This window comes from Eufriesea mexicana, unplaced genomic scaffold (genome assembly GCF_001483705.2).
Source record: "Eufriesea mexicana isolate 0111107269 unplaced genomic scaffold, ASM148370v2 scaffold1121, whole genome shotgun sequence".
Lineage (NCBI taxonomy): Eukaryota > Metazoa > Arthropoda > Insecta > Hymenoptera > Apidae > Eufriesea > Eufriesea mexicana.
The window spans coordinates 85,015-154,039 of record NW_016909245.1 but is presented as its reverse complement, the minus strand read 5'-3'; the positions used below and the strand labels follow the sequence as shown (position 1 = coordinate 154,039).

Genomic DNA, 69,025 nt, shown 5'->3' with positions numbered 1-69,025 from the left:
TCTTTCCCTGTTCCCCATTATCTCCGCAGGAAATCGGTTCCCAGGAAACTCAGGGTCGCGATGGAAACTGCAGAAACGCAATATCCGGCGGCTCGACTATTTTGGCGTAGCCGGTACCAAAACGAACACGCCACGATAATGGCCGCTGATGACGATCGTTTACATGCGCTCGTAATCGTCCTCGAGCACAGTCAGAATTTAAATATGCTCTTCAGGTTTCCAACGAAGCGCCGCAAGAAGAAGGAGCAACGCGGATCGCAATTCAGCGCCGGGAGGTCGTTGCACGCCAGGCCTGGCCGTTATTAAAATAAATTCATTAAGCCGAAACGCGGGGATCGCGCGAGTTCCCGCACGGGCGCGTCGTAAGAAATTCACCGTGTTGGTAGCGTGCAATTATATTGTCATTAGTGACGTCACGCGCGTAATACAACGCGGCTTCCTCCTTTTTTCCCCCCTTTCCCCCGCACTCTTCATCTTTTCCCTTTTCTCTCCTCTTCCCTTCACCTGTGGCCGTTCGCACGGGGTACCATCGCGGAGGATCCATCTGGTCGGAGATAATCCAACCACCACCTCGTGGCCCTTGATCATCGAACGCGTGTAACGTACGAGATATCGCGTGGTCGCTGCTGTTGCTTCGGAACTCGTTAACTCGTAATTTCCTGCGGGACGCCATTTCGCGCTCTTACGAACGCCGATGAAGTAAACCGAATGCAGGGGGTTGGATACGCGCTGCTTCGTGCAGGGGTTATAGGATTTACGTCCCGGGACGCGAAGCTTTCTCTCTTTTTCCAGGTAATTTCGAATTTTCTACTCCTCCACTCCGGATTTTCGAATTATCGTGTATTTAAAACACTGTTTCGGATTTAATTACGATATTTAAGCCTGTCACTGGTCAATGGTAGTTTTTAAATCCATCGATTTCGCGATTCTTCTAATATAAGCTAGGTCGTTAATTTTTCGGTATTTTCTTTCACTTCCTTCTTTTTTTCGAGTCATTTTCCTGCCATATTTTCCCCTACCGGTTACTCGACTGGTCGTGAGAGGTTCAGGGGTAATAAAGTTTTACGAAACGATACGGCGAGATTTATCGTAAGATGGATGAAAAAGTATGATTTGCATATAGCGCTATATCGCTTCAACGAAGATGTAACGAAGATGACGATAGATCGGTATTATCGCACAGCGGTAAATTACGCGAAACAACGCTTGAAATGATTACGATCTTTCCTCGAGACCCTCGATCTCGATCCTTCCGCGTACCACAGCTCTCAGTCTCGTATACAGCTCGATCCGAAATTATTCATCGCGTTAATTAAGCCGATTATGCGAGTCCATGACATTGTCTTTCCCCGTACGCGTGGTATAGGGACAAAGTGCGCAATAGCGAAAAACGGGCATGTATAAACGATTAACAAGATTCCGCGATTAAAACGGTCACTGGTCAAAAGCCACGCATGCAGCGCGAGAAACAAAAGACGAAAGACTCCGTGTCGCCGATTCCATCACGGCCGATCGATCGATCGTTCGATCGGGATTGATTCGCTGCCCTGAAGCTCGTTAGCGAAAAAAATTCAATGAAAGGTGTTTAATATCGTAAATCGAGGTTGCCGCCGGCGGCGTCGTAAACAAAGAATTTGAAATTCAAATCGGACACGCATTAAGAGGGCAGCACGAGAGCCGGTACACACGGTCGCGAGCGGAATTCACTTTTCGCGCGTAAAAACGGGCCTAAAGGGTCGCTAAGTGCGTCTAATTCGACTCGTTTTCGGTCGGAACGATCGGCTTTACGATCGTCCCGTGATACCCTCGGCCATCGTTCCACCCCGTTCTGCTCGTCTCGCGATGGTCTCTGTCCGTCTGCGGGCTCTTATCCTCGTTGCTCCGGGATTCGAAGGAACGTCCCGATAATACCGCGCGCGACACCGAGGCCGAAGCGCGAGCGCAAGAAAAGCGAGCGTGCAAAGCCATGAAATTATGCAAATGCGCGCCGCTGCAAGGTGTTTGGATAATTGCGCGCACTGTCGGCTCCGCGCAGCCCTTACTTAAAATCACATCAGCGCGGTGCTCCCGGCCGACGACTCCTGCGCCCGCGACCAGCCTCCTCTCATCAGTGTCACCGCCCCATAACGCACACATCCTTCGCTCCGTTTATTACTCTTCTTGTCCCGTACCCTCTTAATCTCCTCCTCTCTTTTCCTCTATCTTCTCTATCCTTTTCCCTACTCTTCTATTTTTCTATTTCTTTTCTTCTACCTATCCGTCAGACAATTGCGTACGAGCGAGCGTTTCCGAGGGAGATAAAGAAAGAGGGTTGTTTGATCGAAGGTACGTATCACGGTTTATGGTAACGTTGTTTTCGAGTTAAGCCGTAATCGTCGGTAATTATTTGCACTGGCTTCGCATTATGCCAAGTTTATGGCGCGTGGATAATCGATACGAGTATTTAAATGGAAGATCGATAGGGCGCCGGTTAATTCCAGGGCATCGGACTCTGTGGGAATATCGTGCAACGTGGAGACATCGTCGAGTTGGGAAATCGAATAAAATCGAATAAATCTGTTACTGTAAAAATCCGAAAATTGTACTCGGCGTTGCAAATTTGTAAGAACTCGTAGAAAGCACGCGGACAGTTCAATTACGCACCTTCATCCAATCGTATAGGCAAATACTAAGATTTACCAACGTCATTTGGTGAAAGCTTGAAATAGAATCGTTTAGAAATTATCTCCATACTTTTACCAGCTCGATATCCGGATTTTTACAGTATCCTATCCTACTGCGATTCTATGAATATCGCGAAATTGCGCGGTTTGAAAAATATCGAGAAATGTATCAGGGTGAAAATATATTACGACAAGTAACGACGTCGGAGTGGATTTCCGTGGATACTCGATTCCGATCGAAAACAAGAAGGCTTCCGTTCATCGCCGTGCGGAGAAGCAGCAATCAATTATGGCTGCAAGGATTTCTTCGTGGAGATTTAGTAGCTTAAAGGCGTGCGCGAACTTTATGCCGCGTAATTTATAAATAACGTTGCGTCGAGATTATACGAATTAGTATAATCAATAGAAGCGTTAAGCGTCGCGACTGTAGTCGTTTTAACGTGTTTCAGCGGTCATTCGGCAGGCCGGAAGTAGGCAACGATAGGGATCGATAGGGATAGAGATTTTTCGAGTTATTTTCTGTTCTTTCCTGCGGTTACTTAAAATCGCGAAGTTAGTCGTTAATGTACTCACTTTCGTTTTGCTTCCTCCGATGCTTCCTGGTTGAATGCTCCCCGTTTCGTAGAATCTCGTGAGGATCTTCGAGACGCATCCATGGGAGACCAGAAGTTGTCGCGATATATCGCAGGGTCTGACGCCGACCAAGGCGAGTTGCACGATCCTCTGACGAACGCAATCGGGCAATGGCCTCCCGTTAACAAACACACCACCCAATTGATTGACTCCTGCTTGACCTGCAACACCAAATAGTTCAACGTTCTCATTTAGACCCTGCTGAAGTTTCCTTAATGTTGTTTTGTACAATAAATGGTCTACAGTTCTTTTCGATGCAATTTGGGGATTTATATGTGATAATTCTTCCTGGGGTAAGAGAAGAGTGAAATTAGGCTAACATTTAGGTCAGGTTATTTTCTTCGTACGATTATTATTTTTTCGCGACTTCTTGGTCAAGCATGAGGCTTGAGATATATAGATAATTCTTTTTCTAACATGGAGAGTGCAAGTCCTTTGCGTCATAGATTTAGTTGAAACTTTGCTATCCAGTTCAAGAAAATATATCGTTATAAGGGCAGCTGTTGATACCGACCAAAAGCAGAGAGCCTTGTTATAGCACACCATAGACGATCCTATTACCAAAACTATAAAGTCCATTAACGTAAAGCGTCTTCGCCTAATTCGCTTCCTCCAATTTTACCATTTCCTAAGTTTCAATCAATTTCAATTTTTGCACAGCTTCAGACCCACGATAAAACCTGTAGCAACGCGATAATAATCGACTCGTTAATTGGAACCTAACCCGTCACTACGCATTCCGCGACACAACCAACGAAACCTTGGAAACGTCACCACGAGTTCTTGCGGTGTAAGAAGAAGCGTCATCATCCAGGCGACAATCGCGAGAAGAAGCATCGGTCGCAGACAAGAAATGATCTAAGCTCGACGAAATTGAATCGTTAAGGAAACGGGAGACCCCAGGTACGGCGAAGGCGACGCGACGCAGGTGCGTTTCTTCGACTTCCTTCTGTCTACCAGCAGCGATAATCCGCTAATGCTGCGAACGCGGTTTTTGGGTGGAGCGAGCCGGGCAGATGCGTTTCTTCGTGGCCTGTAATAATATTGGCGAGTCGGGTCGGAATGTGGAAAAGTAGGAAGGAGGATCGTTGCTGAAAGTTTCGACGCGTTCGCGTGCAGTCGCCATAGGAAAAGAGGACGTGTAATTATCCGCTGTTCCGTCGGCGGATGTCGGGCGTGGGCAAGAAGCAGAAAAAGGTACGGCGATGCTCGTCGAAATTGTTTTCCGCTAATTTTCAAACATCGCCGGCTGATCCACGCGCGTATTACCGTTTTTACCAATTTTTCACGCACCGTACGCAAAATAAAATTACCGGGGATTCGCCGCGCCTATCTCCGCCTCGCTAACTCGCCGCGCCGTTGCTTTGTAAACGGACACCGCTCATTTCGCACTGTTTTCCCGCGTACTAACTGCCCGATCTTCGCGCAGATAACGCGGTCTGCATCTCTCGATACCACTGATACCGCGACCAAGCTGCGGTAATTCTTACCCACCGTTGGTAGTTGTGTCTCTTTTAATTACTACAAAGTGAGCTTTTGTCCTGACCGAGGGATGTAACGTACCATTTAATGGTAGATCGTACTTGCAACAGCGATTCAACGACCAGGGGGACACAAACGAATGTCGAGTTTTGGTCAAAATGAAGACAGAAAAATGCAAATCGATCGCTGATAGAGGAGACAAAACGAATGTCGTTTCAGTCGTGTTGGCACGAGGAAATTATCTGGTTCACTGGTGCACCAGACACGAAAGAAATTGTATCCTGGAAAGTTGTAAGTGTCGTTTATGCGAAATTACAGCAAGATGCGTAAATAGCGTTATTATACATCGTGGTTAAGTGTTTATGTATGATAATTGATAGTAATTAGCAGCTACAACACGCTAAATCGACGAACGAAGATACCAATTATCAGCCTGTAAATAAAGATCGCTGCGTAAAAAGATTTACAGTATACAGGGTGTCGCAAGGAAAAATTTCGGAGGTAGTTGGTTTAAAGAAAACAATTTGCAAAGTACATAAATACCGAATGCTAAAAAAATAAACTAAAATTAAAATAATATGATAGATGCTCAGATTATTTTTCTAAATTACATTTTCAACCTAAACGAGACACCCTGTATTACAAAATTTTATACAAACTGTAACAGACAACGATGATTAATTTTTACAATTTTGCTAATCGATGATCAAGTCTCATCTCTCGATCGTAAAGGCTCAACGTCGTTAAATTTCCCAATACTCTGCTCTGAATCCTTTCTTTTCTGCAATTCATGTTAAACTTCAACGAAATTCGGAGAACGTGTGAAATAATACAGATAATAAATAAATACGCGCAACTCCTGTCGACTTTGCTTGAAATCATTTGCAGACAAGCCGATCGACGATCAAGAGCTAATCTATTCCATTGAAATAAACGCTGCAACTTCCTGTACGCGTGTCCAAGACGAATTAACCCATAACCGTTCGATTAATATCCAGAAGCCATCTGCCGTGGAAAATATCGCGAAATAAGACGTTTCGCCGCGACTGTGTGATTTAGAACAGGAAGTCGTGTTACCGATAATCGTCGGCAACAAACGCACAGGCCTTGATGAGTTTTAATATCGGCGGAGATAGGCGGGTCGACGAATTCTTTCGATCCTCGATTTCCTCCTTTCGCGTTTCCTTTATTTTATGAGCCACCGAGCTGCTCCAGTTGCTCTGTCCACTGCTTGGACAGAGGTGAAAGACGAGGCGGATCGATGATCGATGAAATCGTCGCCCGCGTTCGAAGATCAAAAGAGGCAGGTCCGTAACCGGAATGAAATTATCATAATTCGTTCCGGACGATGGGTCGTCCTCTTCGAGATTCCACGGTTACGCAGCTACTAAATTGATGATATTCGCCGAAGAAAGACAACTTCGTCGTCCACCCAGCCACCGTTTCGCATAATACTTCATGAATCCTAAGTTTATCTAAGCTTCCGTCAGTTTTGGGGCACAGATAGCTTTCACGGTACCATTCCGACGATTCCTACGTATTTTTGGATATAGTGCACGAAATTGGCATAGGGATACTAGCTACTTTTAACGAAAAAGGTGGACTACTTCGTTAATAAATTTAAAAATAAATGGACGGTGCGAGGAAATAGTTAAAGAATAAGAGAGTAGCTTATTTTTGGGTAAATAAAATATAATGATTATAAATGGAAATGAGTAATTATATTAATATTTGATACTTCCACCATCAGCTCTACTATTAACCTATTTTACCATAATAAATGGTCCATTTAGCTCCGTTCCCTTCTAATTCTTTAGTCTCCTTCATAGCTCGTAGAAGAGTTCCTGTTCTATTATGAATGTGACCAAATCCTTTTTGATAGCTACTATATCTTCATAAGGATTTAAATTCAAAATTCCCTTTAAACGCGACACTTCATCTTTTAAAAATTCTCCCACATAACAATGGTCACACAGAAGCCTCTGTAACTTTCGTAATTCTTCAAATACTGAAATTTCCTTTTAACTATATATTCCCCGGACATCGAAGAATTAACGAGTATAAAAAGAAAATCTAAAATTTTATGTAATTTAAAAATATGTTCGCGTCTTTTGCTTTACATTCACAGTCGAGGCGCTAAACGACCCACCGTTTGAGAACCAATTTTTCCAGAACTAATATTTGGATGAAATAGAAAATTATACTACTTTTTATGCATTGAAAACACATATAACGAAGTGGTAAAATCAAAAGATTATTTGGCTCACTGTGTTAAAAAATATAATTTATAAAATGACGCCTAGACGAGAACATCGCTTATGCGAATTTCGTTCACTGTATTAAAGTATTCGTGAAAATTCTTGCATCGCAAATTACTTTACGTTGTAGGATCTTCGCGGCGAACGTCGAAACGAGATAAAATATTGCATTAAAGTGTAAATATATGACGAGATTGCCGAGTGAGCTTAGCGTTCGATAAATTCAATGATAGCTCGATATTAGACTGAATATGTGTATATGTCTTTATATAAACTTTATACATCGTAACGTCATACAAGCGTTATCCATCTTTATGGGTATAAGCCGAGATTAAACTACTATCGAATTTATTCGGTCGGTAAACGTGCTTGTGTTCACATATTGCATTATTTCATTATTTTCGTACGAAATTATAGTGAAACCAATTTTTTATTGATTTTTTATTATATTTTTCTTTTAAATTTCAAATTATTTAAATTTAATATCTATTTTTATTATCGCTATCTTTCGAACACGTTGATAAAATTTGCACGATTGCGCTCTGATGATCGTCCTACTGTAAATATTCTTTCTAAACCAAGATAATTAGCATTTTCATATTTTCGTTATATCTTTCTCAGTGAAATTTTAAAAAATTTTGTCCAGAATATCGTCACGATATTTGCATGGATATACTCTGCGATTCGTCTCACAGTAAAACTTCTCGCAATTAGCAAATCCAAGATCATTACCATTTCGCATAACTTCGCTGTATTTTCTCACGAAGCTTTTAAAATCTTTGATTTATACAAAAATTTCGTATTTATTTTTACTACCTTTATCTCCAGAGCACGATAATAAAATTTGCATGGGCATACTGCGATATCCATCTTACTGCGAAGTTTCTTAGTAAAGCCAAAATTATTACCATTTCCATATATTCATTATACCTTCCCGCTCAAGCTTGTAAAAATTTTGATTTACAACCATTTTTTATTTCTTTTTATTAGGAACAAAATTTGCATGGCTATATTCTGGCATCCATGTCGCTGCAAAATTTCTCACAATTAGAGAAACCAAGATCATTACCATTTTCCCACTTTCTTACTCCTCTATCCGTCTAAAAACCAAGATTATTGCCAAAATCATTTCTCAATTTTTATTCTACCATCTCACTGAGAGTTTTAAAAAATTTCAATTTATTTTTATCATCTCCAACCTGGGAACACGTGAGAAGAAATTATTGGTGGCCCACCCTGATCTCCGTCTCCGTTCTAAAAATTTCTCAATCTCCTTCGGCACTCCCATATGCTCTCATGTATATTTCTGAAATTTCTAACTCTAATAGACTCCGTCACGGTACCTTTCTCGTAGCTTTGCAACGAAACCGTGGAAACGAGGTAGGCGAGGTCGCGACGAGCGAAATTGCCAGCTTTCGAGGAATCGTAAAATCGTAATGCTCGGAGTAAAAACGTCGATCGATCAGCAATTTTATATCCACGCGTTGAAAATCGCACGACCACGTATCGGACATGGCGGACGCGCATTGAAGCACACGCGGAGTAAAATTTGAGTTACGCCGGCTTCAATGGCCTCCGCCTCTCTCACGGAGAAACGCTGGAACCATGGAAAGGGCCCGGACCCCGTCGGGACATTAAGTCCGCCGTAAATCAACGGTGGCTTACCGTTCGCGAGAGCTCCCTAATTCCCCGATCATTTTCGGTAGCCAATGATTACTTAACGGCATAATTATTGCCGGAATCGAATTTCTGCCATCTACCCTCGATTTCCGACGAGATGGTCTTGCATATGGAGCGCGAAATGCACGAGGATGGATGGATTCTTGCGAAATGGGTATTCGAGTGAAATGCACGGTGAGCGAAAATGGTAATGGCACGCTATGCCACGAGAAAAGACGCCTAATCAGAACATTCTAATTTCCATGTAATTTTCTTGACGAAATTATGAATTAAATTTTTTAATAGGACTTGGATTGTATTTTTGCAACGGAATTTTTTAATGAAAGTTTGTGCACATTTACTGAGGATAATGAGTTTTGCACGGAGTAATCTTTTTACAGCTTTTTGAGAAGATTATATAGTTTCTATGAGCAGAGAACCGAATGGAATATCAATGTTTCGGTATTCTTTCGCGCTCCGAATAAAATTTTTCTTTGGGATTTTCTTTGCAACAGAGTGATAAAGAACTAAGAATTAATTAATATTGTAAATTAACTACAGCCATGCAGCGATGGCGACAGACTTGCTAAAGGTTGCAGGCCAATACCGACTTTTGGACTTCAAGGACCTTCGATACTGTGCAGACATCAAGGGATCGGTTTTTGGGTTTAAAAGGGCCTGCTGTCCCTTGCAGCAATAGGTCTCAAATCCGAAAAATCAGTGTAGAATTCTGTAAGAAGTATTATAGAAGTATTGTAACTCATAAGGACGTGTTTAAACCTCTTGTTTCTTATATTCTCATAAGTATATATATTTCACCTACATTAAACTTTATATATCTATTGCTATACAACTGAATACGGTTATTTCCCTTTGATTTCATCCTAGAAAGTGCAACAATTAATTATAAGAAAATTATACTTAAAGAAGAAAAAAGAGAATACAGGTAAACCTAATCAGAATACCAGAAGATAAATGAACGAAAAGTAAACCTCCAACTCTCAAATGTCAAATGTTATTTTTCCCAAAAACTTCGCCATTAAAATTCATTTCTACCATAATCTGAATATATCACGACACACTCGCGATATTAACCGAAATACTACGACGAAAATGAATAAATAAAGGTAATTTGCAAAAAATAATTTTCTTAAAATTAACTATACTTTTAATTTCCAGCGTTAATAACGATATACGTATTCCACGAACCGCGGTTATACCTATTCGATCCGCATCCGTTTCCAAAAACTGGTTATCTCTCGGATAAAATAAAGCCTGCCGGCTGCGTTCACACCGATCAGCCGGAAATAGCGACTACGTTAAGCCGCGTGCGTAAATACACGAATTTTTGCGAAATTCTCGAATTAACCGACTCGTCTCACGGATGGACTTTTAAAACGTCGAAAAGTCTCGCATCCGAGATCTCGTTCTTTACAGTTACGTAAATTACACGTTGAGCGAGTTCCTCGTCGAATGATCCAGATCGGCAATTACGAGGAAAGAAAAGCGAAGAAAGGAAAGCGGGGAACGTCCGAAAAAGAGCCCGATAGTAATAAAAGAAACACGCGGGACATAGGCAGTCGACGTCGGATGATTTAAGGCGGTCCCCATAACAGCGGCGACAAACTTTTCGGCACGTTATTACGAAGAAATTACATTAAAAAAAGGGGGAGAAATTCTCGCGTGTCGATCCCTCGTTATTCATCGACGATATCCGACACCGGTGCAACGATTTATTCGGCTTTATCGGCAATTATTATTTCACCTCCTTAAAAATCCTGTCGCACGTACCCCCTTCTCCCTTTCTTCTCTTTCACCCGTGCGATCCGTCTCTCTTTCTCTCTCTCACTTGTTCCCCGCACGCTTTCCTGCTTTCCTTCCTTCTCCCTTTTCCTTCTATCCCCGGTCGCCTTAATTTTGGCGCAACACGGTAAAAAGAGTGTCGCTTCCTGTTCCAGCCTCGAGGATCGGCCGAAATTACACGCGGCCGTAGCAGCGACAGACCGACACGACCGCGGGCCAAATTATTATTACGGCAAAAACCGAGCAGGAAGTTGTCCTTATCTTTATAAAAATCTCGGGGCGAAACGCGAAATTGCGCGAATAAATGTCGGATTCCCGCGGCACTCGTCCTCGCCGTGCAAGACGAAGGTGCGAATTTATCGAGCGTGAAGAACGTCCAACGGAGGATCGTTGGATCCGCGAAAAAATGGCGGAACATTCAATATCGGACCCGTTGTCGCGGTTTTTCCTTTATGGCTTGTTTCTTCCGGCTCGGCGAAGGATAATTCCGGCAGAGTGATTTTTTCGGACGTTCTTGTTAGAGGGTTAGGTGTTTTAGCCTGTTAATTCAATCGCTTCTTAACTGCAGATTTTATTTGGACGAAAAATTAAAAACATTGATGAAAAATGTCGAATAAAGTGGATTTTTGACTATTCTTTTCGACGAATTGAGCAAAAATTAAGATTGAGATAAAGAGAAGAAACTGTCTTATTGAAAATACCGATTAAATCGTATTTCAATCAGAAATTCCGTCAGGTATAGAATCAAAATCCGTGTAAAAGATAATTCCAACGTTTCCTAAATTATTCGAAATCTTTTTCTAAAGAAAAGGAGAAACTATGGGGATGCAAGAGCTTTCAAATTTCTCGAGACCAGGCATTAAATATTAAACATAGCTGATCAAGAGAAAAATCCGCGCTAATAATTAAAACTCGTTTACGTTAGATAACCTATTAGCATAATCTATTTAGTCTTTAACGCGAAAAGACGAGAAAATATGCGAGGCATGGAAAACATAAAAACCCTCGATTTTGACGTCTCTAAATCCACGTGGAAGAATATTCGGACCATAATCGGGACACGAATGCCCGGAGAACAAGGACGACGATTAAAGGTGGATTTTTCGCACAGGGGAACGGAAACGGATCTTTCACGCTGCATGGCGAAATTGGAGAAATAAAAAGAAGACGGTCGAAAACGAGGCGCAATCATCATGAATCAGTATATAACTTTAATTGCTCGTATACCACTCGAAGGGCGAAATCTCGGACGAGGGATCGAACGCTCGGTTGATAAGGCCTGGCCAGAACGAAGCGGGACTAATTGTAAGAGAGAAAAGAGGAAGAAGAAGATGAGAAGGAAAAAAGGAAGGGTATCCGAAATCCTGCCGATGCATACCGACACGTAACGTGTAGGCCATAAACTAGCGGGGGTAAAAAGATATTTATGCGACGGCTGGAGCATACGAGAGAGCGCGAGGGGGTTGTATCTTTGGATACATAATAATGGTTAGCTTAGAATTAGCGAACTAATGCGAGCGAGCGTCGATCGCTATCGAGCTTGCCATTTAGGCCCTAACCAAACTATACACCTGCCTACCTGTAATCACGATCCATCTACGCTAACAGATTTTTTCTCTCTCTCCATCCTTCCTTCTTCCCTCTCTCTCGCGTACGAGAGACACGCGAGACTCTGTCCGAAGCCGATCCTAAATCGCATGTATTCGTAATTGAAATGTACGGGCGATACTTACCCCCTTCGGTATAGCTCTCTTTGGTTCAGCGCCGTGTTAACAGCTAATTGGCTCGTTAATGCTTGCTAACTTTTTGACCTGGTTCACTGGGTAATTTCGACGCTCCTCTGGGGATGCTGGTAGAGCCAGCACAATGATCGATCCTGGGATCGGCTTTGGATTTGCGTAACAAGGAGTTACCGGATGGAGGACGTAATAGGCTACGTTATGCTAATTTTCGGGCCAGTTTTAATGAAAGTCGATTAAAAATGAAAGAGGTTTATGGATGTCGTCGGTTAAACGCTACACTAATACGTATCTTTTAATTGCAATTAAAGCGGCGCAATGAAAATTAAAAGGTATGCGCGATTATGGCTCTGTTGAGTAAGAATCGATATTCGTTTGGTGGGAGAAATTGTAAATGGAATTTCGACCCCTTTTAGCTTATTTATCGTTAGTTTGGAATAATCTGTCTATTCTAGACTCCTCATCGATTCACAATTAACGCTATAGGTATCGATAATGATCTCAAATACGAATACTTATATTAGAAATCATCGCCATTTCGATTTTTTAAGTTTTTCATATTTTCCATCGCACCCCTAACCTAAAAACTTCAAATAGTCTCCTTGCGATCTTGCAACGAACGTTATAAATATCGACAAAAATCTAAAATATAATTACTCGCATTAGAAATCTCTTAAATTGTCGGTGTTTTTAATCGGGCATCTAACCTAAACACTTTAACCAGCTAAAAATTCCCAGGAGCCGCGTGGAAGATCTATGATACTAAAAACGTTCGAGCACGAGGGAAATGAGGTGAGGCTGAGGCAGAGGGGCCCGGGAGGGGCCAGACAGTGCGATGTAATTAAACTCGTTTAATAACAGGTCCATAGATCTCGACTCTCGATTCGCCGTATAAAATTCTTCGTTAATTACTGTCAAACTGGCTTCCAAATCGTAATTTAGCCGATGCCTCGAGCCACCGATCGTCCGCGGAGCGGTTCGCCGTGAGTGCGAGCGAGACGGCGCGATGGCACGGTGCGTCGGCGGGAGAAGGACGGGGATAGAGAGAGAGCGAGCGCGAAAGAAATGGCGCGGGCGCGCGTGCAGATGCGAAGGGAGAGGGAAGGAGCGATTTTAATTTTTACCGGCGATCGCTCGGAACGACTCGTCTTCTGATCTCGCCGACGGTAGCTGACCTCGTGCTAAATGTCCGAGAAACGATAACGAGAGGCTAGCCGTGTCGTTGCATAAATCGGAAAGAGCCGGTATCCGCGATGTTGTATTAGTGCCGCTAATACGTCGGTTGGTTGATATTTTCTGGATCCTCCTTCGAGGCAGCACTGGAAATTTTATGGCTGGCAGAGATTTTCGAGAGGAGATTGAAGAGATTGTAAGATGAGGTGGGTTTTAAATGGGGTTACTGCGCCTGAACTATAGAAGTCTACAAAGGGGTTGAATTTGCCCTTTTGATGGCAACTATACCGTAGTTTTGATTAGGTATTTTGACGAATTTAATGAAAGATTCATTCAACTGTGAAAAGAAGCAGAATGTAGCAGCAAGGGAAGCAATAAAACGAGAGTAGTGCAACAATATCGAGGAACACAAATGGCGACGATAAAAAGAGCAATGCAAGGGCGCAGAAAATCCTTTTTCCGACAATGAAAAAGGAACACCGAGAGAGAAGTACCAACAATCGAATAAAACAGCACAAGGACGACAAAAAGCGACTGTAGCAATGAAAAAAGCAGCGCAAGGGCACCGAAAACACACGCGATAATAAAAAAAAGGAACGGCGATAAATCCGCGCAGAAAACGGTGTGTTAAAAACAACAGCACAAAGGCACACAAAAATCCAATTTCACGAAAAATAAAAAATTTATCGCAAATGTGACAAATCTCTAATAAAAATATCATAAAGCACATTTATATACGTTAAAAAACCACAAAAATATACACAATCGTCGATAAATATCTCCTACAATTGCCCCAAAATTTGATGTATATGCAATTTGAATGCCTTGGGTTAGGTCAGTTCAAGCGTAATGTTATATACATATGTGAATATATTTCACCGTTAGCTGCATGATGCATCAAAAAGGAAAAACAAAGAAACAATATACTTATAAGCAAATATTCGTGACCTTAACCCCTTGACATACAATGACGTCTGGTAGACGTCATTCATTTCATGTGCCATTGTAGACTTTGACGTCTCCGAGACGTCAAGAACTGTCTCTGGTGGACGCCGTGCAGTATATTATTAAATAGTATTTTTCGAACGCATGAAATTTCGTTTCATTTGCATGTTAAGGTGTTAAAAACATCGTTAAAAATAGGCTAAAGAAAAATTTTCTTCGTGTCTGTACGATTTGTGTCATTATAATTGCAGGAAATATTCAGACAGGGCACCCTGTATATGTATATCGTATCCTGAAGGAAATAAAACTAAAAGAGGAAGGAGAGCTAGTCGCTTTTGGACTCACCTGGATGCGGCATATTGATCCAAGGATTTCCGTGATAATCTGCAACAGAAACGAGTGCGGTTCATTAACGAATGTAGATCATTTGCAATCATCGGTCGATTCTTTACAGCACGCAATTATTGCGAGCGCGTTGGTCCGTTTTACAGCATAACGATGCCCATATTTTTACGTGTATACCGGTCGGCATGTGTGCGCGCGCCAGTTTACGGGAACATAGGCCTTTGCTGTTAATGAATTTAAATGTATTCAAAGGGCGCGCTTGACGCTTGACATGGCAACCCTTAAATATGCAACCGTACCACGCGGCAAAATATTATCGCCGTCCGGGACCGTGACTCTCATTCCGTGAAAATAATTCCGTAATCGCAGGTGAAATTGAGCCCACCTCGATATTCGCAATCGGCGCACGTATCGACGATTTTGCCCGACGACAAACGTGTAAAGGCGCGTGTAATTCGATGCATGAGCCCGTCGCAAAATTCGTGTCGAATTAATCTCTCAACGTTTAAGGCGAGGTGAAAATTACGGAATTCTTCATCGGATAAAGTTCTTCGAAATTTAAATATTTATCGATATTATTCGCCCGCCAATCCACGTAAATCGTTTTAAATTGTCGGTTAACGGAGTTAATCAGTCAAACACGGATTTTATTTCGCTGTGCCCTTTTGCATTCCTTGCGGAGGATTCTCACAACGCGTTGGATTCTACATAATTTACGTTGTCAATGAGGAACTTTGGCTTTTTCCAGGCGTATGTGGTAAAAATCAAGCGACTGTCGATCAAAATCATCGAACGGATCGATGCTTTCAGCGTGACGAAATTTTTGCAGTGTCGTCATCGTTCAGTCGCCATTTGGCAAGGATATAAAAATTCGCAATCGATATTAAGCTTAAAATAACGTAACGACACGTGAGATATCACGTGAAATGAACAGTTCTATAGGTTGGTACACGATTTCACTAGATGTTATCCTAAAAATTATCACTGAAATCGTTAGTTCATTTTCCAAAGGTTAAAGTCGAGGAACGTCACGGATGTATTAGATCGGCTAATAATTGTAAGTCAATTACGAGATGTAAACCCAAATAGGAAATATCAAGACGAAATTAAATTAAAAATTAGAAACCTGCAGTGAATTATAAATATTGATCAACCGTGATTATTCTATCGGACCTAAAAAGCATAGCAATCGTAAAGCTTCGTAGTTCTCAGTGAGTCTCTCAATAAGAGCTTTAGTCTAAACAAGAAACGTTCTATGGATTTAACTATTACTAAAAGTTCCTTCCTGGTCACGCAATAGCTTCCTTGCCAGGCTTTTCGAGGCATGCCCTTCATGTGCTTACAAAAGTACTACTTCAATCTCGAAATTACAAGCATCCGTACATAAAAGAAATTTAATTCCCTATTTAATTCTTCGAACACTGTCGGTGCACTGTACAGAACTTCCAAATAATTTTATAACACAGGATCCTCTCAAATTTTTCACAATAAACACACGAAAGTAAACATAAACATAATACACGTACATAAATATGTTTCTACCTCGGTAAAATAAGATTTCATATTTTCCAAAATCTAGCTCCATATTTCTAACTACCATAAGATCATAATGATTATCCTAACGCTAAAATTAACACGTGTGCATAATTACGTTACCACGCAATGTTACGTGTATATAAAATAAAATGTGAGAAAAGGGAAGGTAAAATTTGAAAAAAATCTGGGGACCCAGAAATACGAGTAAAATTGGAAAATTGGGAAACAGTTGTTTCGCGTATCTCGGTGTTAACGGTGTAGAGGTTGGCAGCAAAACGGAAAGCCCCAGCATCGATGATCGAAAGGAGAGCAAACGGGTGGGTGTGTCGGTGGCGACGGCTGGAGAACTGTAAAGAGATCGAGCGGTAGCGGAAAACTACGTGGAATGCGTGCGTAGCGTGGCGGGTGGCGTGTACTTTGTGATGCAAATTAATGCGCGATTACCAAAGCACCCCTACCCCCGCCGGTTCCGTCCTACGCCCCCCTTTTGCTTCCTCGTCGTTACCCTCGCCTGGTTCGTGTCGAGGTCCCCGGGTAGCGGAGCAAATGGCCACGCGGCTGTGTTCGTGAACGGCCAGCCACGGTTTCAGGTGTATTCTCGGCTACGTGCAACGAGCACCGGCTCACCCCGGTCACTCGATGCCTACCCACGCATTAAGCCTGCTTACACGCTCGCTACCGCTCCCCTAATCTGATGTAACTATTACACGTTACGCGGCTGCACGGTCGCGCTATCGACGGAATTATTCTTCCTCCTGTGTTCCTCTTCTTCGTCCTTCTCTTCGTCCTCTTCGTCCTCTTCGCCCTCTTCGCCCTCTTCGTCCTCTTCGTCTTTCCCTTTGTCGTCTTCGACCACCTTTCATTATCTTCGGAGTCTTTGTTGTTTTCTTCATAGTCTTCATTGTCTTCGTCGCCTTTTTCGTTGTCTTCATGTCTTCCTCGCCTTCTTTTTGTCGCCTTCGTCGTACTCGTTGTCTTTGACGTTTTCTGCGGTTTTGTCGTTCTCTTCGTCGTCTGTGCGATGGTTCTCGGTGGAATGACTGGAGAACACGATTGATTCGCGGTGAAACTTGTTAATGGATGTAGGTTTTAGACGTCGAAGAGGTAGATCGAGGGTCGATGTAGGTGTCGAGTGTTTGGATGTTCGCGTGTCAGTTGGATGAGTCGAGGAGGAGGTAATTAATTATCGGTGGTCGTGAACGAAGATAACGAAGTATGTACGATGACGTTGTTCGGTTGTACTTTAGGGTAACACTGATCTTGGTAAAATTAACATCGATTTTTATCGGAAGAAAAATATTTATTTTTATCGTACCATTTTAATTACCATTACATACGTGTACCTTATTTTTGTACATATTCGAGTCAGTGGCTCTAGCGTTAATGCACGTTTTAACTCTTAGCATTCTACTTACAACGAAGTGCCTTTTTCAAGGTACAGTATCGATCTTGCAGCGTAAATAAAAATTGCGAAATTCGTTGTACCATCTGGGATAATCGATATCGAAACGAAAGTAAAAATTGTGAGACACGTAATTTTTTGTTAGCCCTTTTACTTTCTCGCAGCTGTACTATTTCGAATCGAAGATATCGGACAGGTATGAGAAAAATGGACGTGGTTAAAACGAACGTGAGACCGCATCGTGTATCGGCGAAAATTCGAGATTCGCAAGAAATCGAGAATGTCGTATTCGAGCTGGCGTCCCGCGAGAAAACGAGTCGGACATTTTTGTCCTGCATCCGTGCAAAGACCTGGAAAATTGACGGTGCAAAGTTATTACGCCGTCGACGATCGCTATCGAAAAAACTCGACCCTACGTATATGGCGTTTGTAAAGTTCGCGGATACCAAATTCCATCACGAAGCGATTTCAAGGTGTCAAGCGTTACTCGTTAAAAGCAGCGTTTGCAGTTGCACGAAACGCAGTCACCCTTTATTTGTTCGCAGACATGACCGGGAAGAAGAGCGCAACGTGACAAGTATTAATTTAATTGGATCGATCCCCTTGATAAATCCTCGTCGAACGCTCTCGAGTTTTCTACAATTTTTATTTATATTCAGCTTACATCCAATATTAAAACGATATCTTTTTTCGCAATTACAGTAACGATAACATCCGACATATCGATATGCAAATTTAAATAGAAGGAAAATGAGAATTTTTGTAGAAGAAATACGCGAATTGTATGTTTCGTAAAGCCAGTAATAAATAAATCAGAATTATTTGAGAATGTGACACGCGCCGTTTTCCCTTATACAATCCCAAATATGCGTGAATAATTATATAAAAGTAGTCTAATTGTGAATCTCTCGAAATGTCTACAATTTTTATTTATATTCAGCTTTATTGGAATATTACAACGATATCTTCTTTCGCAATCATAGTAAGGATAACATTCGATATATCGATATGCAAATTTAAATAGAAGGAAAATGAAAATTTTTGTCGAAGAAATACGCGAATTGTATGTTTCGTAAAGCCAGTAATAAATAAATCAGAATTATTTGAGATTGTGACACGCACCGTTTTCCCTTATACAATCCCAAATATGCGTGAATAATTATATAAAAGTAGTCTAATTGTGAATCTCTCGAAATGTCTACAATTTTTATTTATATTCAGCTTTATTGGAATATTACAACGATATCTTCTTTCGCAATCATAGTAAGGATAACATTCGATATATCGATATGCAAATTTAAATAGAAGGAAAATGAAAATTTTTGTCGAAGAAATACGCGAATTGTATGTTTCGTAAAGCCAGTAACAAATAAATCAGAATTATTTGAGATTGTGACACGCGCCGTTCTCCCTTATACAGTCACAAATATGCGTGAGTAATTGTATGAAAGCAGTCTAATTGTGAATCAAGGATCTAAAAGGAATTAATTGTTTACTTATTTTCTACCACGTCCATTTATCTAATAATAATATAAAATTATTTTTACAAAAAATCAGAAAATAGAATCGTTAGATCGAGTTTGTAATTCTGTTCTAATTAATTTCTCTGAAATATGATTTACTGAAATATACAATTTTTCAAGCCATTTTAGTTATTCTATTAATCTCGACGAGCATTTTCAACTTCCATTTTCTCCCCAAACACAAACTCAAACTCTACGATGGAGAAAGTAGAATCTTAAAATAACTATACATAAAAAATTCTGGAAAATTGAAGAAAAATTTTTATAGACACGTTCAACCACTTTCATGTCTCATCTAGATTGCATCTCGATCGATGATGGCGATCGATGATCCTGAATGGGAATTAAACATCTCCGCAGTTGTTCACGAGGAAACATTGTTGAACCGCGATCTCCATTATGGATAATTGGCGACATTAAGCATTCACGGTGCAAAACGCTTCCTTCATTCCAGCTAGAAAGAAATTAGCCGGGGTTTTCTTTCGTAGGCGGCGCGGGGTCGCGCGCGATTCGAAAGGATGATCGGAAATTCCGAGGCGGCGGAGTTTCTCGTCGAACAGCGGTCGCCACAATAAAATATCTCGGTAATGAGGATTGAACGATTATTATAAATCAAACAGGCCCCGGCAACGCGGATCGTTCGCCGCATTTCTCGCGCGCCACGTGTTTTGCCGGTGTTACTCTCTCGTGAACACGTGTCCCGCCTCCCGCTTTATTTCTTCCTTCGTCCTGTCCTCTCTCGTCGTGCAACCGCGGTACGTGCAAAAGTGACGTACGAACCGAACGCTTGCTCACCGACACGCTGAATTTTTCTCCCGGCCCTCGAGGGGCCGAGCTCTGAATTTCTTTCGGCCACGCTACGATACCGATGTTTCAATTACGCTACCTGGCCGAAACTCGCGCCTAAAGGCCTGATGGACGTCGCGGCAAAAACAGGGCGACCAGGGGCGTGCAGAAATTGTGAAAACGGTGAAATTCGTCCAGCCAGCCAGGCGGAATTTTAAGCAAGCTGAAGGTGTGCTACGGAGAATCTCCATTAGAGCTGAGTAAAATGCTACATTAAATCGCGTGTACATTTTTGAAAATAAAGTATTTTATTTCTTCGCAAAAATGTACTTTCGAAAATATTCGCAAATAGCGATTTATTCGAGGTGCAACCCAGTTCGTGCCAAATTTTGTTACACGCGAATCGGTGTATTCAGAAAAAATATAATTGTACATTTCATTTGCAAATATTCCGAATTATTATCGTATCTCGTTTTGCAATACGTCAACCATTTTCGTTAAAAATATAACACTAACTTAAAATTCAAAGGCAAAGTGTTTTATTTTATTCTCTACATTTGCAGAATGAAATAGTTTATTTACTGCAATTTCATTTCTTATTTCAAATACTGTTTTATTTTAATTTTAAGAATCTATTATTTAAAATAGTACTTGAGAGAATTATCCATAAATATCACCTAACTCTGATGGAGATGTGATTCGGGTTTAATGTCACAGTAATTTAAATACATTTGTAATTGTTAATTAGCTGCACGATTGTGATTTCCTCGCAAATTTGAAAATTTGTTCATCGGGAATGCGTTTCATTTTAATTGACCAATTACATCTTGTAGAATTAAACACTCGAGAGAAATGAAATACCTATACTCGATCACGGTAATTCGAGAACTCTGGAGTAAGTTGTAACTACGGTGACATCGATGCCCGCACAAGAAGGTATACAGCATGGAATGAACAAAATTCTAAATTCCCTTCCTTTCCCCAAACACAGTGTATCATTCTCTCAACGACAACCCCATAAACTAAAGACTCCTCTCCCTACCACTAACCTCGAAAGAGCTTTCTCGAATTCCAATTTATTCGAACCATCTTCCCCAATCGCAACCAACCCTTCTAACACTCGCGATCCACCGAAGAGAGACTCTCGAAAAATCATTTTCAGAGATACTTGCAAGAGAAGAGATACAAGATACCATCGCTTATGCTCGCGTGAAGCGTCGTTCCGCGTGAAACTCGTACACGAATCTCCTTATCTCGACCAGCGATGAAATCACGATTGACCAGGAATACGAAGGAGGGGGTTGGTGGACGCTTTTCCTCGTTACACCTTGTATCCAGCTCGTCTGGTCGTGGAAAAGGTTCGATTTGAGAACCGCAGGCGGTAAATCGCCAGTAAGGTCACGCTTTTACGTGTAAGCCCTAAGCGAAATCTAGTTTTTGTTTATTCATTAGGTTACCCCGCGCTTTAAGTGGTACGTGGAGAAGGCTTGCTCCGACACAGCGAACGCTATACCGCGGCCAGGGTGGTAGCAGGGGACGGGGGTGGACCGCCGTATCTCCGATATGCCACCAGCCATAAAAATCTGAATATATTAGGCCTACATGCACACGACATCTCGCTCGGATCGTGAACACGTTACCCACGATAATCTATGCTCGTTTCTAGCACACTTTAACACGTTTCTGCGTACACACTGGCCACGGCTACCGCGGCTACTGCCTCACGCTAGCTTCTTCCTCTTTATCCCTATTTTCCTCCCCAGTGAGGAAGGAGGATTCTTACCGCTGGTTATGCGTACTTTCGACTTTTCATAGTTCTTTTACTCGGTTCCAGCTGGTTCCATCGATTTTTGGAGATTGGTGCCGAATCTGGTCGACGATAATCGAGAAAATGATTCAGAAGTTCCTTCAGGATTGTCAACGCGAAATTATTACTAAATACTTTTATTAGTTAGTATCGATGGGAATACACCCTTTGTCACACAAATTTAGAGCAAAGCTTCTCTATCACGATCGTGGCTTCTTTCTTATAGATTCGCTACAGTTGCAACCCAGGAGTCGCTTCTGTGGATCGCCGATCGATGTATCATGTCATGTTATATTCATCCCTTCTTCGTCTTCATACATCTATTGGGATATTTGTAACTATGATTTTTAAGTATCCCCATAAACAAATTTATTAAAAGTACGTTAATTCATCTCATCGAGTGTTAGAAGCGAGTTCTCGAAGCCTCGACACCCCGTATATTCAGCTGATGAAATTTGGAGTGAATTTCCTTGGCACAATCGTCATCGTGGCGATCAATGGCGAACACTGGCGATCACTGGCGATCTAAGCGTTTAATCCCTGATCATCGGAAATTAATAACACGTTATCGGTGAACGATACTCGAGTAAATACCGCGTCGCGATTTTTGCGCTTCGATATTCGACCGATACCCGCGCGGAATCCGCAAAAATACGCTTCGCGCGATAGAAGCAGGATGAACGAAGGCCCAATTATTTCCGGTGAAAGAAATTCATAATTTCGCGGTATTTAATCGGTGGTACGAAGGACACGAGTACGTCGTGTCGGTGATTTGTGGAAGGAACAGCAAATGCCGAGGTACGTGGAATATTTTCGGGGCCATGTCGCTCAAGGTTATCCGAACCGACGGTTGTCGCTTATCGGCAATGTCGGCCGCAAGCACGGATTTAGCGGAATCTCGATTTTTCTCCCTCGAATATATCGAAGGCGAGCACAAGAGGCCTGGTGAGCTTTCGAGAGCGCGGCGAGGCAACGAGCAAAAAGGGCGGACAGGGGACTGGAGGGGGGTAATTAGAATAATTCGGGCCGCTGTGGTTCACGCCACACGGACGAATTTGCATTTTAAATGAAGCAATGGCGTGTCAGAGGCCCCCGGTGCGCCGGCCAAGCAGAGCGGCAGAACTTTGTGTTTTATAAGGAACTTTAATATTTATCGCGTATATCCAAACCGAATAAACGCGTGTACGTGTGTGCCGGTGTACTTGGACGGGTACACGTACACAAGGATACGCGTGTCGCTCGTTTATACACGTGTACGTGTACACGGATTTTTCACTCCAAATTCGTCATTTTATAAAACCTATTCACATTTCTGCAAGTTATCGTACCTCATAAGTTTCGCATAAAGATATTCTACCGACGATTTTTCAGGTATTCCTTGGAATATTGCTATTAAAAACCGAGATATTTTCACGATTTTTACTTTATTTTAAAGCGAAACGAACGTGTTACAGTTTTACACGGAAGAGAGGAAGAAATTATTTTTAGTAAAAGTTGATAACGAATGGCAGAAGATAAAATTATAGTGAAGATGGAGGGCAGATATATCGACTCTAAAGTACTAAAAAGGTTAAATTCGCCATTTTACGAATCAAGTTCTCCTACAAATTTGACTCTCTATACTATCTAAATGCTATTATAATTTACCGTTCCGAAATTTCAAATCATATATAGTGAATCATATAACGTGACCACCTTGACTATCTTCAATTACATAGTGACAAAAGTCACGATAAAAAATTATTTTCTAGCGAATGGTAAAATATGAGACAACAACAAGAAGAGGCTCGATTTTTGTCAAGTTACTTATATCATATACATACGAAAACTCGAAATGTTAAGTTACATTAACTATAAAGATCCACCCTGTATGCAATGTAATCAAAATTTCCTACCAACATTAAAATTAAAATATCTCCTAAACTAATGATTTTTTAACATAAATAGGTTAATACCTTTTATACAGAATATGAAGGAGCATGAACTGATGTAATAAAAAGTATATGATTCCGTTAAAAAAATATTAACGACCTTCATATGTTCTTTACACGTCCATCTACAAAAGAACTAGTACCATCAGAATATGCCTCTCTCAAAACCATTCAACTTCATCTGAAACATTTTTTGCTATACCTAACCATAATGATGTATATCCAGATGGCAATACGTAGTGACCCACCCTGTATATACAACAACGAAAATACCTAATTTCTTTAATAAGATCGCACAGTTCCAAGAGGCTCACACTGTGCAAAAGTAACCAAGATGCATTCGACTTGCAGAGAGAACGAATTTGATCCATGGAAGGATGTATTAAACTGAAAAAGCTGGGCACACGTGTACACGTATATACGAAATATATACGCGTATGTACATGTATATACACGCGAGTATATTCACGGCTTCCTTCTTTGGACGAAGTCATGGGCAATTCGATCGTCCATGCTCGCGTTCTTCCTTTCTTCTTTAGCCGATGGAAAGAACCGGCGCGGCACTGTTCCTCTCCGCCATGCCGAGACCCCTAACGGTGGATCGTTATCGCGTAATTAGCGCCGCTGATTTTCGTGTTATGTCATTGACACGCATACGACCGCACGATGATACCCTTCATTTCGGGTTATCGAGTCCCTCCGGTGGGAAGAGGCGACTCGCTGCCGATTCTGAGCAACCACAGGGACGTGATTTGGCCACGGTCACACGTGTTCCTTTGCTTCCCTCTGTCGTTTTTCCTTTCGTCCAGCCCACCGCGATAATGCTATCTTTTCGTTTCTTATTATTCCGTGGAAATTCCTTTCGCTGGGATTTCGATGCCCCGAGATTTCGGAAATTCGAAGCCCTCTGGGAGCATGGGAAATTTTTGATTCGTCACAGCCCCATGGTATTTCTGCGTTGATTATTATTGCGAGGAAATTAATTCTCCTGGGATTCAGAGGTTTCGAGATTTTGCGATGTCTGGGGAATTTTTGTTGCAGTGGAGCTCCACTATGATGGTATTTTTGCGTTTATTATTGCGAGAAATGGGGGTTTATTGGGATTTGGAGACACTGAGATTTCAGGAATTTGAGAGCTTTATTCAATTTTAATTTTAAGATTATTCGTCGTGGGAGATGCGTTTGTACTAATTTAGATCTTTGGTAAAATAATTTGTATTTGTCTGTTTGGTATTTAAAATAAGATGGCTGGGTGCTTTTTATTTACGTGATTTTGTAATTTGACCACGCGTGAAGGGTAATTGGAAGATAAGGAGTATCCGATCTTTGGAGTTCCATATTCCAATTTATCTTTCTGAAAGTTGTAGATATTCGAACTAAGATTTATTTTAACGAAACGGAAGAAAAATCGATAAATTCTTTAACTTCAGTATACTTCTGAATGGTCTATATGAGAGCCTAAAATAATCGATGTATCAAAAATCTTTTTTCCAGGGACGAATAATTTTATGGCAAGTTTCCGCATGGAAACGAATCTCGCAAAGGTGGATTCTACGATACATGTAACTGCAGGAGAACAGTTAGTCTGTAAATTACAGGGGTTATCTAAATGAATGGATCTACTTGAATAACTTTGTACTCATTAAAATATTCCACGACTTAGAACTCCAATAAGTTATGCAAATCACCGTCAAGGAAACGCAACCTTTAACAAACAAACATTACCCAGCTTACGTCCCAAAACTATCCAAAATCCCGGTGTATTTAAAGCACAGATAAAAACAATGCCATAAATTTCCATTTCGCGTACGTCATCTTATTTTCAACTCGACGTGTGATCCATTTAATTATACTAATCTCGAATGTCAATCTTAACTTTGATATCCTATTTTAGTGTAAAATATACCAATGAAGATACGATAATAATCCACCTACCTGTCGATTTTTTCCTTCAGCAAGAACCTCTTCCGCTTCTCACCCAGGAGATCTCGAACACCTTCACTGCTGCTTTCCTCTGCTCGCGTCGAAACCGTTCCGGAAGTCCTTTAATCTTCCACTTTTTCTATCCGCGTGGACACCATAATTCTCGCCATAATTCAGACACCGATCTTCCGTGACACTTTTGGTCGCAGGAAGCGATTCCGCTTTCACGACGTTTGGATGCGCGGTGCGGCAGGAAGAAGGAGAAATCAGACTCTATAATGATACACCTACGACGTGTGACGGCCACGAGGAGTTTCTCTCTTAGCTCGGTGTTCGCGCGCGTCGTCAAAGGCCGACACGTCGATTGTCTGGTTAATGACTCGCGATCAACGCGATCGGTCCGTAGGACGCGGGCTAAATGTCATCCCCGAGCTGGCTTCTCGTCCCAGGCACCATCAGCTCGCTTCCTTCCTGTTCCCGCGGTCGACACTCATCATTCCTCGTCGTCCGATAAACCGGTATTCCCGAATTCTTCAAGGACCTCCGATTTCGACACTTGCCGTCTCCCCGAGTTTCTAATTCGTAACCTGCGGATCTCCGAGGACTCTCAGTTCGGTGTATCTACTCTTCGCAGAGTACCAACGACGGTACTGCTTTCATCCTCTCGAAGATCATCTATCTGTTCCTTCGAACCACCGGAATCCAATCCTCGCGGAGTGTCAACGCGTCACTCCTGCAGTCTCTGCTCTGGCACTGTATCTCGTTCACTCCAAAATGTTCCCGCCAACGATACCGATCGACCGACCGAACGAAGCGACTGGACTCGTTGGTCGATCGAATGGAAAAATCGTGCAATAGCCGAATACTCCTCGCGGAAGAAGAATCGATCGCGTCTCCGTGGAGCGAAAGCTCGGATCCGCACTCGTGCCGGTCGCCGGCGCTCCAGTGGTACCGCTCTCCGGTGTCTTCCTGGACCTCCTCCAGGCGCTGGGCACCTCGTGCGCGCGTGCAGCTACTCCTGGTAGCCGTCGGAGTGGCAGGTCCGCGCGACGAGGGCAAACGCGCGCTGGACGACTGCGGTTGGCCGGCGAGCGTGCGGCGAGAAGGACGGCCGAAAGGAGGGAGCAGGAGGGACGCAGAGCGTCGGAAAGAAGCGAGACGAAGGCGGGACGGAGAAGGAAGCACCCGAGGCGCAGACGGGGTGGGAGGGTACTCGGGAAGGACGAAGAGGGGAATAGGTGGAACTTTTGGAGAGAAGAGGTCGGGACGAGGACCAGGTTGGAGGAAGAACGAGGTTCATCCGGCGAGGCTGCAGAAGCGACAAGGACGAGAGGTGGAAGATGGAAGAGGCGGATGACCAGGACGAAATGACGTGGACCACGCGGAGGACACGACGTGTCTGAAGTGGGCTCGGCCCGCGAACGGGGGTTACGGGCTTTGCTTTCGATTTGGTCCCCCGTACCCTGTGCCACGAGCGGTGCACGCTTCGGTCGTGGTGCCCGTTGGTGCAGAAACGACTACGTATGGGTGCAGCGGGTGCTGGTGCGAGGCAGCCGGATGATGCGGTTCGGTGAGAACGAAGCGAGATGGAGGATGATGGGAAGGGGTTTATAGAGGGGAGAAGGTGACGGTAGCGTGTCGTCGCGTGCTGAACGGCGCGGGCTGCCCCTGTGGCCCGTGGCCCACCTTGCCCAGGGCCGTGGCCCAGGCGGCCACGGAAAGTCCCTTGGTCTCTGTTCCGGCCCGTTTCTTTCTTTCTTTCTTCCTTTCGCCGCTTTCTTCCGCCGTTTTCTTCCTCTCTCGCCGACACCCACTCCCCGGTTTCGCGAGCGTTACCGTTTCCACGCGAACCATTCAGTCGATCGCTCTACGGCAGAGGGAAGATCGAACGGAGACGGAGATACGGGGGTGGGCGGGCTGAGTGGCTCTTCTCTACAGTTGCCTTTCCTCCTCCACGAGTCCACTGCCGATCCTCCACTCCTACTTCTCGCTGCGATCGAGTCGAGCCTGGCGTTTGGGTGGCTCGACGAGGCGATTCCACGAGGCGGCGGAGCAGCGGCAACCCGGGTCAGGGTTGACTTCGCGCCACGCGGATTCATGCAGCGAGGGGATGATCGTCCGATGGATGGCTGTTCCACGCTTCTAGTTTTATCTTAGGTTCCGTTCTATCGAGTTTGTGCACGGGCAAGTTTCGTTGTATCGGTTCTGGTGCGTCGCAAACGTTTTGGTTAAACCTCTCATAGTGTTTTGGGCGAGATGTCTTCGTGGGTGAAGTTCTCCGTGTATTCCGTCAGCTCCGTGGTTTATTTCTTGAGAATAGAGATTGTTAGTTCCTGTAAAAAGAACGTTAATATTAATCTTCTGAAATTATTCAATAAGAGATGGGATTAAGTATTATTATTTCTGTTTCCTTTTTCTATTTGAGGAGTTTCAATCACAGTCAGCTACTAGGTTATTAGCGAGTGAGCTATAGAGTGTCACATCGTTATCGACTTTTCGTCAATAATATCATTCCATATCATCAATTTATAAATGGTTCCTCGAGGGAGTTCAATATCGTACTATTCTGGTCAGCTTTCGTTAATAATATTCGAAGGTTCATCGTAATCGGGGAAACTCGACATCCTAAGTTCACCAAAGTTCACCCGGAGTACCCGCACGTGATCGTACATGGAATAAAATTTGCCTTTGGGAGCCGGTGAAATTCACGGCGATCTGGCGGATCGATTAATTTCTTTTGTTTCTCGGGAGGATAATTACTCTCGTGCCTTCGTTCGCGAGTCGTTGTTACCGAGTTTTCTACGGTACTTTACGTACATCCACCGGCACGTTTCCGTGCGTGACAATCGCGTCTCCTCTGGCAAGCGGCGTATTGCGGCATGTCGAAAGTTTTTTAACGCCTGAAAACTTTTCTTCACGCTCACGCGACTGCGATCCACGTCTTCTAGTCGTGTTCAATGAAATCGTAACGCAGGCATGTTACATTAACGATATCTATTCCGATCGAAATCGATTCCACGTTTCCTGGTGTTCTACTTTTTCTTTTCCTATTTTTCAAAAATTTTATTTTCCTTTTTTCAAAGAGCAACGAGAAGTTTTACGATTTTCCACGAAGGGTAAAAAGATTACCTTAAGGAAGAAAGCCAAGGGGAAGATGCCGAGGGATAAAAGTAGTAAAGAATTTTATGATTTAATATTTTTAATTTGAGACATTTTTGTGGGGAGTTCAAGTTGTTTATGCGACGCGTTATCATTGAAAAACGGGTATATCTCACTTTTAATTTTCTCTATTTCTTACGATTTATAGGTTCATTTCCTCGCCCTTATTTTAAGGGTTACGATCGATTATCTTCGCGCAACGCTCATAAAATCTGATGGCGTTACAAAAAGTTAGATTAATGTTGGAACGCGGTCGCAAAGCGCAAAATCGACGAGGTTCGATTGCGGCTATATAACGGCACTAAAATTCGATAGTACTGTATGACAAAATATAAAGAACGTGAAATCTAATCGTATTGCAAAAATCGTCTCGCCTACTTCTAAGTTAAGTTAAATACCAGATACAGAAAATACTGAAAATAAGATACGGAAAAGAATTATAACAGTGGTATAAAATTCGATTGCGAAACCAAGATCCCTATAGTTCCATTTACATTAAAAATTCGATTGTTCTCGCATGATAATTACGAACGTGATAATTATTTTATAATTCTTCGAAATCAATGTTGATAAAATATATCTATGGATGACAACTCCAACGAAAACCATTCTTTTCGAACCTCGATTATCTCAAAAATTGGATCACCATTATGTAAAACTCGTAATATTCAATAATTTTCCAAAATTTCTCGAGTTTACTCTCAAATTAAACTATATTTTAATTATTCTATAATCCTCTCAAATCAATACAGTTAAAACACAACATCAAAAAGCGACTGAATAAAGAAATCATTTTCTTCAAACCTCGATTATCTCAAAAATTAGATCACCATCGCGCAAAATCGAATGATATCCAATCATTCCCCAAAATTCCTCCAATTTATTCTCAAATTAAATCGAATTACGATTATTCCACAATCCTCTCAGATCGACAACCCTGTCAGAACCGAAGCGTACAAAGCAACTTCAACGAGGATTATCCTCCCGAAGCCTGGATCATCCGAAAAGTTCGATCGTCCTTACGCAACGTCTGCGGACTTGGATCGCGTTGCAAAAGGTAGTTTCGCCTGGTGCGAATCGCGTGGCTGAGAAGTTAAAGACAAAGACGAACCGACGGAAAGTAGAAATTGGAATGGTTGTGTAATACGCTGGTTCCCTGTTTGAGGAAGATGTAATAACCGGCGGAGTCGTGGCACGCGAGTGCCCCGGAACGCTTCGCGAAGAAGATCCTCCGGTGCGTTCCAGGAACATCGAAGAAGCTCGATCGTCCCATCGGAGTCCTTGGTCCAACTTGGTTTCTTGCGCAACGGACAGTACCTTCTGCTCGACAATTATATAGGCCCTTGGAACCAGACGTCGAATTAAAGCGATGGGTTAAACGGTCCACGCGCGTCCGCGAATCGTCGGTTCGTGCCCGATCACGAAGGCCTTTCGATCCGAAAAGGAGGACTCCATCGATAATTTGCCATGAACGCGCGCGTAAACGTTTCACTGCCATTTTTTGCCCCATGGTCCGCCTTTTCTTCTAAATTCCTTGACGAATTTGACGGTTTCTTCGTCATTCGAGAATTAGCTTTCGAAGATTCTTCGCTATTTCAGTACTAATCCCTCGCAGTGCAGATTTATTATGAGAAACAGTGCATTACAAGATTATTTAATTTTAGGTAGGCACTGCATACTTATTCTATTCGCGATAAATTTGTATAAATTTTTATAACCCTTAGAAATTTTGCGCGTGTTAAAATGAGTTGGAGGTTATGGGAGGTGATTGAGATCAGGGGGTGAAGAAAATGGAGATTAGTGGATGTATTGGGACTTCGTTTCACTTTAGATCGGAGAGAATTATTTGAGAATTATACTGCTACAGGTGTTCTTGGTAACGTGATAGGGGTTTGAGGTTATGTTAAGTTCTTGGAGGGTACTCTCGCGTTTGTGTACGCACGACCTGCTTTCCTCGAGTTGAAGTACTATTTTGGAATAGTATAACGAATATAATTATTCGAATAGAATTATTTAGCGTTGTTTAGTATAATTTAATATTCTTGGAGACGGTGAAATTCTTTTGGGAATAGTTAACGTCCAACAAAAATGGGAAACAATTGTCTATATTCTCAGACAATAGACAAAGCGACAGATTTATCTTTTCAGACGCCGAGCTGTTAGATTCCAATCAATGGATCGTATTTGACTTTAATCCTTAGCACTAGAGAGGCGACTCCCAGTTGCTATTTAATCAGATTCTAAAGATCTATGTTAATTAATACATCAAATTTAAAATTACCCAACGATGCGTGGAATGTCGAAGTAAAATAATCCTACGTCTTAATTTGCATACGATTTCCTATTTACCGTGTTAAAAATATCGCCGACTTTATGACAGAAAGTCTTCGAATTATTATTTTTCTGTCATGAAAAACTCGTCGAGTGCAAAGGGTTACTCAACCTAACATTAACCAACTTGACAAACCCTGGCAAATTTCACCTATATAAAATCACCTAAATAATCACCTAAGTAAAATCCAAGCTTCACGAATTTCTGCCTACTCGTTCTTGAGCAATCCTGGCGGTCTCCTAGTTCCGACAAAGAAGTCAGGCTGTAGCTCATGCAGACGAGATGTCGTGGCTCTAAGAGGACGTAATCTTGGTCGAATCGCGGGGCAGAAATGGACGCAGGAGCAGATCCGCGTGAGGATTGGAAAAATCCTGGCGTCGGGATAATTTAAAAGCCGGCAGATTTGTTTATTAAACCGGTACCGCGTGCCGAGCAAGACGTCAAAGTCAGAATTGCTGGACGTGAAATGGCGCGGCGCGGAGTGCCGCGGGGCACGATCCGAAGAGCCAGCAGGACACCGCAAAGAAATTTACAACCGGTGGTAATTAAACCTGTTCGATGCGTTCGATAAAGGAAGGCGACATCGTGTGCCTCCTATCCGGCACACGTGTATAATAAGTCACCCTGGCTGAAAACGGCCGCGGCCAGGCCTGGTCCTCCTCGGCCAGTGTGTCGCTACCGTTTCACGATAACTCGAAAGAGGATGGCCAGTCGGTTGCCTCGAAGGGACGATTTAGAAGATAAAAATCGAGGCTTCGGTGGCTTCTATGTCCACGGGCCTCTCTATCCGACCGGTTATCGCGATAACTTTCCTTCTCTCTGCCTCGTGTGATACGAATCGATCTCGAGCCGAGCTTTTACGAAAGCGTGCCGACCTCTAAATTATTCTACGCGAACAGGTGCGAAGGCAGAAAGACGAGGAGCCGGTGACATTTTTACCTGTGTGATAATATAAATTGCTGTTAAGAGGAACGGGGGCTAGAGGCCTCGGTGGTTCTGGCGTAATTTCTTTTCGTGGTATTCGGTATCGAGCAGGGTTCTCTCGGGAAAGGCTGTTTAGATAAGGTACATCGTGGTTCGGAATGTAATTTGATCGTAAAATTACAGGTGATGGGATATTTCTACGATGCTTGCTTTGTTTCTGTTTGTTGCTATTAGGTTGGTATTTCGAGAGCTTGAAGGGAAACGAGGCTTTCGCTCGTCCATCTTGCATGTAATATTTATAGTTAGTTAAGAGAGGGTATTTTAATTTTTCGACGAGAGTACCCTTTGGAAATTTTCAGAGTAAATCTAATATCAAAATTATGTACTTCGAAACAAAATACCCTCTCTTAACTAACTATAAATATTACGTCCATTTTTCTAAACACGAATTTTACCCTACAATACATTTGTTTCGAAGTACATCATTTCCAAAGGGTACTCTCGTCGAAAAATTAAAATACCCTCGCTTAACTAACTATAAATGTTATATCTACTTTTCTAAACACGAATTTTACCTTATGATACATTTAATTTTTCGAAGAGAGTACCCTTTGGAAATTTCCAGAGTAAATTTAATGTAAAAATTATGTACTTCGAAACGAATGTATTGCAAGGTAAAATTCGGGTTTAGAAAATAGCAGACGAAAAGGATCTCCTAATCTGTCAGATCGGCTATTGTGATTATGCGAAGCATCGACGAGTCGCGTATTTAATTGTGATACAATGTTGGACGGTTTTTAAATAAGCAATTTAAATTTATAATCTGTTGACTCCGAGATACGGTGATAAACGTTGCTTTTAATCATCAATTTGTCATTAATTTATACACTTTGATAGGCTGAAAGGAGGAAACACGGAGAATGAAGGGGAATGTGGATGATCGAGTTGATAGCCCGATCGCTGAATAGCCTTCTTATGGAAATTGGGAATAACGTAAATTTGTGATTGTAATGAAACGACGATATAAATTTTCAAAGTATAATTTCGAAAGTGTGCCTCGAATTTATCATCGTTCCTTAAGGGATTAAAAAGGGGATTAAACATCGGTTGGCCACGAATATAAGGGAGACATGGCCAGAATGAGGCTCGCATAAAAATTTATCGCTCTTATTTTTATCCTAATATTAATAAAATTCTTCTCTTTTGGTAATTACAAACATTTTGTTATAATTATACCTCTCCTATTCAACTCGCTTATTGTCGAAATAATCCTCCTACCCTGCTTACTCAAAATTACACAGATTAAACATAAGAAATTCCTCCTTTATCCCACCTTATCCATTTTTCCATCAAAATAATTTCACAATTAAGCAAGAATGAATAAAAAAGAAGTCCCACTGCAAATCAGACCAAATTTTTCTCTATTTATCTACTCGTCCTTCGACATCAACTTTGCAAACACATCTCACCCTGTCTAAGAAGATCAAACTCGACCAAGGCTGTCAACATTCGTTATTCTCGCGCGACGTATGGTCTCGTTTAATGGATGACTGACTCGATGACAAACAGTGGAGCAAACTGAGCAGCCTAGGTGTCTATAACGACCCCCCATAGAGTGATTGCGAGCTCTGAACTTTCGAGTGGTGGCACGACCGCAAAAGTCTCCTCTCACCCTCATTCTTCTCCCCCATTTCGTCCGTTTGCCGACGCAGGTTGCGCTCGTTCACGGATCATCGCCGGTTAACCGGTGTTTCGAACGCGTTGCGGTTTCTACAAATGGTACGCTGTTTGAGGAACCACTCCGAACACGATGTTGAAATTTAGGGTTCGGATGTTTAGCATCTGGCACCGAAGTGGGGATTAAGTAGTTTTTACTCGTGAAGAAGTTTGTTGGAACACTAACGAGGGATCAGTTGCGAACGTTCCGTGGTGTTTTCTCATCGTGGAATTTTGTCGAGGTGCAGGAAAGTTCGAGGATTCTTGGTATCGGGTTAGTTTGCTGCTTCTGGAGAAATTCCGGAATCCTGGTGATTTAATTTAATTAGTCGCTTCGCTCGTGTTCGAATTTTATGCAGAATGTTAATGTACGAGATTGCCAGGTACAAAATACAAATATATTATATAAAAATATAAAGAATTTAAGTAACGGAGTCTGACAATCGGTCGAGAGTCACTAGGGCCTCATCTTCAAATGCCCATATTTTCTCCATATAAAATTCTTCCTTATCTATATTCCAAAAATATTTTCAATTCCAAAAGAGTAGCAGAATTATGCTCACAATTCTCGCACCCATGAAATCCAAACTTTTTAAACTAATTTCATTCCAAACTTCCAATAATTTATTTTTCCACATAGAATTGTGCCCTATAGACGATACCACCGATAAAAGAACACTCCATATATTTCCCATCACCATCGTATCATTCGATTCTTCCACTTCTCACCCCTGACACGCATCAGACTCTGTTTACAAAATTACCCATATTTACCAACGATAATCGTGGATCGTAGTCCGACAATAGTACTCGAAATTCGTGCTACGTTTCCCACGTATGTAAGCACGCTGTCGTCGAAACTAGGGTAAAAATTGCGTGGCGTCTCCTTATCAGATCGTGCGCAACGTGAGCCAGAGGGGTAGGCTTGTAATAGCAACGGAACAACCCCTAACGAGGAGAGGATCAGATGGTTCGAACAGATTAATCTATAGCCGGGGTACACCAGCAAGATTACGACAGAATGCCTGTGTCCTGCCCTTTGTAACCGTGTCTCATCGCGGAAATAAGGACAGGTGAACAATTCTGAACGATCATCCTCGCAGGCACGCCTCTGGAATTTGCGCTGGTCTCTGCGCTATCCTCGCCTGCTGCCATTATTCTGGACAAATAGCTGTAGTTTCGAACCATGTCCGACAGTTTCTCAGTAGTTTCTAGTATTTCTTTTTATCTGCGGCGAATAATCGACGAAGGATGCCTTCTCGGTGCCAGAATCTTCATTCCTTATCTTCCACAAAAGAATACGTTCTTCCTCTAGTAGTCGGTGAGGTTTTTGGAGACTTCAATTTTATATCCTTTCTGCAGATTAAGCATGATTTCGTAGAATTAGTAATAATTACATTTACTCTTTGACTTCTTCAAAAGAATATATTTTTCATATCGACGAGAAGAGAAATTTATTTGTCTAAATGAGTTAATAAACAAATAATTATCCGAAATATTCGAAAAAATAAAAACTCGCGAGACCACGCGTTATCTACGTTACAAATCTTCGACTCCCAATAAGATTCCAATGCCTCTCCTGGAAGAACGAACAAATCCTGAATCGACATGCGCTCAACGAGTCTCCATTCTTTCCAGAGAATTGCCCGCGAATTCGCAAAGAGGAAGAAAGCTGAATTTGCTTAAAGAAAAGGAAAAACGGGACGAGAAAAGAGGAAGAAGAAAAAGAGAAACGTGTAACAAAAGAGAAGGGGTGGGCAATTTGCAAGCGATTTGTTCTATTCGGGGAGGCGTGAAAAAGTATGCTGGCCGGGGAGGATGCACGGAAAAAAAGGAGCGACAGCGGAACGAGAAGAGGATTCGACGTGCAAATAAAACCGGTTGGAACTATTAACTACCCAAGAAAAGGGAGCTGAAGAGAAGCAACAAGAAAGGGGAAAGAAAAATAACGCTATCTAGCTAAACAGGGCGAAAAGAGGATAGAAGAGCGATAGTCTTGCGAGAAAGACTCCTATTTCCTCGATGCAATTTCATCGACGGCAATTTCGTCGGAAGCATGCAGCTGCTGCTGCTTCGGGTAACCACCCGACGATATTAGGACCCGGGTTTCCTATTATTTTTTAGGCTTAGGAGTCGCCTTTTTTTCCCTTGGCCGACAGGACCTCGCGGGACTGGCCCTGATCAAACGTTAATTTCGCAAACGAACTGACCGTTTCCAGGGTGGCTAAGATGGAGCAAGAACGACGAAGAGATCGAGGAGGACAGAACTGTGGCGTGCATCGTCGCGATCGGAGACGAAGGGAAAAGAGGGAAAAAAGGAGAGGCTGGTCGCGCAAGGTGTTCGCACAATTTTGATGAAACAATCAGGGCGGCGCCGATTACCATACGTAAGTCGGTAAGAGATTCCGAAACGAGTCGGCTACAACTTAATCTCTCCGGAGCTTTATCATCGTGCAGCTTGCTTTTATTGAGATCGTCCCGGAAACGCCCATCTCCGCTCCAAGATTTTCGCGAACGAGAGTCAGTGACGCGACGAATCGGTTTAGTAGACGAAGAAAGAGCGTTGCGAGCAGGCAGAAGCGACAAAATCAAGTGGTCAAGAGTGGAATAGGATATTCGACACCTGTTTGGCGAGTGACGTCGATGTCGATGATAAAGAATGCTGCCTTGTTAGAAGAACATAGTTGACATCGTCGTATCCGAATTTTCTATTATACGAATTTCACAGCGATGTTTGCATGCTTTAGCACTTTTCTGTGTCTGCTCATTGAAGTCCTAATCATAACGACTCATCGCGTGAAGCTGATAAAATAGGTATGACTATTGGGGAAAGATTTAGTATTTCTTAATTAGACTCTTTTAAATCATAGGAAGCAAAATAATCTCCAAGGTGTAACGTGATTCCACCGGCATTTGCCTGATAGTTTTGCGCGTGGTACCAACGTGGTGCCACCGGACGCCACAGTGTTTAAATAATTTTTTAGTTAAATAAACGAAATTTCATGGAAATAAATGTGATTGCTCTATCAAGATTTCATTATCCAAACGACTTTGTTTCTCTATTAATTCGGATTGGTGTATTATTTGGCAGAGCTACCAAGCTAAACCTGAAATTTTACAGCTGATGTTGGGTCTTATAATTGATATCGACATTTCATTGAATATAATAGATATAAATCACAATCGTGACGTCTGAATCTACACACTTACCGTTGCAGATATTTACATAATCCTGACGGATCCTCTACCGGATGTGCGATGAACGAGCTCGCAAATGTTGTCCCTTTCTTCGCGCAGAAGGCCATGCTGCAAAGACATATGTTATAAGGGCCAATGAATTACAAAATCTATATAACTTAACGTCGAAATACCGATAGACTATGAAATTAAGCTAAAGTGCCATCTTTCATCGAGACAGATCTCATAATCATTACAATCGTAACACCTAAGATATTGTACTTTTATCGTATCGCTATATTCTACTGTCATTCGACAGTTGACGAGGAATACCATACCAAAGAATGAGAATATCGCTCGAATAAAACGACGATTCCTCTGACGAAGTTGCCTGTGAATCTTCCTTTAAACCTACCTGCAAACTTTCCGAATGTCCAGGAGAATTCGTATTACTATCATTAAATATTCATCAAACGAAGCCTTGGAGGCAGTGATACCCGAGTCGTACTCCTCGATACAATTTTCCCAGCTTAAACGCCCTATCGACAGCCGCAAATCCGGCTGAAACTGCGCGAGGGATTAGCCCTCGAGCGGATGGATACGGAAAGGAGGATTAAATCGTTACTTCAGGCTCATGCTTTTCCGCTTGCTTACCCCGTCAGCCAGTCGAGCTTAGTATCCCACGTCGATGGCCCGAAGGTGGCGTTGATTCCCAGAGTAGAGCGTAGGATCGATGACCAGGAGCTTCCATCCTTCTCGTTCCCTCGTCGCTCACCCTATTCCTGCCTCGGCCACGAGAATGATAATATCGCGTAGTCCAACTGGCCGATGACACCCTCGCTGATACAACGGACGACTCCCATTGGTCGGCAGAACGGGTGGTTGATATTAGAGGGTTTCAGCGATTGGCGGCTCTTTGGAACGCCCAGGAAGGATGCGCAGCTGCCAGGACATGCGTAATCCGACGGCTGATCGACGTTCAGACGTGGAGGCCACGGCACGACGAACGACCATTTCCGTGTTGCCTCCATCGTGTCGTCTATGACGAGATAGGTATGGGTGAACGGTTGGGGGTGTTCGACGCCCATGATCACCCTTTTCCGCCCTTCTCGCCAAGCGAAGGCGGAGGATAGGGGTGCCTAGATGGAGAACAGATAGAGGTCATCGTGGTTGTCTTGGATTTTTCCGTTTACAGACTTTCAGGTAATTTAGGAGTGAGAATGACAGGTAACGTGGACCTTGCTCTTAGACAAGTCTTTGGAATTTGATATCGCAGACGTGGGTGTTAGGCGTGGCTAAGTAAAGAACAGACAGGGGTAACCACTGGTGTCTTGGATCCTTGGGTAACTTCGATTCAGGAGTACGAATGAAAATTAACGTGGATCTTGATATGGACTTTGAGGTTAGACGTGGCTAGATGGAGAACAGATAGAGGTAATCGTGGATATCCTTGGCTTTTTCGTTTCTAGATTTTTGGGTACCTTCGATTCTGGGGTACGAATGAAAGTTAACGTAGATCTTGATTTTGTAAGTTGGATACTGGTCGTAGGCGTGGAAGCTAGGCGTGGCTAGGTGGAGAACAGACAGAGGTAACGTCTTGGATCTTTGGATAGTTTCGATTTAGGAGTGCGACTGAAGAGTATGCGAAGCTTGGTTTTAGAGAAGTCTTTGGAATTGGATATTGTGGTAGGCGTTAACGATGGAATTCAAGATGGAGATAATTATAGGTATCTTGGGCTTTGCAATTTCTTGACTTATTATGGATAATCTTGATCTGAGGGCAAGCGCGAGGGATCTATAAATCTTGTTCTTAAGGGGTTCTACTAAATTTAATATTCCGGGGGGATTGATGATAGAAGTCATTAAGAAATTGCGGGGAGGAGGTCGGGGGTATCGAAAGCACGAGTATCAGTGATCTCCGAAGCTTTTAATTTCTGGCAGATTTCTGGAGACTTTATTCCGAAATATCGAGCATGTTTGGTACGTGGATAATTGTTATGGTACTTCTGTCGCTTTTCGCCAGAAATTATAACGCGAAACGCGATGTTCGCATTTTATCTCGGCAAGTGCAGAAATGAAAGAGTATCGTGCCTGAGAGAAGGATCTGATAACCGGCTAGATTTTGCATGTAGATCCTCCGATCTTCGACGACTTTTAAAAATGACCGAGATAATCTATCCGCCGTTACAAGATCTTAATTACATCTGATTATGGATACCATTGTATTTAGAGGTTGCAAAAAATAATAATACATTTCTCACATCGTAGACAGTATAAATCCCACACGATCACTGTTTCCACGAACGCTTTATCTCTGTCATTTTGCTTCTCTTTAGGAATATACGTATCTCGTTCATGGTCGCCATTTGTTCCCGTTTCCGGTGGTCATTAATAAAAAACATCGTGCTTCGAATTAAAATCGATGTCAATCCCAAGTGCTCGGCGCGAATGCTCCGCTCCTACGAAATTGGAAAACGACGCGAGAAAATGGAGATATTCGTCGAAATAAAGATCGCGAATGGCTTTTTATTTTCAGATTTTCGGCCATTCTTTACGCGAAATTTATTCGTTGTCAAAAATAATTTCGCCCCGTAACTCACGCTGGTAGGTGAACATGTGATTATAAGTGGCCTGGATATTGGGAAAATCACGACGTCGAGCCTGGGAATCGAAAGAATCGATGGATCGCGGGTCTTTTCTGGCTTACACGCGGGCCAAGACAAATGTCAGCGTGACATGCCAACCGACTATAAACCTCCCCGCGAATTAACGCTCATTATCGTGTAGCTTAATTGAGGCGAGCATCGAGATTGAAACACGACGTCGAGGTTTGCGCAATGGCATACCGTTGGTGCCCGACACCCGTGGTATTTCACGACGATTGTGTTCAATTCTGACGCTTTTAAAAATGCTAACGAGGGGAAAGTGTAACAAATGCAAATTTTCCTGTCCGATTATTCTATGACGAACGTTGAATTATCGGGAGTTTCCTGAAAAAATCCCACCCGAGAGATTTGTTCGTCGATATTCCTGACATTTATAACCCTAATAATTTATCGAGCCATTACGTAACAATATTCGTTTGCGCTTTGCTTCGACAAACCCGAGTGATTGCCTGTGATTATTCTTTAACCAACGATTTGGCAATTATTTTGAAAATTATTTCGCGTTTATTAAAAACGGTACTAGGAAAATGTATTACACATAGAGGACGCAAGGAATATTTGCGATATAATAATTTGCAGTGCAAAAATAATAATTTACTCAGCATCCAATTTCGTAATAATTCTCGTTTGTACTTTGCTTCGACAAATGCAAGTTCTTGTTTAGGATTATTTTTCAGTTAGTGACCAATTATTTCTATTTCTTAGAAATAGTATTAATTTCTCTTAATACTATTACTACTGTACTAGCTATATATCTGTTACAACTGTAAAACCCAAGATACTATTAATAGTATTAATAGTATTAATTAATAATTATAAGTAGTATTATAATTTCTCAGAAATATTCGTATTAATTGTATGAAAAAATATAATAGATATAATTTATGTCTATTCATAGTGTTAGAAGTAATAAATTATCACGTATTTAATTACGTGATAATTATTACATATCTCATTTATTTATCACTTTCTAAAAAATAAAACTAAGGAAAATTAATATCATCTGTAGAAATTTATAGTGCTTATGGATTCATTTTCACCCCTGACTTTTACGTGTCACGATAATTTCGTACAGAATTGATAATTCGTTTTGCAAACTGAAGTATCGGAAAAGTGATTTCTCGTTGTGCTTTTACAACGTAAATCGCACTAAATTGTAATTTCGCGGGGGGTTTATAGTTTCTTTTGTCGTAATTAAAAATGCATTAACACATGGTTAACGTATTTTGCTGGTTAACGTTAAGATTTATCGACATGTTCTCTGCGTAATGCGTATTCATTTTTCAGGCGCATTACGTTTAGCGCATACTGTAATTTCTCTTCAACAGTAACACAGCCTGATAATTGTTATTTATGAAGAAAATGGAGGAATTTTCGTTCGCCTCTTACGGTTGATATTCATAGAAGAAAAATGTTAATGGCCATGTGGAAATTGCTAAACGCACTGTGTTTAATAAAAGTGAAATTTTAAATTTACCTATCCTCGAATGCGTGCTTACGATAAGCACGTATTCGATTATACGCGTGTGATTATACAAATAGCTTATTTCCTTTGAATTATTGTGTTCTGCAACAAGAAATGCTACCTGCATAGAAAATGCTACTCACGGATTAACGAGCTTTCTTCGATTTCTGAATTCCTGGAAATATTCACTTTCGTTCTACCTTTGATTAACCTCGTGCGATAATATCGTGGTATTTTAAATATTTTTTTATTCTACCTTCTCCAGAAAAGTTATTTAATAAGTCACCATTTTAATAAATTTCAAAGTTACATCATTCCTAGGAAGTATTTGTTTTAACTGGAAATTCTGAAACGTTTCATAACGAACTAAAAATACCAAAAGGAATATTTCTTCGAAAATTGTTTACTGCGAAAAAGAATATTACCTTCAAGCTATAATTTCCATAAATCGAAATGATTTATTATTGCACATCTTATCCTAACGAAAACTGTGATATTACAAATAAAATAAAATAGTATTTCCTTAAAAAAATCTGATTCAAAATATAGTACCTTTTCTTCATTGGTATCTATTTGTAATGGAAGTAATGCAGAAGAAGTACCTAATTCGTACCACTTTGAACAATCTTTAAAACAAATTGAGAGCATTCTAATTTATAACACCATTACTTTTCTTGTTATATATATGGAACTAAGAATTTTAAAAATATTCTTAAAGAATTCTTAAAAAATCTTGAAAAATTCGATTTTTAAAGAATTGCGTGAGGATACTCTTCATCCTCGCTGCATTGCGGCTACAGCAAGTGTCTAATAGGTACGTAATAGGCACATGAAGGCAGCAGGAAGGGTGGTTCAGTTTCCAAGAGTTTACGTTCGAGGAAATCCTGGCTCGAGGCACGATGGCGCAAACCGTGAATTTCGATAATCACCAGCAATTGCTTTATTATCCCAGGCAGGTGGCAATAATGGGCGGTGCTCGGACTCCCGATGCCTTGCAACTTCGTTATACAAACATTCGGAATAATTTTTTAACCAGCCCTTCCCTTCCTCGCCGCAAATTGTCGGGATGAAGTTCGCAACCCCATGGCCAGCTGCGTTATTGCGAAGGACAGAACAGATTCGCGGGATGATCGACCTAATGGCTCAATTTTTTTCCCGGGCACCCTAGCAACCGTGCGAAATCACGTGTATAATTTTCTTCTTAACGCGTTTATTTTCTCATTTAAGTCTTGAACTTGTTTTCTTCTCCCAAGATTTATACACGCTTTCTATTGCATTATATAACCAAATACGATCGGGTGAAATAAAGAAGGGTTTGAAATAAATGGCGAATAAATGGACCCCGCTTGTCTCGAGATTCACTCGGAATTTCCACGTTCCGCGTGTCTTACACGCCAATTAAATTTCTAATTCCTGAACGTAAGTTTAACCACTAATCAATCACTCAGCGCTTCCCTGTCATTTTCAAGATTCATATAACGTCTCGAATATATCAAATTTAGAATGTTTGTAAGTACGTATACCTGCAGTATCTCGTAAAGATACACACAGATGGCGTGAATAATTATTTTAGCAAAATAATCTTTACCTTTTTAGTTCAAATAGGTTCATTGATTCATAGCCAAAAATATATTTTCAAGTAGGCGTAAAAGTACCTAATACTATGGACAATAAGAGTGGAGTATAAGAAACCAAGGACCTAAATGATAAGAGTTATGAAACTTATATGAAAATTGATGAAGAAATTTCAATATAAAATCGAAATTTAGGTTCTTCGTCATTGTCATTGGGGATAAAAGTTCCTCGCAACTATTTGAATCATTTTCTACTCTGCAAGAGTAAATTTGCATACGACAAAACAGAAGAAAAATACTAAGGAAAAATGGTAAAATTGACGAACAACCGAAGAATAAGTAACGCAAATGAATAAAACATAATAATTTTGTATAATTACTATTTACCTGTATGTATAACTGAACACGACATATTTAAACAAGCACCAAATTTGCATAAGAAACTACTGCAGTATAGTTAATATTTTAATTTATGAAATTCTCTTTTTGCAAATATTTGAACAATAGTTGATATCCTATCGAAATTTTTAGGACTGGAAGGATCTATGGATCTTAATCCAATTTTTCGTATCGACTTTTCGTTTTAGCATAAATATTTAATACAAATATACACGAGTCAAGATTATAAAAGTGTCTGACTATTAATGGGAGTAACTGGAGGAAGTTGAACGAAAAATTAAAAGTAGATCAGGTCTCTATTACACTAACCACGAAATAACTCTGTGACCAAGCACGTAATCGCCGAAAGCGCATAAAAATTCCACGTTCCAGGTTTCTCACTTGTCAATTAAGAATCGATGGAACCTCCTTACCCAGCCCAATCGACCTTGCTCTCCAGCCACCTTTTTGCTCGTCTCCGGACTCTCGCCGTGTTTCCTTGGACCAGGGAACCAAGGAACAACGACACGTCTCAGCTTTGGGGCTGGAATTGGGGAAAAAAACGAGGGGACGGGCCCCCGACGCCAATTATCGGCCCTGTGCCAGAAAACGCCGGTAAAAACAATCGCGCGACGCTTCTTCTCGCGGCTAAGCCCAGGCGTATACCCTCGTTAAGGATACCATCGAAATTGCTGAAAGGTCGAACGAAACGCGTTTATCGCGCGAAATTACATCGTTGTTACCTCGTTGCTGCTCGCCAGGGTGTCAAAATACACGAGCCGAGCGTGCCTCGCCCGCGGACACACCGGGAAAAAACAGCGTAAATCGCTGCCGTCGTCGCGATGACCCCCTACAAATTATTCTTAACTTTCGAATCGCACTTCTCTGAATTTCATGCCAATTTTATCATTTCTCTCGCGAAAATTACAGTACCAACGGTGGAAAAGCGTGAAATCGTCGATGAGTTGCCTGGAAAATTTGGAGAATATTGGGATAAGAGTGATGGAAAAGTGAGAACTTATCTTCGATAAGTTGCTAAGAAAATTTGAAGAATATTGGGACAAGAGTGAAGAAAAAGTATGAAATCGTTGACGAATGACAGTAGAAATTTGGAAATATAGAATATTTAATAGAATAAATTTGTTGTAAATTAATCCTTACCGTGTAACCCAAAAATTCTGATTTTAATGGGAATTTGTATATATATAAAGCATATGTAATATAATGTAACTAACTTGCTGTGTTCTAATGTACACACAAAGTAAATAAAGAAGTGTAGAAGCTATAAAGATATGGAAATGGACAAAAATGTAAACGAGAGAGAAATTAATTTTTATGCGAAATTACGCGTAATTATCTATAATTTACGACTTAATACGAGCTATGGTATTTTAAATACCGTAAAAGTTTTTCATAAAACGTTGAAAACTAAACAGACCAGGTGTATGTTTAACAGGCTAGAAAATCTAAAGACGTAGAATAAAAAAATGTAAGATATTAAGCGCGAATTAATTCTAAGCGTGTCTCGGATATCGTGGAGCAGTTTTCAGCGAAGCGTTGGAGACGGCAGAGAGAGTGGAAGAAAACGCTATGATACGTTCACGTGAATTAATTTTTGCGCGCTAATCGTGACCAGCAAGCATTTGTCAAACATCCTGACAGACTTCTCAAGTAGGAGCAAAAGAAGAAGGTCGCACGAAATATTTATCGAATTGTTGGACGAGGAGCAAAAGGAGAGACGATTTTTCCTTCTAAAAATGAAAGGAACTGTATCACCTAGGGTATCGTGTCTTCTAGGGTTATTTCTCTTCATTTGTCACCAAAATTTCAATCAAATTCTATAGAAACCTTGACGCTTTAAACAACGTTAAACACAGTTCAACTTACGTAGAGTCCATTCGATAAACTAAAGGGAAATAAAGGGATCAGTATAAACTGTGGTTTTGAATCCTAAAATTTTCCTCAAATTCTCTAAAATTTTCTATGATCCAAACATCGTCAAACACAGTCCAACTCACCGTGAGTTCCAGTAATAAACAAAAACCAAATACAGGAATATAAACGACCACTATCGAGCCCTAAAATTTCCCTTAAATTATCTGAATTCTCAAGTCGTCAAACGTCGTCAAACACAGTCCAATTCACTCGAAGTTCCAATAACGAACGAAAATCAAATACATCAATATAAACAGCACTATCGAGATCTAAAATTTCCCTCAAATTCCCTAATTCAACTCGTCAAACATTCTCAAACACAGTTCAACTCACCATGAGTTCCAATAACGAACGAAAAGCAACTAGCCGAGTTACAAATGGTGGTTACGACCATCTAGGATGGTTTTCGTGTCTTCAGTGACTTGCATATATCTTTCTACGCGTTACAGAAGAATAAAAGCGCAAATAAACAGGATTTTACGAACTCAATGCAATTACGCGAATTTCCTTATGATAGTTCTAAGAATGTAATTGAACGGGTTTAATCAGAGTGCAGCAACGGCCATGGAGTTAATGAGTCGTGGAAAATGCGAGGCACGGTGGGTAAAAACTGAAAGCTAAGCGCGAGGAAGTTAGTTAGACAGCACTTTCAGTCGTGTTGGTCGTCGAAGGGATACCTCTTGTGTACTTACGCGCGCTCGTTTTATCTGTCCTCCATCTGTTTTGTTTCAGACGTACGTTTTGTTCCAGTCGCGTTATCCGCGGCGCGAATCTGTCTCCCTTCGTGAAACGAGACCAAAACGAGTCGACGATACGTGACTCGTTTTTCTTCGCCGTATCTAATGATAGGTAATTTACCATCTTTTCGGCAATCACCGGCACAGTTCTTAATGACTTTTGACCGAGCGATAATTTTTCAGGGATACCGGTTGACAGACCGCGACAGAAGTATCTTTTCTGGCCAGCTGCCCTGTGACGCTTACTCAAAGATGTTATTATCGAAATTCGGCCAACTGACGAAACGAATAGGTGGCCTAGAAGAGTGTCTCACAGTCGTAAATATCACCTCGGACCGACTCGTATCTATCATTCTAATAATCTCAACGCGAGTTAACGCGCGGTGGTAATAAACCGATTAAAACCGCCAGACCATAGAGACACCGGTTTTCAGACCTCGACAAAAGTGTCTTTCCTGACCAGTCTCGCGATATCTATCCGAAATTTACGTTACTATCGAAATTTAATCGTCGACTTTAAACAGACAATCTAGAAAATACCTGTCCGATACCCTGAAGTCGTAAATCTCGTCGGACCGACTCTATATCCATCGTACTAACACCGAACAGGTTGCCACAAGGTAGCACGCGTGACAAAATCAAGCAGAAGCGAATTTAATGATCCGATGAAAATTACAACTAATCACAGCGTGGATTAAAAAGATTCGACTGTAAGGAAAATTCGATACCGCGCTTCTCGCGGGGCCCCATCGCTTACTCGCAAGCAATACCTCTCCCTCGCAAAAGAAGAAGGAAGAAAGGGTTGAAGGAGGCGGCAAAGAACGAAGAAATTAATTAGAAATAAGCATAAAAACTAGCACGAAAATTGCATACTCCCGCGGAGAGAGAAAAGCAAAGAACGCGACGCCACCACGCGCAGCAACGCGCCACGGTATCGCTTGGCAGGCTGAATTAATGAGTAGCAAGCGGTACTCGAGCAAAACTGAAGTTCAGATTACATAGTCGAGTAATAATGATTAATGTCTCCTAAAAACTAATTACGACCGAGCAATAAGAGCGATAAGTGCGAATTTCGTACGTGCTCGGAGGTCGTCCCTCGGAGCTTTCGGATATTAACGCGGCCCTATGCAGATTCCCGGATGGAACGGCGGAAAGTGACAAGCGGCTGTGTCGACCGCGAGAGCGCTCGCCGGGGTCCGTTCTGTCGCGACGAATCGCCCGATACAACGATAAGGGTAAAAACGGAACAGCAAATGAAATTTCTGCCAACCGTGGGCGTGCCGCGGCGAATCGAGCCCTGCCGGACGCGCCGACTCGATCTACCCCAATTATCTATCTGACCGCATTATCTCGTCCCTCTTCTTCCGCGCAGAAATTCATTAAACAGTCGCTCGTTGCACGAACGGACGTCCTGCGAAGTTGGAACAGTCGAGAGAAATTTCGGAGCGGAGACAGGCTAGGGGCGGAGTGCCTGTTTAGACGAGAACGATGCAAGTTGCAGGATCACGAGCAGTTGCCAGTTAAACCGTTTTGAACAGTTTGGTCCCTCGAATTGGAATTTTAGCTTCGTGTCGATGACGAATCACACTGCATGCTCCTGTGATCCTTGCGAGGACTATCTGGCACCAAACTAGACAAAAATAAGAAATGAAAGAAAGAATTCGAGAGCAGAGGTAGCGAGTCTTGGAGTGAACGAAGATTGATCGTATTTTAAGAGAAACTTGTCATTTTTACCTGTCTGGTTATGATTCTCAATTCTTTTCTAAAATATGTCAGCTCTTAGCCTAAAATATATTTAACATTCGTTCCACCTAACAAGCAATTTTCCATAGGCTTGAGATAATTCAAGATCCGATACTTTCGCCCAGTTTGAATACACTATATGCCTCGCTGATTCTTTTCTATAAACAAGAAAAATATATCATCAAAAGGACACAAAACGAGAGAGGTAAGGACTTATGACTACTTGATTCCGTGGAAGTTTTTACATTTTGGTAAATTTCCTAAAGTTTCCGACATGGGGTCTTCGCTCGTACTATCATGACAGCGTCCTGCCAATAAACCCTCTGTACACGAAGGGCGGAAGAGACGGAGAGAAAAGAAAAGAATAAGTAAAAGGCGAGATAGGGGAAGGCGTTTAGCATCTGCCTCTAATAACGAAGGCTGGAGAACGCGAAACTACGCTGAACGACGTTCCGCGAGCAACAAATGAGCGCCGATTTGTATTTTATCGCTTTATAGCCCTGGAGGTGGGGAACGGGGTCCGCGGCATCCTCGTAATTAACACGTTAATGCAATAACTCCGTGGCTCTCATTTGCGGCTTAAAGACGAATTACGGCCACGCCGGGACCCTTAAGTGTTATCAAGCATGCCGCTTTACAGCGTCCTTCTGCCACGACGATAAACATTCTAGCACGATACCGTCGTAAAGGCTCGTTTACACTGCCGCGACAAGGCGTAAGAAATTCGCCTTTTTCACGACTAGGGGTACTGGTGGTATTCATAAACGGTGGACGCGTCGCAAAACATAGGAATATCGCGAAAAATCGCGAGAGATTGCGGAAAATCTTTGCTTTTCGCATTAGCCTTACAGCGAGATTGCTTTGGTTGGAGATTTTAACGAGAATAATGGCGTAACAGCTTTAACACGGATTATTCTTTCATTACTTTCTCTTTGGGTGTTTTCAGAATTTTCTGACATGCTTTGCTAACTCTATCGGTCTAAAAATCGGGAATATTGGAAACTTTTCCTTTTCTCGTAACAAAGGGTGGTTACCAATCTTGCTCAGCTTGATGTCATCGCATAATTGGTCGCGCAGATAGATTTCTAGATTGTATTGGAAAATTGAGACCGCCTAGTACATATAGATCCCTGGGACTACAATTGCAAATCCGTCAATCCTACAATTACATTGGCGTAACAACTGTTAATCATTACTTCGGAGTCATTGCATAATCGCACGAATCATGTGGCATAACAATGTTCATTTACCGCTGCAGACATTAATTACTAAGTAATTATTCCTACTTTGTAGTACCTAGAATAATAATTAAATACCCTCCCGCGCCAAAATCTCTACTACTCGCGTTCTTACCAATAAATAGTCAGTTGAATCGGAGCTTAACGAGCCAAACCGATCCGTATGAAATTAATAATCGCACTGGACTTTCATCGGGTTTACAAAAAAGTAATAAACGCTGGCACGATCAGGCGTAAAACTCGTTTCCCTCCGCGTTCGAATTAGATACCTCGTTCGTAGCTTGGGCTGCACGCCGCGTGGCAACACCATCCAGAGGCAAAGATGATCCAAGAAATCGATACGAATTATAAATCGCGTCTACAGAAACAAACACACCAGCTTGGCTACGACTTGATTAATCGAACTAATAATCGAACTAACGATAAAACTAATTATCGAGCTCGTCCTTTTTCTCTTGCGCTAGTCGAAAAGCTCGTCAGCCGCTTTGGGCCAGACAACGTCGATAATCATCGGCAGATAATTGTTTGAAATTGCGTCGTTTAGCGGATATTTATCTGATTGCTCGCAGGTGATGGTGTCATTAACAAGATATACGTAAATAAGCGAAATCGTGCGAGTACCCTGGCAAGATCCGATCTGACCGCGTGACACGCCCATACTTATCTGCGACTTTGGCGTTTGTACTCGTTAGCTTAAACTGCTTGCAAATTCATAACGATACGTCACACCTCTGTACACTCTGAGATTAATCGCGATTCATTTAGCTTCGGATAAATCGGATTATAAATAAAAATCTCCGTTCGCGATGAAGAAGCTCCACGATACACGATACTGAGAGGTTGCTATTGCTAATCTACGTTTGATACAGAGTGCAATAGGTCCTTACTGTCGTGCATTCGACCTTTTGTGGATGGAACCAGTCGAAGTTGGTGTGTCAATTCTATTTAGTGTGTAACTAACAACGTGCTCTCATACCTAGAAGTACACTGGTGTCATCTTGGAATCGGTATTAAAAAAACGAAGAATTTAGAAAAATTTATCAATTCTACAATAACAAAGTGGAGATCTATTCTTTGTGTTTCATGAAAAATCAATGAACTCCTCTACATTATGTTTCGAAAACGTGGATTAGAGCATTAAAAGGCTACCTGTGGCTACCAGCCGTAGCAAACTCGGCAGGAAGGGTCAAAATTCGAAGAAATATTATTTCGTATGCAAACCACGATGCGACGCATTTATCTTTATGTAACTTACGAATTAACGCGAATCGCAGAGGGTTGGAAGTTGCAGAAAGCCAGTGATTCGCAAACTTTCACCTCGCAACTGTTCTACCTTAGCTTTCGACGCGTCGAATCGCCACACCTGGTCACCGATCGCCGCGATTATTTTCTCTTCGATCGATCAAACCGGCAGTAACTGCGGTCCGATGCATAATCGACGTTCGCGTAACACGATGATCGAATCAAACGCCGTAATAACGCGATCATTCCAGATGCTCGATGATTTCGCAACCGTGGGCCAGCTCGAGGCGGTGTCGACGAAATTCCGCGGGTGCGTGGAAGGAGGCGGGTAATGAAATTACGATAAAGGAGCATCGCGGTGGCCAATTAAGTGGCGATAATGGTAGAACTCGCTGTATCCACATATTACATGGAATTATTACCCGATGCAATCTCGGCCCAGGGACCGAATGGTAATTGAAAGCGTACAGCAAGGCGTACAGCAAGGCGTACAGCAAGGCGTACAGCAAGGCGTAAGCTTCGCCACGATTATGAATCTTGTTGGGAGATAGGGACACGCTCGGAGTAACTGTAAACGCGAAAGCTGCAAGTGTACCGAAAGATGACCGAATGCGACGCAGGTGAAGATTAATATGTCGCAAATGAGGGGAAAATAAATTTAACGCGAATCGTATGTGAAACGAACACGAATTAAAAGTAACAACGAGTTCGTGCTTTAATGGAACGAAGAAAATGAACTAAACGAAAAGGAATTCTAACTAAAGCCGAAGAAAAGAAGTCGATCGAGATCCAAATGAAAATGAGTCGAATGTAATCCGAGTGAAAATAAATTAGGTACCAATGGAATAAGAAAGGTATCGAGTTAAATCGACTATCAAAGAACCAGCACGACCTAAGAGAGAATAAATTCAGCGCGAATCGAGTAAAAGGGAATCGTATAAATCAAGAATAAATTAAACGAAAAGGAGCTTAATACAACTATGAGCCAAGTGAACAGGTCCAGCGCGAACCAAATGAAGCGGAACTTAGCGTAAAGCGACTAAAAAGAAAAGAAAAAGGAGAAAGACAGTAAACGACATGAATGATATTACCAATTCGCTGGTGATGGCCGTTACTATGCCATTTCGATACAACATCGCATTCGTAATCGAAATTGCGGGTTTAATGGAAATCGCACGGCGAGATTAGTAGCGAAACATTAGTAATTCATTTCGCGTACCAATCAATCGTTTAAATCTGCATACAATACCGCATTGCATCTACGATCTACGAATAAATCGTCCCGCTGCAAAGTATTTAGCTATCAGAACACTCGGACGTCTGTGAACCTGCTGCAAGAGCAGCCGTCGCGATAAATAATCGAATGCGATAGCCGAACCGCTTCTAAACCGAATCTGCAAGTTAATTGACACGTACTAAATTCTATTCAGGCAGCGATCGCCTCCTAATAACGCGGCCCAAGGCAAATAAAGCAGCATATTAAAAGGTTGGCAAAAGACACACGCGCTGTGCCCCGTGGATCTTCGCTGGCCTCACGAAACCCATGCACACCTTGTAATCTTGATTCTCAATTGGTGTAGAAGGAGTTTGCTCGTTTCTTAATACATTTTTGTAGGCCGGCTGCACCTGTTGCTCACGAAGGACGAAAGGAGCCGGCTAATTATGGAGCAATCAATTACGAAAGCCCGACACACGGGACGAGCTGCCGAACACTTCGTCTCGTCCTCTTTGGCTCGTTCACGTGGCCACTACGATCGATCCTCGATTATCCGTTAATTTCTTAATTGCTGGAATCACTTAAGCGTCGCCGATAAGCGTGCTTCCTCTTCGTTTGTATCGAGATCCAGGCACGACGTACAGACACTGATTTTAAAAGCCAACCACAGGGCGGGAGTCATGCGACGAGATGGAGGCTGAAAGATAGGAGTCAGATAAAAAAAGCAGAACGTTGCGGAGAAACAAAACATTTTACGTTTTTAGGATGCTACTCTATTAAATCGACGAATATTAATTCTTTTCCATCTTACTTCAGGTGCATACCCACAACTTCAAACTCGTCTTCGTTTCATCTCCAGATTCGACGTTTCTAAATCAAACAGTAGGACACTTTCTCTATTATTTCTGAATAAAACAAGGATCTACCAACTGCGACAGCTATCGATCTCCAATTCCTCAGAATTATCGAACAAACCTACCTAGCCTTATCCTGTTACACCCTTGGAAAATTGCATTCTTACGCCGATATACCGAAAGCAATTGTTCACGGTAAATCAAAGGAACTTCTAAATTCCCGTTTTGCCAAGAGGACCTCGCCACACGAAGCTTTCCTTGCCTATTTCGCGACCATCATCGGGGCGACTTACTCGTCGCACAAACGAGCGTGCAGAATTCCCGACGATTGGTTTTCGGCGACGAGGAAGAACGGCGTGGCGCGAGGACAAGCGGGCAGGTAGCAGCGGTGCTCTCGCTTAGCTCGTTAAAAGGAACCGCCGTGGCGGCGCAATATCTCATTACATTTTTGCCACGCCGCGTAATAGCCTCTCGATTTACACTCCCGGCACCGAGGTGTACTCTTGCCTGTTGGCCGCCCGTTAGGTGGCAACCAATCGAGCCGATGAACGAAGGTAAACCTTCGTCCAAGCGAAGCGCTAACCAGTAACCAGTCACTTCCACAGTAATTACGGGGCTGGCTCGCGTTCGCGTTTTATAGGCGAACCCTGGGCGACCGAGACGAGACCAGACGAGACGACTCACTCACTCGATTATTGCATTACCCATGCATAGCCTTAGTCAATACCAGCCCCAAGCTGTGCCCGCGTACACGATCTCTCTTTCCGTGCTCTTGTTCCTATGCTTATTCTTGTTATCCCTCCTCTCCCAGGTTTCGCCATTGTCCATTGCGTATGCAAGTTTCGTCTGCCCCTTACAGTCTTACAGTCTTAAGTCTTACAGTCTTACCTCGAATTTCAGTAACCAACTGGAAGGGGATAATTGCGACGAGATTTCGCAGCTCGGTCTGATTCAAAAGCCTCGGGAGTTGGTGTCGTAACCCTGCAGCTATGGCCGAAGACTCTGCCTGTACTCTTATCGGTGTAACGCGCGCTTTTGTAATACTTCAGTATCGTCACTCGGACACGTGTTTACAGCTTGACGTTCTGGAATGTAAATACAAAGATGTAATTAGTACCTGAAGCGGTATTCTAACAGTTAGTACTACGCTAACTAGTTAATCTACTCCATCTTCTTCTTTCGTCAATTTAAAACACATATCTAAAATATATTATCCAATTACACCTAACTCTATATCAAACTCTTGCCTCTAACTTAGACATAGTCAACCTATCGACCTTCGCGTCTCGTTCAAGATACCCCTATCACAGTGCCACACGCGGAGCACCCCAAAGTTCGTCGACCTCTTCAAACAAACCCCCAGTCGCGAATACGAATAAGTTTTATGGACGTTGATATTATTCCCGAAAATGTTCGATTTCCAGGATCAAGGGTATGACGCGCGCGCGTGCTACGCGCGAACGTGTATATACACATCGCCGTGGCACTTAACATATTTCCACGATGCGCCACGTCACGCAATCCACGATAATACTAAATACCACCGGCTACCGACGGAAACCCTCTTCGCCAACGTAGTCGGCTCGCGTGTGCCCGAGAGACGGATTTACTCGGCGCGGGGATCAGAGGTAATTCGTTATCCTGGGGGCAGATACGCTTAACACAGCCGACAAAAAGGTACACGCCGGAATATCCAAGAGGTGGCGAACCGTGCAGCTGGCCAGAGGAGAAAGAAACGGGTTCAAGATCTGTCAGCCAGAATGTCCACCGCTAATTAAGAAATCGAACTTCTCCGGGTGCATGAGGCGGGTTCCAGTGGCGTACGTTGGTACCGTGGAGAAAGAAGTTGTTGAAAGGAGGATAGGAAGTGAATCAACCTGTGGAAAAGAAAAGAATTAGAACGAGAAGTAACTGGAGGAACCGGAAGAGTGAATAACAAGAATCATTGGGAGGTACGATTATCGCACCAGCTCGATCTTCGTTCATCGTTTAATTAGTTTCCTATAGGCGAGTCAGTGAGGTGAGCACAGGTTTTTTCGAGGCTTGCAGTAAGTGTTTCGTGTTTGGAGAATACTCGTAGTACCAGGTCGAGGCATCTGAATTTGGAAACTGATGTAGACTTTCTTGCAGTTTTATTAAGGTACAGATGTAATAGGTAGGTATGTGTAGTTATTTACCTTCAGTAGTTCTAGTGTTAAGAATGCGTAACTCTTAACACGACAATTATACAGGATAAGTGGGAATGGTTTTTCTGTCTGTTACATCTTGCTGGAATTGTGGAGGCTTGAAAGTTTCTAATTGTTGAACTGCACGTTGAATTAGAAAAAGAAAGAAAAATAAGTATTCGATGATAAAATGTGTCTTGAGTTTATATACGACTCTCTGCTAAGTATAGTGAGTTCCTTATGAGATCTGAATTACATGTATTGAAACTATTGAATATTAGTTATTCAGTATATAGGATACTTTTTCTTTTGAACGTGTTTTATAGTTTCCTTTATGGAGCATATTCCGTTGCAGCTTTAACAAGACACTTCCTTGAATATTTTTAAACACAACTCAGTTCGCCTGAAAAATTCAAAGAAAAAAATCCATTTATAAATTTCCGTTATATTTATTTTGGATCATTTCATTTCTCATCTCGGAAGAATTTTTAGGCAGTTTGTAAATTTATATTATTATCGTATTATAATTAGATCGATACTTCTAATAATAATATTTCAATTTTTTCGTCGATCCAATATCCCAAAACCGAAGCTTTTATTTCGCATAATTTTGGAAACTTTTTTAATAATATACTCGCAGGACCGAACACTTATTTCCCCCTAAATTTTTCTTTTCTCTTCGTTTCTTTCTTCAACCGCCTCTTACCATCCACAGAATCGAATTTACTGTCATAGGTGCGCCGATACTTTCGCGCTAATTACCGCGAGAAACGCCGCTTTATGACCGTACTTTATAGACGGTGATTTTTAACGGGGAAATATAAATAGCCGTTTGTTTTGCATTCTTCTGTTTTCTTACTGCCTCTCGATGATTCGTTGGGTTTACGCCTTTAACGGTACCGGAAGAGAAGCCCTCTTAATTTCCTTTCCCCATAAGCCGTTTTCATCGCTTTGAAAATACTTTTATCACCGTGACTCCATTTTGTTACCAGAACGGATTTTTATCTCGCATTATTCGAATCTAACTAGGTTTACATTTACTGGTTTACAATAAAAAGAAAATTTCTATTGTATTTTTACTATTTGAAAAATTTAAGTTGGTAGTCTTGCTTTTATCGATGTCTGTTACGTAAAGCTTATGTTCGAAAGGCTTTATCGTTTCGTTAAATAAACGAAACAATAAATTTTACAATATTTATCATCTATTAAAAAATATAATATATCATTTAAACATAACTCGTTCAAATAATAATCATACTCTAAAAACGCGATTTATTTTTCACCTAATATCTATTACGCGTTACGAATAGATCTAGCTACAGATAAGATGAAAAACAAATATACTCGATTCACGGGAATCTCTGTTCATAAAAATAATTAAAAAAGAAAAATTCGAAGCTTTATACCTTTCAACCGAATCCAAAAAGGAAAAGATGATTTAATCTCCCCTTAATTTCAAACGTGTCGTCCATCGTGCCTTATGTTGTTTCGTATCAATTCGTCGCATTTACACGTATCATGCACTCATTCACTAGCATCACAAACATTGTCCAAAAACGCATAATTAGGCACTATCCAATGACAAGGATTAAAAAATTCATACATACACATCCATTCTACACGCAAATGCATTAATAAATCGAACCGTAAAAACTCGAAACGTCTTTGATTCTTTTCCGATTTATTACGCAACACTTTCATAGACGCCATATTTTTTCTAGTTCGATCCAGTTGCGCAGTAGGTCGCAAACGGCGCATTAATTGCGCGCATTACCGTCGCATTCTACATACGGCACCCTGTCCTATTCAGGCCCGTATAACGTCGTGATGGTAATTTCCATGTAGGATCACGTTGTTCGCGACAGTCGGTAGCGAGATTCACAGACGCAAAAAGCAGCGATATGCGTGCGGGAATCTTCCCTCCGTGCGCAGTGAGCAACATATACGTGCACGCATACTTAATTACCGGTCACCGTCGGTCTATACGGTACAGTGGCTCGCCGGAGGAAAATCGTTATCGATCATACGTAAACGACGCGCGTGAGCTACAGCGCGGTCGTGTATCGCGGTGCAACGACGAATTAACGATAGCGAGGGTAATGGTAATGCCGTATTACCGGAGAGAGGTTCGTTCCACGGTAATTCGTCGACGCGATCGGAAAGAAGACGTAGAGCCCGTTGTCACGTGAGCGAGGTACTGGACCTCGGATCGAACACGTTTAATTTCGTCGTGATGGTAGCGCGGTAATTATAGGCATTTACCGGTCGTGATACAACATTGTAAACATTCTCGATCTCGCTGGCACTGGTTACGAGCGGCGTACGATGGACGTTAAGTGTCTTAAGGGATCCAGTACAACTATCTTGCTGGATTTGCTTTCGGGCTTGCTTCGAGTAACCTCGACGAATGGTCGATTTGTAATTGGGATATATACCGTTTCTTTTGTTTTTCCCCGCGGTGGAATTATTGTGAATTGCACAGGGTGTGGTCAATTCGCGGTATAAGCGAGAACAGGGTGATTTCGCGTAGAAAAATAAGAAAAAAGTTTCAAAGAAATTTTTATTATATTGGATTTTTTTCTCGGGAAAAATGATTTAGACGTATGATGTTGTAATAAAAGAGAGAAAAAGGGGGTTGCATAAAGATATTCGATTACTCCAGGAACTTTGATGAAATAAAAAGTTGACCACCTAACCTAACCTGTCATTTAATCTTTACGATCGACACGAAGCAGGAGTTTTGTCCATTTCTAGCTTATATTTTTTACACTTTAAATATCGAGATACAGGAGATCAAGTCGGGGAATGTACGCTGCGCAATTAAAAAAATATAATTTTCACTTACCAATAATTCGGACGTTAATCTAGATGTAATACGTTCGTCTCGATATTCTTGCTATTTTCGTCGAACATTCGTGACAGGCTGACAGAACAAGAATGACCGGGGCAAAAATGAGCACTGAAATGAGAAAAAGAAGCGAATGAAACGTTGCTCGCCGTAAAATGATAAAGTAATATTAATGTAAATAAGTCCGTGACGCGTTCTGTTCAGTTTTGAATATTTCTCGAATGTTAATTATCGGACATCACGGGATGCGCGCGTATCGCCGGTCGGTTTTTCTTGCACGCGTGTCATGCCTGCCTCCGTGGATGTTCGTCGGCACAAAATAAGCCATCAATATTAATGAGCCATCTGAAGAATCAACCGTGCACCACTCTCGCGCGGATATCAGTCCGAACGGCTTAAACGACCGCTTCCTTGGTTCGTGATCGCCGGTTTTTCCGCGGATACTAATTATTATGATTACCAGTCTCGTAAACGTTTCCCCTGCGACGCATAGCGGCGTCTTCTTGTACCAAAGTTGGCTTCGATGTTAACGAGATCGTAGATGGGTTAGATATTTTCGCGCACGATGCTTTGACAAACGTGATAAATATTATTTTTTTGTGTGGAGGAAGAGGATAATCTTTTTAGTAAGATACAAAGATATTCGTAATTGTTGATCAATTTCTTATATTTATTCATTTTTTTTCTTTCGTGAAAGCAGGGATAAATTATGTTGGAAAATAAGAAAGGTTATGTACGTTTGTTTATGCTACAAATGCTAGAAGCGATTGTAGATTAGCGTAGAACTATATGGAAACCACAGCTCTGCTTTATAACACAGGAAGTATAGAGTTGCAAGGTGGATTCTATTTGTCGAGGAATGCAAGATGCTTCAAATTAAGATATTGTTGCATATACAAAACGGTCGGATGTTTCGTCACCAATATGCGAAGACTGGTTTTCAATCTACAATAACGTGGTATGTATACATATTTTGGCTTATGGAAATACTGAACGAAACTTGCAAAAGTTTCCAAGTTTTATTTTATTACAAGAAAAGGAATATTATTGAATGCGATAAAAGGCAACGATTTACTCTCTCGAAGAACATACACATTGCGACCTAAATCGTTTAATACGTTCCGTTGAACGAATTTTTTTCTAAACAACTACAAACGATCTTTAAAAACAAAAAAAGGAATATCCACGTCCCCAATGAGCCACCGAATTCGAATAATATTCCACGATCAATCAAAGTATTACCAACATGGCAAATCAAAAAATTGTTTCCATACTACAAATACTTACTAACCATTCCTATATAGTCTTTTCAGAAAATGAAGAAAGTATTCGAAATATTCATCCCAAGAGTGAATCTCGAATCGCGAACGTCAGTCAGCAACCCAGACGAAGAAGCGTAAAAGCGTTTTTCCCCTTATGCTAATAAGGCGGAATCTGTTCCCGGCGCGCTACACTACCCTGGCGCACGTGACGCGCGCCGGTTTCACCGGCGAGACGAAAAGAAGACATCAATCCTCCTCTCGCGGCTCGAATCCGCGCCATCGGTGAGCGCTCAGGTTCCGCTCGTTTTCGTCGTGTTTCGTCGGGCATTCGTAACGAGCGGGAGCGCGCGACAGTAAAACGGTGCCACTCTACCGGCCCGTCCCTCTTCTCATTTATTTCTTCGCCGTTTGCGTTCCCTCTTCTTGTCCGCGCCTTAACGCCTCTGCCTTCCCCGGGCTCGCGCGTAACAGCGCGCCGCGCCGCCCGGTTTTATGCATCGGCTCTTTGGTTAAGAAGCTTTTTGCTACGTGGCAGCCATCGTTATGGCTGCCCGCGTATGAGTTATGCTAATTGAATGTATGATAACCGGCGACTTTAATTGGAATGTAACCGGCCACCGTGCCTTGGCTCCGACCGTGTCGACGTGCCACCATTTTCGAGTGGTTCCGCGAGGAAATTCGCACGTGAATGGATTGATATCGCTGTATAAGATATGCTCGATTTCTTAGCAAATAGGACTCGAATAAGTAATATTGGCGTTGATTGGATTTAGAATTGTCAGGTGGAAGAACCGTTAGAGTTTGCAAGATGATTTTGAGCGAATGTAGATAATATAAGTTTGGTTCTTTCTCTCTCAAGAATTGCATAGAGGGAAAACAGATTTTGTGTATTGTTTGGATTAATTTTCCTTTTTATGGAGTTATATTAACGTAGATATTTATAATTGATTTAAGTAGCTGGTGCTAGCTTTGGAATTATCAGATGGAGCAATTGTTGAGGTTTGCAAAAGTGACTTTATAGTGGATGTGTGGGTTTGGTTGCCTTACGGTACTGTAGAGTTGGACAGGTTCCTTGTCTCTCAAAAAGGTGGAGTACAGAGTATAGCAATTTTCGTCGCCTTATGGAGATATAGCAATGTAAATATCTTATTGGTTACGAATACACGAAAGTATAGGCAAATTATGTACAGCTTTCGAAAGTGGGTTATCGAGTTTGAACCAGTTGGGATAAACGTCGAACGTGATTCGGGCCATAAGAGATTAAGACAGCTGTGTTTTGAGTTTCGTCATAGATTTTTTTTTAGTAATAAGAGGTTTCGTTGAATATATAAGTTGATTTAATCGCTTAACTTGGAATATTGTCTTTCACACGCGATGGCTATTTCAGGTTAAATGATTTCTTCGGACTTGTAATACGTATATAGTATACAGCAATAAACTTGATTAATTTTTTCTATACGTTATTAGTACTTAAATAGTAATCGAACGAAAATCTAATAGAATAAACATTAAACGTACACTTCAAGTCTATCTGTTTATCGATTAAATTAAATAATGATTAGTATGGTAGTTCCATAACTAAACTGTTTCGCGTATTCAATTATCTTAATAGCTTGTTTCCGCGATAATAATTATAATTCCAATAATGTTACAATTTTGTAAATAACTCAAAAGAGAACCTTCCAACAAAGTTCTGTATACTTATCATCAAAAACAGATAAAAAATTGACGCAATAAATGAATGTATTAGGCTTTAAAATATCGTCATTCGAAGAAGCTACCAGTTGCAACAAAATGTATGTGTATTATTCAATTATTTAGATATACAGACATCCACGAGCGAATTTATGAACGGGTATCACGAATCTTTAGAACGTTATCGGCAAGATGGACAGACCGGGACGCGAAATTCATTCGGGGCGTGAAACAAAACGGCGAGGAAAGCGGAGTAACACGAAGAGTGGAGGGTCCTTTTAATTTCGTGACTTTTGCACCTGTTGCCATTGCTGTTGCAGCGGCCGGGAAGGCGAAGATACGCGTCTCACCGCGGGAACAATCTCGACAACTGTGATCGAATTATCGCGTGTTCCGCAATAAATCCAAGCCACGTTATTCAATTACGTCCGATTTTAATCGCCTTTAATTAGCGTTGATTGCCAAACATTCACCGTGACAGGAATAATCGAAACGCTCTTATTTTTTACATGGTACGCCTGGGCTCAGCGAGAATCTCGACATGGCCCGGGTTCGATTTGTCGTACGTGGATAAATGCCACGTATACACACGCAAGCTCTTCACGGACATGTTCTCCAACTAGTTTTGTAATTAATCGAATTCTTACTCGTATCGATTTAACGCGTTTAATTTGTCTAATTTTGTTGGTAATTAAAAATTAAAGATAGTCGATAGTTTGTGTTTGACAGATGTGGAGTAAATTATATTTTCTCCATATCTGAGATTAGAGTAGCATCTAAGATCTAATATTAGAGTAGGTCCATTATAAGTATAGCATCAATAGCAAATTATAGGGTACCTATAATTTTTAAACTTCTGGTAATTATAATCAATAGTGGACCTAGAAATCCATAATCCAATTAGCGTGTTCAATTAATGCTAATAGTAACTAATATTTACATATACGATAACTGAATTATTAGTCGATGTCAATGGTACCTAATGTGACAGGAAAAATTACGTAAATTGTAGCATGTACGTTCACTTCACGATTGTTTCATCATTGACGTTCTTCACCTTTTTAAATCATCGTCAACGAGGGATCGTAAAACGTCGAAAGGCTGGCCGAATCGCACAAAACACCATGCAAATGCCTCGTTGAAGAAAGAACTCGAATACGTACTTACGAACGTCCAAGGCGTCTGGTCGATTGCTCAAAATGCAGGTTCGCGGTCTCTTTATTTTTTCGTCCTGTACAAGGTGCACGCGCTTGAATCGGCAGGTGATCCCTCTACTTTGGTTGTCAGTGTTTAATTTCTAATTGTAATTCCCGAAGACAAGAGAAGAGAATGAAAAAGATGCCGGGTAGGGAGATAACATGGGGCAAAAATAAAGAAACCGCCTGTGGCCGTTTCATTAAACAGTCAACCTCTGAAACGGGAGGAAGTGGGGGTAGAGAGATGGTTTTTAATCACCGTTAATTGCATGTTTGCGGTGTTTTCTTATCGATCGGAGAGTTTAGAGGATAGTATGAAATTAGAGGCGAACATTTTGATTTCATAAATATCACGTTACTATGGCTTATGAGAATCATTTTTAATATCCCTTTAATTCCTCTTTAAATGAATTTCGGCGAATACTAATTAGTTCTGTTAAATAGTTGGTGGAATATATATGTAAATTTATTGGAGCTTTTTCCTTAGATAAATCGCACATCTTTTATTTCATTATGGAAAACTAGTCCAATTTTATAATTATTCAAGTTCTACTTAGGGAACTCGGGTGAACGATAAATTTAGTAATTAATAATGTTCATACGTTCCTTTATTAATTAGTAAATTTGACTCGCTGCCGCTGACGATTTAATTGCTCATCATCCGACGCTCATTAATAATTCAGAGCGCGACCATTTTATAAATACTATACTCATTATCTGCATCCCACGACTTCTATTTTTTCCCAGGCAACCGGCGCGGAAATTAGGATAAAAGAAGAGAATAAAGGAAGGGCACCGAATCATTGTCGTCTGACCCCCTCGTTTTACACCTCAATTATACACCAGGCCATCAATCCATCCTGGATGAGTATCTCGATTTTTTGTCGCCTTTGGTCAATCACGCGAGGCAATATAATTACAATTATTTTATTGTCAGACATAATTACACCCTTTCTTCCCCTCGTGTCTTTATTTCAGCTTATAGGTCATGATTGGCAAGCTGGAATGGCAATCCGTGAAAGAAAACTTAACGCCGAGGAGAAAAAGAAATACAAAAAGGGGAGGAAAAAGGGAAAAGAAGCGAATCGGCAAGGGCGACAGCAGTCGAAGAAAAAAGGGAGGGATGAAGCGGGAAAGAAACGTCGAAGCACACTAGTCAAAGGAGCCAAGTGAAATTACCTCGTCCGATCTTCCCTTTACCCTTAAGGACCAGCTTAATTGCCGTTAATTGCATTTTAGTCACTTGATTCACGTGCACGCCAACCGATCATCCGTACACCGGACAAGATCCACCGATGTACCTATGCTGGTTCGACAGGTATGCTGTCGGATTCTCGGTTTTTGTCCCGCCGTGGGCCCTTCGACATGCGGATAACATCGATTTCTCTGCGTGTTTTTCCCAGTGGTCCGCGGCCCCCTTAAGGCCATCGTCCAGATTCCGATTTCATTGCGCTACCAACGCGCTTTCTGCACGATATCTCGCCGATCATCGCGCTTCTCCTCGAACAATGTTGCTCGCGGCAGGTGAGCTACGTTCTTCTCCTTTTTTCCTTATCGACCCCCCTTTTTTCTTCCCTTTGCCCGCTTTTTTCCCCTTTTCGAAAGACCACGTACACGCGTGGACGTCAAAGTGACGCACTGGATGGATTTATGCGGTTTAACTTAATTGCACGAGTTTGCGTAGAGACCGAGCCGATCGAGAGGAATTTAATTAAATTAGTGAAACGCCAGCGTGGCTGATGATATCGCCGGGACGATTGGCTGGAGGAACCCGGGGAGGAAACACTGGTAACGAGGACCCTTTTGTTAATGTGACGAGAAGTATCGGTTGCGTCGAGGGGAGACGGAGTTCTTGAAATTGCGGCCTGTTTTTGAGCAGGGCTTTTTTCGGGGCATTAGTCGACGCGAGCGTCTTTTTCTTGGACAGCCGATCGTTCGATCGGAAGCGGGATAGTGTTTGTCACGTGGGGAATTTCAGGGTAGAGGTTGGTTAAAACGGAATCTACTTCGAATATCGTGGTTTATATAGACTTAGCATTAAGAAATTTATAATATATGGAGCTCCGTAACCGTTAAAGGATTAAAATGGGATTGTAATAATCGCAAGTAGTGTATTAAAAACCGTGACAATACTAAAAGCTGTGATACGTTATTTTCATGTTTTCTATATGTGCCGACTCATTCTGACAAGATCTTTCTCCTCGCGGCGCCATTTGTAACACTAAGCCACGACGTCGTAAACACGATTCGGAAACACAGTTAATACATTATCACGTTGACACGTAGGTAATAGCGTTTCGAAGCACTGCCAGATGCGCCAATGTCACACTCCATAGGCCAGCTTGCATGGCGCACCATGGGGTCCCATCGCGGCTCGTTTGCACCCCGTTCTTCAGGGACTCTAAACTACCATCGTGTCTCCGTTTCGAAAATTGATCGCGTTATTACGTGTCATCTATTTTCACGCAGTGACCACAAACATTTCCAGTTTGGTAATCGCGTTAGGTACTAGAAGAACAAAAGAAAGTATCTAACCGAGTGCTCGTAGCGAAGACAATGATTTATTTACTTAAAAATTTCTTTTATTGAATTATCGTCAAATTCTCTATACCTATATTTTATTTAAAGTTTATACTTTCCTTGGAGAACCTTCTTTTACTTCATTACTGTGAAAAATTTATTTTTTAGTTTGGATTTTTCGTTTAAGGAAGAGTAGAAAAAAATCTGAGTTTAGATATAAGGAATCTCTTACTATTTCAGGAGCAGCCTTCAAAAGTGTGTGACTTCGTTAAATTTGATGAAGAAGGGATGTTCTAACTAGGCCCTATTTCCTTCCCATAAAAATGGACAGATAACAAGCTTAACGATAGAGGCAATATATGATACTACATCACTAATCGTGGTATTTATTTTCTGGACGAATATATGGCGTGCATAATTAAAGTGACGACTGTAACTATGAACTGGTAAGGTGAGATAGTTGTATTACGTAATTGGTTAGATCGAGTCAATTTAAACGCGATTAAAAGAATACGCGACAGTTGAATTTAATTAAACTTACGACTGCGTTTGAGATAATTGTAAATGAACTTGTTACGTAGCAGCAAAAATTCATTATTATTATTATTGAGAATCTTAAGTGATCGTAATATCTATGTACAACAAAAATTGTCTAGCTTAACGAAGCGTACATATACTTCATTTTAATACCATCGCGTGAATTCGAGATTATAATATTCAGTCAATTCTAATATTTCTCGTTGTTGTCAATAAATGTCCTAGGTCTTGATTCGACTTCAGTATCCCATGGCTGTTTACACAATTTGATTCGACATTTCGCTCGAGATGTTTGAGATAAATTTTTATCTAATTTTCCTTCTTCGTTTTCAATTGTTATCCAAATTTACATATATTTACAATCTCAAGCACTATCTATCATAAAAGTGGCACTATTTAGTCTCATCCAATACACTTAAGACAAATCTTACTGAAAGAATTTCATTTCAATTCTGAATTTCATTTTAATTGCCATCTAAATTTCCATTTCAAAAATAACTAACCAATAATTAATTAAATAAGTACTCTAATTTAGGATAAAGGTATTCGAGACTGCAATTAGAGGAAGTTGGTCTCAAAGTCTATCTTTGATCTCTATTCGAATCTATATCTGTTTAACTTTCCCACCTGAATTCCACACACCATACAATCTTTGATTTCCGCATACGAGAATATTTCTAAAAACAGAAATTTCCATTTCCATTTCCCCAATAATTTATCTATCAACGATATCAAGGACTTTAACCAAGGATAAAGGTATTCGAGACTGTAATTAGAGGAAGTTGGTCTCAAAGTCTATCTTCGATCTCTAGTCAAATCTACATTGGTTTAACTTTCTCACCTCAATTCCACACACCATACAATCTTTGATTTCCGCATACGAGAATATTTCTAAAAACAGAAATTTCCATTTCTATTTCCCCAATAATTTATCTATCAACGATATCAAGGACTTTAACCAAGGATAAAGGTATTCGAGACTGTAATTAGAGGAAGTTGGTCTCAAAGTCTATCTTCGATCTCTAGTCAAATCTACATTGGTTTAACTTTCTCACCTCAATTCCATACACTATGCAATCTTTGATTTCCCCATACGAGAATTTTTCTAAAAACAGAAATTTCCATTTCCATTTCCCCAATAATTTATCTATCAACGATATCAAGTACTTTAACCAAGGATAAAGGTATTCGAGACTGTAATTAGAGGAAGTTGGTCTCAAAGTCTATCTTCGATCTCTAGTCAAATCTACATTGGTTTAACTTTCTCACCTCAATTCCATACACTATGCAATCTTTGATTTCCCCATACGAGAATTTTTCTAAAAACAGAATTACTCTCTGGATCGGCGATCTATGAAATTCCTCGGCATAATTCGTTTACGTAAGAAACGATCGAATGGCCATCGAAAACTGAAAATTATCGCACTTTCCCGTCTTCACGGTCCTAAATCCGGTTCGGACGGTCCGTGTCTGGCCGTATCTCGTTGGTCCTCGTAAAAATCGGCTTTCCGTTCGGCGGCCGAGGGCCGAGGGACATTTTCGTTGAAAATGAATCGTGTTCCTAAGGCGTTTCGTAAGAATTTCGCGTCCGCGGCCGGATTCCAACGACTGGTTTTACGTCGAAACTGCAAATGGATCGGGAGCTGAAATATGTCGGCCCAATTTGCCGGTGTCTGCCGCCTCTGGGCCTTCGAAGCGGTGTCTTCTTACTCTCTCGTTAGTCGCCTCGAGCTCTCGCCTCGTCCTCTCGCTTCTTTGCCCTGCTCGTCGTCGTTTGTCGTCCCTTTCCAACCGACTCGATCGGTCCTGGTGCTCGCGTTAACGGAGATATATGCGGCATCGCGAGTGAATTCGGCCTGATTGGCCGTGCACAGGTGCTCGCCTCGTGCAGCTGAGTAGAGGATCGTTTGTCGTCGGCCGTGGAGAACGCGAGCCAAGCCTGGAAAATCTCCGATCGATGCTGGAACGAGATCTCGCGGCTCCGATAACGTATCGGGCCTCTATCTGCTAACGATAATGCCTTGGGAACGTTTCTCGAGCAGATCTGGTTTATGCCCAGAACTTTCGTCGCGTCGGGTATCTCCGTTTCGGGTTCTTCCCTCTATGGCCGTTCTTATTCCTTTGATCGTCGATCCCTTATCTGCCTTTGTTCCACGTCCAGAGATGATTTAGCTTTGGTGAGACCGGGGACCTCCTGTTTGGACTCTTTGCCTATTTTCACGATTTACTCCACGATCCGTATTTTTAATCCTAGATTATTTATCCACGTTTGTTTGACAACGTACAGCGAAATTTTGCAGTCCACCCTGGTTCCTATCGGGATGTTCGACCAGTTTGGAGATCTTCGTTCGAGATTCTCTCCCTTACCCCACGGTTCTCTTGTTCTTCCTTTTCTAATTACTGGTTTCTTATCTACGTTTGTTTGGTAATGTCTCCAGAGTGATCTTTGCGCTGGGAGGTTTAACGAGTCTGGATATGTTTATTCGGATCTCTTCGGTTTATAAGGCAGGTTGATCTTTCTGCTTCAACTACTAGATTTTTTATTTAGAAGATTAATTGGTTTATTATGCGTGACCGAATGGAGGCAAAGTGGACCATTTCATTGCAGCAGCAGTTTCGGTGCTCCTGCATAATTTACTTTCAACCTCCTACAAAGCTGATTGAAACGAAATCCAAACTGTTTAAGTATGTTTCTTAGCAGAAGACATCGTTACCTTTAATTCGTAATACCATGCAACCCGTTGATCCGATAGTATCGCGAAACTCTGTCATCCTCATGCTCTTCGTGCTCACTCCGAGTACCACCAAAGTCGATCACTGATCGCGATCGACTAATTGCAATTGCAAAATTCGCTGAACCAGTACGCGAGCAACATTTCACCGGAGACAATTCGTCAAACAGCCAAACGATCCCTTCAACCCGTTCCAACGCCCATACGGACCGATTCCCCATAACTTATCATCACGGTAATTATTATTCCCGACCCGAGTTAATTCCCCGAGTCGTATAAAAGTCATTACGTTTTTACGGATGCCGGGCGAGCGACGAATGGTCGACGTTCAGCACCAAATTTAGATCGTCCCCTTGTGTCACCGTGGCCGAATCGTAAATCGAGGCAGAGTGACAGTTGCCATAAAGTCGCCAAACTCTGGCCGGCCGGCGAATTTTGCTGGCGCGGGGCTAGAAAGATGGACAGTCGACCGGTCGATGTGACTTCATAAATCTCGCGGCGCATGATCGAAATTTATTACGAATTAAAAGTCGACGGGCCGGGGCAATATCAATTAAATCCGCTGGCCGGCTGGATTCGAAGGGCCGCCGTCGCCGCCGCCGCATCATGGGGATTCGTCCTTCCATGGGGGCAAAAAATCCGACCATTCCGCGCGACAGCCACGGAAAAGAAGTACTCCGAAGCTTTGGCTAGCGACAGCTTCGACCTAGTCCCGCTGAAAAGCCCGAAATAATTCTCCAAATGGAAGCCTTCCCCTTAGAGTTAAGCAACCCCTTCAGGATACCAATGCTGTAGGAATACGGTGATAAAGTCGTATTTAATTTCATGGGGGTGGTTCTAAATAGAGACTTTTGTCAATTTTGATAGAAGTGGAAGATTTAAAAACGAAGGGATTTTTAAGGGATATTAACGAAATTGATGGATTTGTTATTTGTCTTACAGATTAGGGAACGTTTGATTTAAGGATCTTTTTCGAGGCTTCTTCAGGATAATTCTACAGAGAAATTACCGATCTTCAGTGTACTTGGATATAGTCTGCGTGGATAACGATAATTTTAATAGACCCATGAAGATAAACTACGTATATAATTAATTATTGGAAAGGTAAGAAGTAATTTGCTGGCTCATATAAAAATAGTTATACTTACAAGGAATATTCGATTCAATAATAAAATATAATTGGAATATCCACAGAATTCACGAGCTCTGATACTTCCTACGATATTCTTCCAATCTTTACAAAACAAGTACCACAAAGCCTACCAGACGAAGAAATTACCCGAAACCAACGAAATCCAGTGGAAGAGGAGGCAACTCCACAAAACCAGCGACACCTCGAGGATCCCATCCATCGATCCCACTAATCGCCAATCCACTTGGCATCTGCACCGCAAAAGTTAAGCCAACGTTCCCTCAGACCGTCCGGATCAGTCATCCCTCCTCGATCAGTCCCGATCGGATTCGAATCCGTCGCTAGCCGCAAACCGCAAAGTGCATCGGCCTTTTTGCTTCCGCTTATTTCTTGGATTTCGTTGGCCTTTCGTTAGAGAGATCGTCCAGTCGTGCAACGATGGACGGCGGACGAAGAGGGACGCGGATGGTCCTGTGCCTTCAATCATTCGAGTAATTATTCGCCAGAAGCAGTTTTGCCCAATTATTTGTGGGGCGAAACGGCCCTCTCCGCGTCTCTTCTCCCTCGAGCGCCCCGGCTCCTCTTTCCACCCTTTCCATCCGCGTCGTCGTTACCTTCCGAAGAGGAGCGGGCCACGATTGAGGAATTAAAATTGTTCGAGCTCGCTCACGGTGCCCCCCGAATGTTTTCAGCGGAAGGAAAGAAAGGACGATCGTGGCTCGCGTCGACGTCCACGAGAAAAAGGAAGGTCCCGGGCCCCGACCCGCTGCGTGTCGCAGCCCGATGGCCACGCGGGCTCCTCGAAACCGCGATCCCTCTATCGAGGACCGTGCGAGTCGCTCAAGGGACAGGCCACGGCTCGCGAAAATCATCCAATTAGGCTACGAAAGAACCGCCGCCCTTTGATTGCCCGTTTCGCGGAGAGACGCGACCTGGACGCGCGTGCACGGCATTTTGCGACTCCTCGCTCTTCT

The 69,025-nt window shown here is 41.9% G+C and overlaps 1 protein-coding gene and 1 long non-coding RNA gene across 2 annotated transcripts in view; both read right to left on the bottom strand.

Moving 5' to 3' along the window:
• The window catches only part of Poxn (paired box pox-neuro), a 16,084-nt gene extending 11,981 nt beyond the window's left edge, over positions 1-4,103 (bottom strand). The window contains exons 1-2 of the mRNA XM_017900090.1: positions 4,071-4,103; positions 3,237-3,584 (exon numbers count right to left, since the gene is read on the bottom strand). Of these exons, the coding sequence (XP_017755579.1) occupies positions 3,237-3,584; positions 4,071-4,103 (381 nt within the window). The remainder of the gene's footprint in view (positions 1-3,236; positions 3,585-4,070) is intronic.
• Positions 4,104-26,697: 22,594 nt separating this feature from the next.
• On the bottom strand, positions 26,698-57,040 carry LOC108547576 (uncharacterized). The gene is made up of 5 exons (XR_001890215.1): positions 56,975-57,040; positions 52,853-53,049; positions 37,571-38,055; positions 36,950-37,045; positions 26,698-27,941 (listed from the first exon to the last, which is right to left on the bottom strand). It is a non-coding gene; the product is annotated as an uncharacterized LOC108547576 (long non-coding RNA).
• Positions 57,041-69,025: the final 11,985 nt, after the last annotated feature.